The following is a 72089-nucleotide window of genomic DNA, read 5'->3' as shown; positions in this document are numbered from 1 at the left end:
AAAATATAATTTATGAAATTTTATATTTGATAATTTCAAATACATAACGTGTAATTTATGGCAATTTCCAATTTAACATATGCCACTTTCTAATATGTAATTAGAAATGGTAATTGTCTCCCTTTATATAATATATAGAAACACCAAAAGTGAATTCAGAGTTAAAAAAAAAAAAGAAGAGATTTTAATGCCAGAAGAGACCATTCTGATCATCTAGTCTAACTTCCTCTCTGACACTGGCTATAGAATTTCACCCACTAATTCCTGCATTCAGCCCATATATATGTCATCCCAATGAATGCTGATATAACCTTTATACTACATGATCATGTTTTCTGTATATGCCACATATATTACAAAAACACTATTGTAGGATTGGTTTAGAGATATTTAAAAAAATATTTTCATATGCATATTTTTGTATGTGTGGCCCAGTCAGATAACTACGTGCTTAATTTTATGAACTGTGCCCACATATAATTGTGGGCATAAAACTGCTTACAAAATTGGAAACAAGACTGAGTCCTGTTAGGGTTGCCAACTTCCTAATCGCACAAAACTGAACACCCTAGCCCTGCCCCTTCCCTGAGGCCCTGCTACCCGCTCACTACATTCCCCCTCTCTCGGTGGCTCACTCTCCCACACCCTCACTCACTTTCACTGGGCTGGGGTGCAGGAGGGGGTGAGGGCTCTAACTGGGGGTGCAGGCTCCAGGGTGAGGCCAGAAATGAGGGGTTCAAAGTGTGGGAGGGGGCTCCGGGCTGGGGCAGAGGGTTGGGATGTGGTAGGGGGTGAGGGATCTGGCTGGGGGTGCAGGCTCTGGGGTGGGCTGGGGATGAGGGGTTTGGGGTGCAGGAGGGTGCTCAAGACTGGGGATGGGGCAGAGAGGTTCACAGTGTGGGAGGGGACTCTGGGCTGGGGCAGGAGGTTGGGGTACAGGAGGGGGTGAGGGCTCCGTCTGGGGGTGCGGGCTGTGGGATGGGGCTGTGGATGAGGGGTTCAGGGTGCGGAAGGGGGCTGAAGGTTGAGGCAGGGGGTTGGGGTGCATGGGGGTGAGGGCTTCATCTGGGGATGCAGGTCCTGGGGTGGGGCCAGGTATGAGGGTTTGGGTTGCAGGAAGATGTTCCAGGCTGAGGGGTGGGGCAGAGGGGTCTCAGGGCTTGGGCAGAGGGTTGGAGCTTACCACTGGCAGCTCCTGGTCAGTGCTGCATTGCGGGGGGCGGGGGCTAAGGCAGGCTTCCTGCCTGTCCGGACTCTGCGCTGTGCCCCCGGAAGCGGCCAGCAGCAGGTCCGGCTCTCAGGTAGAGGTAAGGCAAGTGGCTCTGCAGCTTGCTCTCGCCCGCAGGCACCGCTCCCACAGCTCCCATTGGCTGCAGTTCCTGGCCAATGGGAATGCGGAGCCAGTGCTTGGGGCGGGGGCAGCACGTGGAGCCCTGTGGTACCCCACCCCTCACCTAGGAGATGGACCTGCTGGCTGCTTCCAGGGCGCAGCGCAGAGCCAGGACAGGTAGGGGCTAGCCTGCCTTAGCTCCGCAGCACCTCCGACTGGACTTTTAACGGTCCGGTCGGCGGTGCTGACCACAGCCACCAGGGTCCCTTTTCGACCAGGTGTTCCAGTCGAAAACCGGACACCTGGTCACCTTCAGTCCTGTAAGCTGTTGTACACTCATATTGTATATAGTCCAAACTTACCTCTGGGCTGTGGTTTGCCTTTATAATGAACGGAAGAACAACAAAACCTAAATCTTAGCCTAACCTTTCATCTGAGCTAAGCTATTCCTGGATTTTTTTTGTTGCAGATTCCCTCTGTCCTTTCCTCTAGTTTCTTCTACCTGAAAGAGGGGACGGGGAGGGAGAGACTCAAAATCTTTTCAAAACATGGGTTGGAATTAACACAGTTTGCCTTATCTGAGATCAAAGTGAATCAGTAAAAACAGCTCTCTGTGTGTATCTATCTATCTATCTATCTATCTATCTATCTATCTATCTATCATTGGTGTGTGTGTATATATATATATATATATATATATATATATATATATATATAGCATTCTAGCCACTTCCTATCAAGATAACTGAACAGAAAAAGCATTGCACTCTTAGACAGGGTGTTGGAACTGCAAACCTGTTTAAAGGTTATTTCAAATGCCAGGGCCACCAAAACAGATAAATATATGTGTTAATTAAAAACAAACAAAAGCCAGTAAATTAACACAGAGGCTTATTTACAAGGCCCACTTCTTTCCAGTACTTGTGGGACAAAAGTCCATGACAAAGATCAATGATGGATGAACCTCAAAAGACTCAGCTTGCAAAAACATTGGTTCAGTTCTGGCAATGAATAAAGTTTTAGGGGCATGCAGCTCTTCTTTGTTTTTCAAACTGGTTCCCTTATTCCTAGATTATAGTTGGTCCCCTCTGAAATGTTAACTTACTGTAATTTGGAACTGGTCTGATGTGGTGCAGAGTGCTGCCTGCTTGCTGCTGAGCTCCCTCAGTCCCCTCTGAAGTCGATGTGAGTTAAGGGCAGTCAGCAACTCTCAAGAGTCACTCAGCACCTGATAGGATTGGGCTGGTTTGGGCTGTTGATGTGCAAGTAACTATAAAAACATTTGGCGTGAGATTCTGTGCTGCTTCTCTAAGGTGCAGCTGGATCAAGAGCTAAGGTGGATTTAATACTCTTTGCAGCCCTTTGAATAACTTAGACTGCTCTGCGGGTCTGTTTAAGTTATTGAAGCCTCCAGGAGCTTCCCTATGCACTACATCACCACCTGGAATCTCTGTCACTCTGTGCCAGTGCCCTATCCTGACACACCTTTAAAGCCCCTGGTCCCACCCCTCATACACACCCTATTCCAGAGCTTGTGAGGCATAGGGCTGTCTTCTGCAGTGTCTATGCTGGAGGCATTCTCCCATAACCGGATAGGGGACTTTTAGTCCCCTTTCACACCACTCTAACCCTTTTCCCTTGTGTGAAGGGGCTGGAGCGAAGGTGAGGACCTCACTTTCAAGGCTTTTTGCAGTTTTTCTTTACTTTTGAAAAGTATGTCTTTGTTTTTAATTGTAACAGTTCACAGATTTTAACGTTTTTGCCTGACTATAGCCTTATTCCTGATAGCTAGGCGGTAAATCATGGATCCCAAGGAGCAGAGTTGGAAGCAAAATCAGGCAAAGATTCTGATTAAGACTAAATATACATCACAAATTAAGGAAGAAAAGTATAATCCTAGCACTTCCTTGTAGAGCAGAACATTTTAAGAAATCATGAAGTGAAACATAAGAACACTAGACAAATTTGGATTGGGGCATAAAATAATATGGAAGACACTGCTAATCTACAGTAAGTGTAAGAATCAATTTGGCTGATAGGCAGTGAATGACTTGTATTTTTTATATTGGAGTCTTTCAATCAGTATTTTCTGAACGTGCTTTTTCATTATGATAATGATGATGGGATTAATTATCACCATGAGAACAAGTGATAATGGTACTTTGAACTGTACTTGTCGCCATATGACACAGAATATCACTTGTTTTTACATTCTCAGGGGTGTATGTGTGTGTGGGTTTGGAAGTATCTGACTTTCTCATTGAATGACAGAATAACGAGTGAAGGGATGTTGATGGAGGGCTAGTGGGGTGTTTTTTTTTTTTTGCAGACTATTCTGATTGGCTAGAATTTTTGAATAATAATCGATAAAAATAAAGAAACATTAAAAAGTCATAGACATTAATCATTGGTTTAGTGTTTGTCTGCAATGACTCGTTCCAGCATGATGTGACAACTTTGTTGGGTACTCTTGCATGTCTTGCTGTAATATTTCATTGTGTTCACAACAGCTAAGTCTCTGGGGAGAGCAGATCTCTCCAAATGTATCTTTTTGTACCCATAATGCAGTAAGAAAGATGACGCAAGAGATGTGGGTTAATTAGGCTACAACCAGGGCCGGCTCTAGGTTTTTTCCTGCCCCAAGCAAAAAATTTGCTGCCCCAAGCTCCAAGAGCACAACTGCCCAAGCCAAAAAAAAAAAAGGATGACAGGAATGCCGCCCCTGGAATTGTGTCACCCCAAGCACGTGCTTGCTTTGCTGGTGCCTAGAGCTGGCCCTGGCCACAACTTTATTCACTTAACGTACCTGGGAATACCTGGCAAAAAATCATACTGTGCTAGTCTTCATTCTTTCCTTAATTGTTTCCACCTATTTGGGAGGGCTGCCATCAGCAACGCCCTTCCCAGCCTTCCACTGCCTACCCCTCATATAAGGAGTAAGGGGGGGCTGGAGAAAAGGGGCGGGGGTTGTTTACTCACTATCAGATATTAGGAGCCCTAACTACCTCTTTTCAAGATGCCTTCCCCTAAATCCACTTGTGACTCCTGTTAATCAGGAAACAGTGTCCTCTCTGTAGCCGGAGGCTGCTCTGGACATATGCCACAAGGAGGTGCCACAGTTATCTTGGCTGCCTCCTGCCCCCAGTCCTAGCTAGATCCCCTCCCAGGTAATTAACAGATCTTCCCTAATATGGGCCAAAAATATGTCCACTCCCCAGTTGTAGGGGTATACTTTGTTGGCCCTGGATAAGTCAGGTACCAAGTATGATACATAGTTCAATTTATTGCCCCAAATACCTGTTACTTAGAGACGTGGTCTCTCCTCACTTTTATTGCTGAATATTATTAACATCAAGTGTAAAGAATCATGAAGCTGAAAATATGGACAGTCACTTTTAGTGAAAGAATGAATCCCACATTTTAAGTTTTTCATTTTGGATCATTGCATGCCACATTTGGGCCCTCACGAATTGAGAGGGATGGATGAAGATGTGTAGATTAACTTCAAAGCAACAATGTTCTTTCATAACTCAAGTACTCAGCAGAGTTTCTGTAAATGACTGTTAAATTAGGAGTGATTCTTGGTGCTCATTTTAGGCTATAGGTGGTAACTTTAGCCAATGAGAGATGAGCGGGCAGGGCAGTACTGAGGAGAAGATGGCTGGCTGGAAGATTTTCAGCACATGAAGGTGGTCTGATCAGGTTGGGGAAAGAACTGTAGCTATACATAGTGAAGGAGCAGGATGGCTGCTAGTATGGGATGCAAGCTGCTGCAAAGCTGGCATTAGTAGAAAAGATAGAGTTGCAGCACTTTGGGAGGCACTGAATTGTGTCCAGTGCACTACTTCAGAGGCAAGTTTGCATCACAAGTTAAACTATATACAAGTATGGGAGAGAGCTTGAAATTGTATAGCCTGTTTGTGCTCTTTGGCTTAATGTGGCCTGCCATCATGTGGGAATTCCAACTGAAATAATACTTTCCTTAAAATTAAGTGGATATGTAAATCACTGTAACACTCAGTAGAGTATGGATCATTTCAGTGACTCTAAGAAAGATATAATTCATGACTACCTTTAACATATGTTGTAGACATTATTGAAATAAGAATTGTGGAAAATATGGATTACATTAATTTTATCAAATACCAATGTATGAGCAAATAATTGCTGGTACTTGCTAAACTGATGAAATGCATTACATACATATAACCATCCAGAGGTCATGCAATTGGCCACATTACATTTCTTTTTATAGGAAGTTTTTATAAATTTAGTGGAGGAAAAAGGTCCAAAACATCTGTCCTTGTAACCAGGGTTTTGTAAAACTCTAGATGTGTTTTCTACTTTTTGGAGTCACTACAAGATTCTGCAGTTAAACTCATATGACAGTTTCAATAATGATACATGAGCAAAATAAGAATCAGCTTCATGTTCTGTAGCTGTATTAGTTCTGCAATAGTAAAGATGGTGCTGATTTTGAGGCAACAGTTTCCTGACCATAATAATTTAAAAACCTTTAAAACAATGAATAAAGATAAGGCACAAGAACAGACATGTATTTTCCGTTAAAGTTCTGTAGCATTTTGGTGAACAGTCCAGACTGCTGCTAATACATTGTCTATTGCACTGCACTACACTTTATGTACTATTTAACTTAATCCCTATTTTATTTGAAATGTAAAAAATGTTTTCCAAAAAACGCTTTCTCCCATCTTTCTCTCACTTGGCTATTCCATTTGATATATCTTTTTTGCTTGGCTTTTTCCCCCTCATTCCCTAGGAAAAAACCTAGAAAGCAAATATAAGCTTATTTTTAGATAGTGCGAGTGAGAGAGAAATAGATTCTTATTAGTGTGCATTTTGAACAATGAACCTGGATGGGACCATGAAAAATTCAGCACTTTTCCCCGAGGCCCACTGTGAAAGAGCTAATTCTAAAATGCCATTTTTGATGGAAAAGAATCAGATATTACCAGAACCAGACTTTTGTCAAATCAGACTGATCATTTAAAATTAGGTAACCACTCTTTGTTCATATATGCGTAGATCTCTGAAAGCTTTCCATTTTAGAAGAAGATGAAGGTTTGAGGGGAGAAGAGCTTCAGATCATTCCTATTAGCATGAAACTTTCTACTTCAATAATAGCTTCTTTTGGTGGCTTGACCTACTCTTAATAAACATTTGCTTGTTTTTTACTTACCTTTAACAAATCTGTAGTTTTCTATTGCAATAAAATAGCTTCCCAGAGAGATCCATATTCAGTATCCTATTATTTCATATACATTTCCTCAAAACTTACGGACATATGGCCAACTCCATAGCATATGCATTAAATTTATGTTGGCTGCTTCACAGCTCCAGCATTTATCATCTGTTCCAATTCCATTTTACACTAATTAATTTCTGACAGAAGTAACTGAGAGTACTGATTACTGTAAGATACCCTCTGCAATGTGAATGTGAGTTACAACTAGGGACAAATACAGAAGTGACCTAAATAGTGCAATGAGTTTATAGGTTAAGAGAAGGAATGAGAGTGATTGGGAATGGGGATATTTGGCAGAATCCCTAACTGAGGTGAAAGAAACAGATCTGCAGAGAAAGTGAGGAAGAGAAAGTGCAGAGTTAGAATTCAACTTGTTTTTCAGGCCTTAATCTCAAAACTACTACTTTTTAAATGTGTAGGGATTTTTGAAAGTACAGTTTTTAATGTTCCTTTAAATTACTTAGAATTTAGATTATGAATAAATATTTTAAATATTTTTGTCTGGTACTGGTAGAGTCTCTGTTTACTATGAAACAGAATGAAGTAGCAAATTATTACAATGAGCAGGTTGCATTTTCAGTTGTAGCGAACCCCCTACTTATGACCAGTCTCTGCCCCCCCGCCCCCGCCCCCAAAAAAGAGAGAGAATTGGCATTGTACTGTAATCCACATGAAGGAATGTTCTAGGGTAAGAAAAGCTATTCTGTGGCTAGAATTTAATACAATGATTATCTTTTACTTTTATGTGAAACTCTTATTTTATTTTTGTCACTGTATTGACCTAATACTGTATTTTCCCAATCTTTCCTTTTTAACTCATTCCTATAACAGTCTGTTTTAAGCAACTCCTTTGACAGAAAAACCTATGAGGGGTTTCAAATTCAATAACACAGATTGGATAGAAGGCATCCCTCATCCCAACTTCAGCTGAGTAACTGCAGATCCTTAATACTACACTCTACACTGTAGGTCTCCACAGTGATCACTCTGCTGAAAATATGCTGACAGCTCAGGGTGCTTTTGTATTGTCTAAAATGTGTTGTACTGCTATCAGGGTTTAGTATGCTCAGAGGGCTTTGAAAAAGATGTTTCTATGTTTCCTCAATACCTTATATTTATGCTCAGGAATATTGTGCATGTTTATAATGTACACAAAGAGCATACAAAAGCTTGCAATAAATTTAAGTTGCTAAGTCAAGTATTTGAAAGCTAGGAAATGTCAGAATGAAGGTTTAATGTGCAGGCTTATTTCTGCCTAGTTGAAAGATGGGAATAATTTTTTAAAAACATTAAAAAGTAGAATTTGCAGAATATAGACAAATTTCAGTGTCTTTAAATGTTGACTCTATTTTGTTTTTGTGGGGTTTCTTATGTTTTGTTTCGCCACTTTGGATTTTCTCCTTAGTCTTATGTAAATCTAGTGTTGTTGAGGGTTTTATGTAGCTGCTTATGCAATATAAGCTTACTATGGGTCTAGTGCTGGCAAGAAATGAGGACCCTTTACTCCTGATGGCAGGATGCTCAGCTACTCAGGAGTAGGTGCAAGTTACTATTTCACTATCAATATCTGCATTAACTATTCTCTAACACCATTAGTACCATATGTTCCTTAACATCCAGTATATGTTTTAGACATATGTGGTTCCCTTTGGAACACAGAATACTCAAGTTGCTTGCATAGAATATTTTCTTGATAAAATTGGATGCAACACTCAGTTTTGGTAGCACTTTCAAAAATATGCTATCTCAAATAGCTTCCTAATATACAGATTACCATTCCCTCTAGTCTCATCAACAGATGTTGAGTGAGAATGTCTACCTTGGAGAGGTGATTTGGAGATATTGTGATCCTTGTTCTTGATGTGTTTTTGGATTAACAGAGGGAAAGGATTCTTTCTGTAAAACTTTAAATGTCCTTTCTTGATTTACAGCTATAAAACATTTCTTCATTCTTTAAAATGTAACAGAAAAAAATCTCATGAAACTGGTGCCATTTCATGTACCAAAATATCACTCCTCCTAGGGGAATCAACTAATGTTTCTTAACTGTGCTATCTGGTACAAAGCAATAAGTATTACATTCATCCAGATGTTATTTCCAGTTATATTCTGACTGCTACATTTTCACTGTAGCAGGCTTCAGAACAAGGTGATAGCTTGTGTCACTTTCATGGAGAAAGACCTACAGCTGGTGTCAGTCTCATGGACAGTGACGGGCTGTGTTTTTTTTTCCCCTCAAAAGGCAAACTCTCCCCTGTTCTCCCTAAGGTAAAAAAAAAAAAAATCTTCAGTGCTCAGCTAGGTAACTGAACTCCTTAAATTATCCAGTAGGAGTATAACATTTCTTATGTATGCAAGCTCTGTAGCCTGAAGCTCTAGTGGGTAAGGAGCTCTCTGCACCTATCTGTTGGTGAACCAGGGGGAAGAATTGCTGGACGCTGCTTCATCTGCATATACTATTTATCCAGTACTCCAGATGACCAAAGCTCTGGAGAGGAACGAACTATTTGCTCCTATCTGCTGGTGAACAAAGGAAATACAGCTACAGCTTCATTTGCATAAGCTTTCTTCCCAGAATTCCTCCAGTGATGCTTGCGTGCCAGCATAACTGTACACAAAATCAGAATTGGCTAGTGGAACTGAACTCAGAGAGGAGTAAGAAGGGAGAAGGGCTCCTCTCTAGTGCCAAGGAATGCCTTGGTTGCAAGGACTTCTCTCAAAGGTCTTACATACTGCTGGTTCCTCAGGATCCTGCTCTGTTGAGAGGACTTTGCGGTGAGACAACACAGACTGAGGGCTTTGTAAGTCAGTACACAGCCACTAAATAATTGAAATCACTATATCTGGGTTAGGTGGCAAAGTTTTAGGACTGGACTTCAGTTTCCAAAGGACTAGAGACAGGCCTGCCTAAGGGCACTTCCAAACTGTGGGGCTATATAGCTCCAGACACCAAACCATGAGTGGAGTTTGGAGAATGGGGAAGTGAGATGGTAAAGGGACATTTGCCTATTTGATGCTCACATCAGTGAGTAGGGAGCTAAGTAAACAGATGACTGCAAAAGTTACTGCAGCGGGAAATTGACTTATTAATTTAGATATACTTTTGTTATGTTTTCCCAAGATTATGCTGTGTTCCCTTTCCTCCAGTAAAGTTTACCTTGTTTGTCTTGCAAGTAGAGAGCTGTAGCCCATTAAGTGTGTCCAGGGAAGGTATTTAGTGATCCCAGAAATGTTGAATGCAGATTTTAGCTGGTGATTTGTGTTAGTTTTGAGAGGGACCCCAGCCATTTGAATATGGCTCTTGCTGCTTATAACAGTTTCAAAATAGGTGAAACCCTTCTGCCACTATCTTCCTTAGGCTCAATTTACACCCTCATTACAGTTTTATTGGACCAATTATACACTAGTTTCCAGACCAAAAATGTTACAATATTCAACTGCTAAGTCTCTTTCAAAGCAATAGGTACAATATGGTGTGGAAATAACAGTAAATAGGTCAAGTGTCCATTTCATATTAAAATAAAAAATGCAATGATGTTAATAATGTAAATGTCCATAAGCCAGGAAATGTGAACTGGCATCGAACAGGTCTCTTAAGGTTGTTCACTTTTCTTTTATTGGATTCTTTATGATAGTGTTTACAACTGTATATGCTCACCTTGTACTTCTCCATCAATACAATACAATCTCATTCCTTGATTTGAGATTCAGATTTTGTGTGCCCTTCCTTTCCACTGTGTTTAGCTTTAATAGAAATGGTTCCCTCTCTTACTTACTTAAGAGACTAAAACTGGACCTCTAGAGAGACAGAGCTCCATGCTGTAATCAGGCTCCTCAAAGTACACTGGTTAGGCTAAAGTATTTATTGGTTCATTTGCAAATATTTAGTGGGAACCACTGCTTACTCAGACAAATCTCCGTTTAAAACTAGTAAGTCTGGAAATTTCCAAGCTATTTAAGGCAGTTAGGCACCCATCTCCCATTGAAATTCAGATGGAATTAGGAGCCTATCTCCCTTGGCTCCTTCTGAAATTTTCAACTGAAAAGTTCTGCCTGCCTAAGAAGCTTGGGCTCATTATTTTATTTTTTTTCTTTTCACTTTAGTTTTATTTGTCTTTAATTTGTCATGAAATGTAATTTTAATCTCAAGCCTTCACATTTGTGTGCCTCCTTGTAGCATGTCCATGCATCTTGGGCCAAATTCTGATTGCCTTAGGTTTCAAGTCAATGGGATTACTCATGTGTAAGGCAAGCATGACTTGTTCCCCCTCCCCATGTGAGGTCACGTGGATGATGAGTGGTTCTAATATGTTAATACTATTCTCCAGATCAGTGGATCTTCTATACCAGAAGCTATAGTGTGTAAGTGACACACTTGTACTACAAGAAACACTGGTTCTGACCTCAAATCTCCAATGTATTAGTTGATTTGCTGCAACACCTTTGAGCAAAGCAAATATATCGTAAACAACTTGCCTTAAGACTGAAGCACATTCTGTTTTCTGTATATTCCTTTCTAATGTTCTATTTTTTTCCTTGAAAAAAGATTAAAGAACAGAATTATACTGGAACTGGTGGAAGCATGATCGTTCCCTCCCTGATTATACTGAAACATTAAAATATCATCAGCATGTTAATTTTATCATCTGAACTATATGAGATTTATTCAGCATCTCTATCTGTTACATTAGTCTCTAGAAATAATTTATTCTGATTGTGGGAATGTCATAGAAAGAGACCAAAAACATCTGGACTTCTTAATTTGAAACAAATTTTCTAGGATACATATCACCATATTAAACTTAATTCTGTTTGAGAAGACTGAAATGGTACATTCTGTAGCACATTCAGACTTTGGCCCCAAACCGTCTACTGGGCTAGTGCAATAGATTCTTACAGACTGCCCCGAAGGCCTAAACTTCATTACCGTCAGTTTCATAATACAATCCCAAGTACAATGAATTACTCTTCCCAATCTAAAATTAATGGATTGATTGATTGGCGATCCCTTGATTCAAGGCTGATCTCTACCACAGATTTACATATGGGTCCTGAGATGACTCAGGAGTCCGATCCTGGAACCGCAAATCCACCCACGGTTGGTACAGACACTTTGTGGCAGACCATCTGCCTGCTGGGAGAAAGTTCTTTCTTTTTCCTTCCTCCTCTCTTTTTTCAGCTCCGAGGGCAAGGTGCTTCTCCTCCAAGCGGGTCACTGCCTGATGGAGGATATGGCACCATTGGGGTTGGTTGGTGGCTTGCTCCTCCGAGCCTGTGATGTCCACATCAGTTTTCTTAAGACACGCTTTCAATATGTTTGTAGCTTTTCCTCTGACCACACAGGATCTCTGACCATGGGTGAGCTGAGTGTAGAGGACTTGTTTTGGGAGGCGAGAGTCTGGCGTCCAGCCCAGTGAAGTTGGTGCATGAGGATCATTGCTTCAATGCTGGTGACATTGGCTAAAGCGAGGATGCTGGCGTTAGTGCAGCAATCTTGCCACTTGAAATGAAGGATCTTCCGGCGGCATCGTTGGCGATACCTCTCCAGACTCTTGAGGTGCTGTTGATCAGTCACCCAGGTTTTGCATTCACAGAGGAATGTAGGATCAACAATTGTCTTATAGACCTGGATCTTGTTGTTCTCTCATAGGTCATGGTCCATGAGAATGCATCGAAGCAATTTCCCAAAGGAAGCACTTGAGCACTGGATCTTGTGCTGGATCTCATTGTTGATTTCTTCATTTTGAGAAAGTTGGCTACCGAGATAGCAAAAGTGCTCAACTGTCTCCAAAGTCTGACCCTCAATGGTGGTTTGTGGTGGGTCATGTGGAAAGCCTGAAGCAGGTTGATAGAGCAGTTTTGTCTTCTCAATATTGAATGAGAGTCCTAGGCTTCGGAAAGCTTTTGCAAGAAAATCCAGTATGGACTAAAGGTCATTCTCAGTGTGCGCGAAGATGACAGTCATCAGCATACTGAAGATCAGTAATGGATGCCCTGAAGACTTTAGACTTCTAGTGGAGACATCGAAGATTAAAGAGCTGCCTATCCATTCTGTATTGAATGTCAACTCCATTGGGGAGGTGATCTTGCAAAGGACCAAAATGATTGCTAAATTGATGGAGAACAGGGTTGGGGCAACAACGCATCCTTGCTTAACCCCATTTTTGATGATGAAAGGTTCTGTCTCAAGGCCATTACAGACAACTGTGGCAGTCATCTGATCATGGAGAAGCCTTAGGACCTTAATAAATTTTGGAGGGCAGCCAAATTTGGACTGCACCTTCCACAGGGCTTCATGATTGACGGAGTCAAAGGCTTTTGTCAAATCGATGAAGGCCATGTACAGGTTCTAATTTTGCTCCCGAGAGTTTTCCAGGATTCGGCAGGCAACGAAGACTGTGTTGGTTGTCCCGTCGGATGGTCTAAAACCACACTGAGATTCTGGCAATATTTCCTTAGCAAGGGGAAGTAATTGGTTAAAGAGGATACAGGCAATGATCCCTGCTGTAGATAGCAAGGCAATGCACAACATGAATACACAACAGCAGATAACATAAAACCTAGCCATTGCAAACAATTATTTTCAATAAAGTATTTAGCTAGAAAAACAAACATCTTACAATTTTCTCAATTAGATTGTTCTGGATTTTCTTTAGAAGCACATAAAATGAATAACTAAGAAAACCTCAACTGGAAGACATTTTCCTGTTAACAAACATACTTAGTTTCACAGGGCTAGATTATCACATCCCCTATTCAGCCATGCAATATTGAAATTGCAACTCTGGTTGTATCATCTATTTTCATGATATCCCCCTTTGCAAGCAATTGGGGGAGAAGCAGATGGGGGGGGGGGGCAGATGGGAATAGTAGGAGATCTGGTTCTGCTCATCCCTGCCCATTTGCTAGTTGGGGACACACAGGGAGTAGTTTGATTCTCCCTCAGAACAAGGTGGAATCAATGGAGAAATTGTTATTGAGTTCAAAATTTGTCCTATAGTGTGCCACCCTTCTCAAAGTTACCATCCAACCCACAGGAATAACATGATTTCTCCCCAGCTTTTGCTAATGCAAAGCTTGGTGTGTGCTTTCTTTGTTGGAGGACAGGGTCAGAAGATAAAGGTTAATCTCTAGTAAGAAGTCTCTATAAGGTCTGTTTTTATGGAGTTTCTTTTTGGAGTGTTTCCATAAGGATGCATGGGAGAACCTGGGGAGCAAGGTCAGCAGCCCTATATGATTGTGACACTTCCATTAGACCACAGGTGTATTGTAAAGCAACTAGGTGTAGAGGGCAGAATAAAAAAAAAACAAAGTACATTACTAACACAGATTCAGAACAATTTTAGAACCATGTTTTTGGCCATTTGTGTCTAATTTCCTACTAGTTCATTATATCATTTATTTAATTAAATTAATTTTATTTAGATTTGTAAAATGGAAAGGCTCCTATGGTCCTCATTCTAAGGGCTACGTTTTTGTATGACATTTAGCATTATCAAAGAAAAGGAAATTGTGTTCTGTTTTATCACCTACCAGGAACACTGGTACTTTGCTTAATCCCCTCTCAGAGAGGAATATTCTTAAAATGATGTATATAAAATATCTTGTCCTGTTCTGGCAAGAATCTGGCCATATCCCTTGATAACAAATCAGGCATGAGTGAATAGGCATTCATAAGAATATGTTTACCAATGAATTATATGCCAAGGTTTTGACACAACCATCAGTTATGCCAGATGCAAATAATTTACTCTCTGTCAGTTCAAATTCACAGTCTTGTTTGGATGGCTTAAATCTTTACTGGCATCAAAATACAGCAAGCAGCATTGCTCAACTGTAGAGTTGAAAGCATAGACATAGGTATAAAATGCCAGAAATGGAAATAACAAAATTCAAGCTGCATTTGCTGAGTGTTTCTTGTTGGTAACATTTCATGGTGTACTTTTTGGGATGGAGGGTCAGTAGTATTTTAGTGCTCCAGAATGGTGTCTGATTGTACTGATGTGCTGTATTTTAGGTGAAATGCAAAACTGAAGTCCTGTCCATGCATTAACACTAGGAACACTTAGCAAGTGTGGAGGGCTTTCTAGTCAAATTTTTACTTGGACAATTACATTCTGTCTATTCAAAATATTTCTGCATTGTCCATTGGCTAAAGTGTTCTTAAATGATCAAATTTGTAATGCAGTTCATAGTTATCTTTTCAGGATACTTTAATCCCATTCTATAGTTAAGGCTATGATTTAGTCATGGGTATTTTTAGTAAGTCATGGACAGGTCACAGGCAATAAACAAAAATTCACGGCCTGTGGCCTGTCTATGACCTTTACTATAAATACCCCTGACAAAATGGCAGCTGGGGGACTCTGGGGGGGCCTTTAGGGCGCCACTGTTCAGGCCATCCGCAGGGCCAGCAGCCCCGGGGGCTGCTGAGCAGTGGCTGCTGTGGCTGTCCCTGGGGTTCTTGCTCCGGCTGCCCGCAGGGCTGCTGCTCAGGTGGTCCCTGGGGCCAGCTGCACCGGCTGCTGCTTGGGTGGTCCTTGGGGACAGCTGCTGGGGGCCATGGAGCAGCAGCTGCTCCGGCTGCCCCTGGGGTCGTCCATTGGCTGCTGCTCCAGCTGCCCCCGGAACCTCTGCTCAGGCATGTCCCTGGGGCCAGCCGCACTGGTCACTACTCAGGCTGTCCCTGAGGCCCTGTCCTGGGGCCGCTCCAGCAGCGGGTGGTGTGGCTGAGTAGCTGGCCCCGAGGTTAGCTGCTTGGGTGGCCGTGGGGTCAGCCACGCTGATGGCTGCAGAAGTCACGGAAGTTATGGAAAGTAAAGGAATCCGTGATTTCCCCAACAACCATGACAAATACAGAGCCTTATCTATAGTTGTTGTAGAAAGCTGTTAGTTCATTTTAAAAAAATCTTTCTTTAGAGATTTTTTTTTAAAAAACAAAGGGATCATCTAGTCTGACATCTTGCACAGCATAGGCCATAGATTTCACCCAGGTAATTTTGGCATCTATCCCAGCAACTTGCAGCTGGACTAAACAATATCTTTTAGAAAGGCATCCGATTTTGATTTAAAGACTGTACTGGAAAATTTTCTCCATCCCTTAGAAAAAAATTACTTAAAAAAAACATACACAACAATTTAATAAAAAATGGATTGTATGGGCTTCAGATATTTGAAAGAGATTTTTAATTTCTATATGTTTCATGATATTTAAAAATAATAGAAGCTTTTCTCCTCAGGACAGAAGTTGAATATTTCAGTATATATAGAATATATAATACTGTACTGACTATTTTTTTATTCAGAAAATGCTAAAAAGTTAGTGTAATTTTATTCTACTTTTTATTTAGGTTTAATTTGCAACTTTGGGAAATCTATTTGTATAAACTGTATCATATTTTACACTAACAAAGCTAACTTTCCAAAAAACAACAAAAATAAAACAGAAAAATTGACATGTATGTATTTAGCACCTGGTCTTCTTCTATTTCCCGGTCACCATAGTGTCTGAGTGCCTTTTTAAAATATTTATCCTCACAATATCCATGAGGTAGGGAAGTATTATTATCCCTGTTTTACAGAGAAACATCATATAAAGCATACCTGGGAAGTTGTACCAATCACAATTTCTCAATACATCTATTCAGATCAATCCATTATGAAAATACACAATTCATGTCACACACACATCCCCATCCCCCCATTTTATAAGTAGTCATCTCTTCCACTATTAACTATTCTTTACAAGTACACCCCCCCCATTCTTAGCATACAGCAAGTACTTCATTTACTGTAGGAAGTGCTGTACCACAGATGCACTATTCTCTCTATTCCATTGTCCATGCAAGTCTGTTATGTGGGTGCATAAAGCATTCCTGATTTCTGTTGTCTGTATGCATCCTGCTCTAGCTGTGACAGGTGCACTTTCTGGCTGAGTGTACTGGTTCAGCAATCCATTACTGTCATAGCTCCATTCAGGGTCAAATGGCTCACTTTTGGATTCATGAAGATTGTGAAGAACATAGCAAGCCACAATAATGTGGACAGCATTGATGATACTGGAATTCATATGGGTCTGTAGACATTGTCAGTGGGATTTTAATCTGCCAAACACACATTTAACCACTATTCTACATCTACTGAGAAATGCAATTAAACCTTCATTTGCCAGGTCCTCTGTGATCCGGGTATGGTTTCATAAGCCAAGGCAAAAGGGGATACATGGGGTCCCCTAGAATAACACAGGGACAGTTACTCCATTGATAAAGTCATTTGATGGGAATGTTGGTGGGCCTCTGCATGACGGTAGACTCCTGATCAGCGGAATACTCTGATATCATGAACTTTTCCAGTGCAGCCCATGATGGCATCCATGAATCAGTCTCTATGGTGTACAAGGGCCTGCAGTTTGTGTACTGATGCTCCTTGAGAAGGGCAAACTATGTGCACATCAGTCCCATCAATGGCCCTGTGCAGTTTGGAAACCCCATTCACTCAAAACCAGAAATTACTTCATGGATATTGTTTATTCCCACCACCTTTGGTTAAAACACATGCCTGATTGCTTCAGAAACCTCCACCAGTACTTTACCCACAGCTGACTTTCCAACATCGAACTGGTTAGCAATAGACATGTAGCAGTCTGGAGTAGCCAGCTTCCAAATGGTTATACCTACCAACTTCTAGATCAGCATGGCTGCCCTCATGTGTGTGTTGTGACCCTGGAGGGTTGGTGTAAACTGTTCATAAAGGTTCAGAAATGTAGCTTGCTTCATGCAAAAGTTCTGAAGCCACTGCTGGTCATCGCAGGACTGCATGGTGATGTGATCACACCAGTCTGTGCTTGTGGCCCTGTTCCAGGAGCCCTGGTGTATGTAGGGGGACATCAGTAGCTATACTGAGAGTCATGAGCAGTATCAGGCAGTTCAAGTCTGCCATGTCTGTATCATACTCCTCCTCTGACAGGTGCCTTTGGTAGATCAGAAAACACAACCGGAATGTCCACCGGAATCTCACGGATTCTCTACTAGTTTTCTGAAACAGAAGTGAAAGCTGAAGCAGGACAAGTTCTTCAAATGATGACTCCTCTGGGTTTCTGGGAACATGCAGATCCAAAAGATGACTTGGCATCTTTGTGGACATTAATGTAACAATTGCTATATATGTGAAAGAAAATCTGCAGCCTCTTGGACATCAGTTGTCATTCATGTTGGTGGGTCTGTAAAGTGCTGTGGGATGGACAGTTAAGTTTTCCTAGAATGCACCAGAAAAAATAGGTTAGAGCAGCTAGAGTTGGAGAGGGAACGAGAAAGCCTGGAAGAGGTTAGTTTGACTGGGGTCTGCATAGTACAGTGCAGATGCTTAAGCACAATTGTGAGATCCAGGTCCAGAAATTTTAAATCTAGGGTCATTGTGGACACTCAAGCCTTGGCTTACGAACACCGAGCCTGTGGACTCAAGTCCCACAGACCCTGGGCTTACATTGCAACATATACATCTCCTGCGTGACTTGCCCAAGGTCACAGAGGAAGTCTGTAGTAGAGCAGGGAACTGTGAACCGGTCTTTCTCAAGTCCTAGGCTAGTGTCCTAAACACCAGACCACCCTTCCTTTACAACTTGAGTACTGTAAACTATTAACTATCTAATCCAGCCACCATCCTATAGTAATTTGGCAGGCAGGCAAATAAGTGTTACACACGTTTTGTAAATGGTGAAACAAAGGCAGACAGTTTGTGATTGGCCCATGGCAGCTGAGGGAGTTGGAATGTCAGAGATGGGAAATGAGCTGTCCCTGGCTTCCTAGTCCCATATTTAGTTTGCTAGACCACACTATCTTAAAGTTAAGAATGTACCAAACTTTTAAAATAGCCCTGCATCTGAAGCTAGTGATTGGTGGGACAAAAACATAGAGCTGATCAAAATTATTTGATTTTTGGCATATTTTTATCTAGAAAATTCAAAATCAAAATTTCATTTCAAATTAACCTTTTGAAATGAACCAAAACTTTTTGTTTCATTTTGACTTAAAATGAATTTAGAATATATTACTATTTAGAATTTTGGAAGTCGAAAATTCTCTTTTTCAGTGTCTGGATTTTTGGAACTGAAATTAAAATGTTCATTTTGAAAATTTCCAAAGAAGGGAATTTGTGCTGTAAATTTTTTTGTTTTTCTACCAACTCTGATTCACATACACAAGGAAGTGAGATTCTTCCCAGTAGTTGCTACTGCAGATCTTCATTTCTGAAAGGACAGAATGTGCTCAGAATCCCAGTCTTCTCAGGGTGCACATGGCTGGCCCTGATTTCACCTTTGCTCACACCAGTCTACAGTAGGATAGAATTTAGGACTCTGTTCTGCAGAGACATACTCAGGTAGTAAACTTTATGCACAGTGAGTAGTCCCATTGGCAATGTGTAAAGTTAAGCATGTACACCAGTCTTTGGAAGATTGGGGCCTTAGTTCTTAATCAATACCCTTAAACATTTCATTCATATTTGGTTAGACTGTCAAATAATTTGTTCCTCTGTCATCAGCTGAAAATTCTGCTCATTTTATAGTAGTTCAACTTACATGGATTCACTGGACTACAGAAAAAGTGAAATTTTAGACATATCTTAAACAGAGTTCATAAAGGCCCACGTTCCCAATAACAAAACTAGCAGTGACAGTGATGTATGGTTTTTTTTATGAGACCCGATAACTGATGGATATGTGATCTTATAAATGCTTAGACAAACTAATGCACATAATTATATTTTCCATTTGAAGTCTATTGCTAGGCATTCTAATACAATATCATTAGTTGAAATGGCCACAATGATACAGCTTGGGCAGTTTGTCACAGTAATTACAGGGTGATTATTTTTGACTGGAATAAAGATTTCAGTTTTAGTATGGTGGAAAGCACAATCACAAATTAGAAACAGCCTCAGAATAAAAAAAAAAAGTGATGGTTAAATATGGATTATAGTATAATTCTAAAACAATTTCTTTAAAAAGCAAAGTACACACATTTGGCTGAATGCATTATTTTTATTACTATTGTTATTTAGTTTTAAACTAAGGTCCTACCAAGAGGATGACACTTACCTAATTAACCGTTCCAATGTTTAAATATTTTAATGTAAGGGGAAACTTGGGCATGCTAACTAAGATTTGTGTTATAATTTACATAACTGCTAAAATAGGCTTTTTTTTTAATCGACACAAAAATAGATAATTTGTCTTCACTGTTTTCAGAATGGTTGATTAAAGTAGACAGTGTCCTAACATCTGTATTGAAAACTATATTAATCAATTGATTAATCACAAGGCATTAATCAAAATCTTCCTTAAGTGTTTTAGTTTTGGAGTGGCTCTTAATATTTTCTATCAGATTCCTTTTAAGGTGTCCATTATAGAGATTAAATTTGGGTGGTAAATATTGAGGGGTTGAGGCACATGTGGCTTTCCACTTGAAGGTCACAGCCATTGCTCATTAGTGTTACTTTTAATGGGATAAGAAGCAAAAGTTTTTAATATATGACTAAATCAATTAATCAAATGCACAGTTGATTCCCTTTCCAGTAAGTGGTCTGTATTTTCAGAATATGCAAAGGGATCCCTAGTCTTTGTACATCCATGAATAGTTTAGTCTAAACTAAAGAATATTTTTATTTTAAAGAATTTAAGAGAAACATACAGTATAATGAACTGATGCATTGACTGCAATAGACTAAATTATTCTCAGCTACTTTTAAATATGCTTTTTTGTAAAAACCCATTTAAAGGAATCCTGAGTCAACCTTCATTAAAGATATATTTAAATAATATATCCTTGCCCTATACAATGAGTGTAAAGCTTCCGATTACTGGAGTGAAGTGTTTTAGAATTAAACAAGTTATTTCGAGCATTTAGTTTGACTCAAGTGAACCATAGCCAAGCTATGCAACAAGCTGATCAACTGAGAATTTCAAGATTTGTGTTTCTTTGTTTGGTTTTGCTTGTTCCTATTTGTTTTTCCAGTCTGAAACATTAAATACTGGCACTCAAGTAAATGTATTTTGCGAAGCATCAATTATAGTACAAAAGAAAAGCACTGATTACATATCTTTTCATGGGAATAAAATATGTTTCTTTCTCTCTCAATTCCTCTGGGATTCTTTAAGAAAAAATCAACTATATTAATGTGGCTGTTTACACCGAAGATAGAAAATATTATCTTTTTAACTCAGTTTCCCTAAGAAATTGCTGTGTGATATTTCTATTTTTTTATTTTAATTAAAAATATATATATATGGGGGAAGCTGGAAGTGAGGGATAGAATTCATGTGAAATTCCAGTTAACTTTAGCATAAGTTTAAAGAATCAAGGCATCAAAACTTAGCAAACAGCAGGCAACCTCTTGCGGGGGGGGGGGGGGGGGGTAGGGGGAGGGAGGAATCGTTATAGTACCTGTATATTTTCAATTTGAGGCACAGATTATTTCTTACCAGTTTTATTATAATGTATTAAAAGGCACAACAAATGAACCATTATTACTATTTAATTGTATTATGGCAGTAGCTAGAGACCAACCAAGATCAGGACCCTTTTGTGTTAGGCACTGTACAAACACAGAGTAAGAGAAAGACCAAGCCCCAAAATATCATCCCTTGTGCGGCCCCTTTATCAAAAGTCAGTCACACAACAAAGCACAGTAGGTTCAGATGTTCAGACTTGTTGAGACATATGATGGAACAGCCCAGAATAGCTATAATCTAAAAGGGGGAAGAAACTTCCACTGAATAAAGTGGGTCCGGGAGTAGGCTTTAAAGCTTTAACTACAGGGAAATGCAGCACTACTACGTTTAATGCAGCACTACTAATCTGATTATGGAAGCCAGTTGCTACTGGTTTGCATTATCTACTGGTTATGTTAGAATTCTTAAAAGTTCCTTTGAGGTAAGTTAAATGGATGCTACATATAGGTTATTACATATTCCAAGCTATTAAAATGCACAGAAAATTTTCTAAGCTTTGAAAAAATGTTACTTGGACTATGTGTCACAGAATTACATGGAAAAGAAACGTGTCTTAAAGTCTTGAAAAAATCAGCAATACATGTCTGAAAATAAAATAAAATCTACTCCTGTGTTATTGTTCCACAGCTGAGCTCTGTTTTCATTTTCCTATTGGTGGTGAAGGTTGGTTGCCTTCAGCAGGGAAGGAAATGCAATCTGCATAATTCCCATTAGTTCTTCATTGCACAAATATATACTGATAATAATTCTATAGTGGGTTAGTTTGTGGCTAATCATCTTTATGCTTAGCAGCAGGTGCTGTGGCAGTGCTGAAAAAAGTATCATGCATTTTAGAAATTGTGGCTGTATAATTCATCTATAAAACACCTTTCTTGTTAACAAAATTATGTTCAACAGCTCATCAATTCAGCTCTTGGAGAATACAACTGTGTTACTGGCATGTAGGTTTATCACTATTGTATTATCAAAAGCCACTGATAGAGACGGAGATCAAGGAGAGAAACTAGGCTTTGAGATGATATACTCAGAACATAGAGGCTATTCCATATTTTCAGATGGTCAGGGGAGCATGGGAGAGGCATTTTCTGACCACTTTACATGTACAGGAAATAAATTTGTTGTTTGAAATAATATGTATGGATTGGAAATAGAGGAGCGGATAGGTATAGAGAAAAGGGACTTAGTGATTCACAGTGAGCCAGTTAGTGATTTTGAGATCTCTGAAGAGGGAAGATAAGAGGGGTTGGGGGAAATGCATTTAAAAGAGAGAGGGTGGAAGATAGTGAAATAATGGACAAGAACAGTGGGAAGTGGGATATGTATATCATTTCAATTTATAGACATGTGTCTGTTCAATGCTCAGAGCATGAACATGTGTGCTCATTAGAAAAATCAACTTATTGGACCAATGTCCAACAAATGGAACTTTCCCAAACTCCTGGATTTATCCACAATGAGAACTTTTCCAGCATCAGCCATCAAATCAATTCTCTCCCTCCTACTTCACCCATACTTTCCTCTTCTGGGAAAAGGCTAGGAGGGTGAAATAGTTTTGCATCTTAACCTGAAGACCAACAAATCATGCAAAGGGAAGATACATGGGGTGGAAGGAGAAATGAAAAGGAACGTGTAGAAGGATGATAGGGGAAAAATGAAGCTGAAGGGAAGAGTCAGAAAATGAAACTGTAAAAGATGAGTTAAGAGACTAGTCTGAGTGAAAAATTAAGTAATGAATGTCTTAGGAAGATGTGTTGGAAGGAAACACTCAGAAAGGAAAACATACAACAAGGTAGAGCAGAAAGAGGAAAAGTAGAGTGTGAGATAAGGAAGATCAAAGCAAAGGAGATAGTATGGGCTTAAATGATTTTTAAGGGAAGTCGCATGCAAAAATATTACAATAAATGCATTAAAGCAATCTAGTATTGGGCACATTGAACCCTGATGTGTCTGTTCACCCCACACTTGCCCTGAAAGGGTTAATGTAGGCTAAGAAATGGGCCAGTGAACCAGACAAGTCACAGCTGAGGGGAATTAGGTGTCTTAAATAATCCTCTGACTGAATGAGGGAGCCCAGCAGAGGAGGAACAAGCTGGATTTACAAAGGCAGGAAGCTAATAGCAGAGGAGGCTGCAGGGTTGTAGTCTGCAGTCACTTCCTGGGAAAAGGGAGTGTGTTTTGGGCTACAGAGACAAGTAGCCCACAGTTACTTCCTGGGAGGAGGGAGTTGTGGGGCTGGCAAACCCAGGGAAGTAGAGAGAGCCAGAAGGTAAGGAAAGGCTTAGGGAAAAGTAGCAAGGTCCAGGAGGGTGCAAACCCTGGCTGCTGATTAGAGAGTCCCTGAGCTGGAACCCAGAGTACAGGACAGGCCTGGCTTCCCCTGCCAGCCACTGGGGAAGTGGCACAGACCAGGCAGTGGAGAGTGGACTGCCTGGGGCAGTTTGCCCTGAAAGACTGTGATATCCTGGAAGAGGAAAACACCCATAGTGACATGGCCAGAGGGAAAAATCACAAAGAAGGAGCACATAGAAGCACTGAGAGAGAGTGACAATATGGTGTGCAGTGAGCAGCAGAATGGAGCCCTGGACCTGGAAGGAGCTATCCCCCAGAGCAGCCAGGAGGAGGTGCTCACCTGCAGTAAGCGGACCCTGTGACTGTCTGTTTTACATGAAGCGTGGAATTTTCAGACTTTGGTGCCTATCTTTCAATACCCACATTCATAACTGGTAGAGCTGGTCAGACACAGTCTATTTTTTCCATGGAAAATTTCAATGAAAATGTTCTGTTTTTAAAAAAAAAAAAAAGTTAGTAGACAATTTTGCCTTTTTTTCTTTAATGAAAATTCTTGTTTTAAAACAATAAACATTTTTGGCTAAAAACAACATTTTTGAATTTGGTTTTTCTGACAAAAGAAAATTGTTTAGAGGAAAGCAGATGCTTCCTGTGAACATTTCCATTTTCACTTTGTCAAAAGACTAATTTTCCATGAACCAATCTTTTGAGAGGAAACTTTGACCAGCAGTAATTGTTTGGCTCATAAAAATGTGTCTTGCTTTTCTAAGGTCCTGAGGATTTGTATGTCTCATTGATGTTAATGGAAGTTGTGGATGCTTTACAGCTCTGAAAATTAGGCTAATTTTTTAAGTATCAGAGGGGTAGCCGTGTTAGTCTGGATCTGTAAAAGTGGCAAAGAGTCCTGTGGCACCTTATAGACTAACAGACGTATTGGAGCATAAGTTTTCATGTGTGAATACCCACCCGACGAAGTGGGGTATCCACCCACGAAAGCTTATGCTCCAATACATCTTTGTTAGTCTATAAGGTGCCACAGGACTCTTTGCCGCTAATTTTTTAGGTATCTAAATATAGGCATCCAAGTTTGCAAACATGCACTTTTCAAAACTGATAGCCTCTTCAGAGTGAAGGTAAAAACGAGTGTTGTGTGACACTTTCCATGTTAACTTGGAAGGTAAAAGAGAATGTTTCTGTTGTTTTGAAGAAAATTGCTCAAAGTTACTTTGTTAAAAAATTTACTTTGACTTGAAATTGTCCTTTACCTAACGTTTTATGTCTCCCTCTAGATCAAAATGGCTTTAAACTTTCTAGATACTTAAATCACCTTGAAAACTTATACACTGGCTAAATTTGTAGAAAACAAGTTGTAATTAAGTATTAATGACCTTTGTTAGATGTTTGGGGTCTATTAAGAATAATGAGAGTTTTTGCCATTAATCTGAGTTGGAGCAGGATTGGACATTGTGTGAGTGTGTGTGTGTGTGTGTGTGAGAGAGAGAATATATCCCCCCCATTGGTTAATTGTAGTTTAGAATATATGTCTGTTTCTATACATAACTGAGATCTTGTTCAGGTGGTGGTTAGAAAACGAGACCATGTCTTTGGAGTAGGCTTGTAGTCTTGGCTCTTCTGGTACATGTTCTATTATGGACCGGGGATGGATACTCAGTTGTTACATTTGCAAACACAGTCCCTTTATGAGTAATTTTGATCTCCACTGTAATTCAAAAAAGAAAAGCCCATGTTAATTTACATCTCCCTGACAACTAGAACATTTTCTGAAATTTTTAATTAAAACATGCCTTTTCAGATTAATGTAGTAATAATAATAAAAAAATCACATTTCGACCATAGATTTTGATAATGTATGGAAAAATAGTAAATATTAAAAAAAAATGCTATTTGAAAGCTAGAGAAGATTTTTATGTCGATTTGTAGCCAATAGAGGGGAAAAATTACAGTAAAGAATATTTCCATCATTGAACTCCAAAGAGTTGACGCTGCTGCTGCTGCATTCTCCCCAGAATGCTCCCTGCACTGAGGGGGAGTATTCAACGGTCCACTTTCCAAATGGGGTAACAGGAATTGAGAGTTTGTTACCTGTCAAAGGTAACAGAGGTAGCTTGTGGCAAATCCGAGAACATCTGGATGTAGTAGACCTATATCTTAGCTACTAGTTGATAAGTTCAAGTCTCTATAGTTAGACAACCTGTAAAATGGGGATTAATATTTACTCATCTCTGAAAAACATAGACAAAAAAGTACAAAGTGAAAAGCACAATCTCAGTTTTTCCACATGTGGTAATTAATGCAAAGAGAAATTAAGCTGATTGGGAGGCACTGTGGCCTAATGGGTTAGGCAGGGCGCCTAAAAAAGGAGACCTGAGTTCTAGTTTTGGTTTTGCTCCTTTCCTATGTTTTTAGCACTTGTTACCAATGTATGGAGCGATGACAGACACTGCTATCACTGCATGCATGGCTAACTTAGCTACGTAGTGATCTTGTGTATGTTCTCGTGTGCATTAAATGAGCTAGGGCTCCACAGGAGCCATTTTTAGCTTACCCAGCACCACTTGCTGTGTTAATAATCTGGATCCATCATTCCCAAACAAAATGAAATGCAGAGGGTGCAGCATGGAAGAAGGCACAGAGATGATTGTGTGGGAAGTGGACAAAGAAGTAATTTAGTAGAGCTGGTCAAAAATTTTCCACAGAACATGTTTCCATCTTAAAACGCCATTTCAATGGAATCAAAACATTCTGTGGAAATATATCACTTCCATCAAAACATGTCATGGAAACCAGGCAGACAGACTGGCTGGCCAGCCAGCTTGCCTGGTTTCCTGCCAGCTGGCTGCTGACGTCCCGGCTTGCAGACAGGTGGGCTGCCTGGCTAGCATGTGGAAGGGCTGTCCAGCTCCCTGGCGGCACAGCCAGCTTGCCATGCAGCCCTTCCTGATGGCTGCCTAGCGCCCCAGCTGCCCAGTGGGCTAAGCAGGCACTGAAATAGATTGTTCCATTTCACTGGAAATTCTGTGATGTTGACACACTTCATTCTGATGCAGAATGATACAAAACATTGACAACCAGAACTTCCCATGAAACAGAAATTCTGTTTTTGTTGGCAGCTCTGGAATAGAGGCTGACATTATTGTTGGACAGGAGAGGGCAGTAAGTGATGGGATAAAAGACTAATCAGAGTTGTAGGCCGAAGCCGCGTTATTACATCTAGGGCAATGACAGACATGAGTAGGTAATGAGTAGGAGTAATCTAGGGTAATGACAGACTTTAGAGTGGGTAAAATATACTAAGCAAAAGACAAAACAAAGATAGTGCTCCAAAGACCTTGCAATCTAAATACAAACATTCAGTGTCTCTGGGTCACATTTGCCATTCATGCAGGTGGGCACAACTGTGCCATATCGTCTCTATTGTTGCTATGCTTCATGGAACAGGTCATTTCATAAGCGATTTGAAGGAGGACTGGTAAAAGAAAATCTGAATCATGCTTGTATAGGGCAAGCTTTCTGCAGTGCCACTGCATATTGCTGCTAAGAGGCCTGTATTTATAATCTATGTAGCTCAGTGTCTAGAGATGAATTTTCCTGGCTGGACATCATTTGTTTTGGAGATGATTCCACCACCATAAGGCAACTGCCTGACCAAGCTTGATGTTTAGATAATCTAGTAACTCTAAAATATTGGTAAAAGTATTTTCTTGATAGGCCATGACCGTTCCTTCTGACAAACATGACAGCATGGCCTATTTTATAGACACACATTTATAGACTGGGTATACTCTATTAAAACTGCAGATAAAAAGAAATTGCAGCATATGGTCTGTAGGCTGAATATCTTGCCCATGTTAAAAAGTGTGGTGCACAAATACCAAAAGATATAAGTCCCTAGGTTAGATGATCTAAAACCACAATTACAAAAAGATCCATACAGTAGAGGTAGTTGGAAAACTTTTGTTGAAACTTTTTTGATGGAACTGAAATGTTTAGAGATGTATTGTTTTTTTATTAAATTTCATTTAGGAAAAAAACTCCAAACTGAAGCATTTTGATGATATTGAAATATCCCATTTTAGTATTTTCAGAATGGAACATACCAATTTTTCAGTTTGAAATAAACTGTATTGGTTTTCGAAACTTTTTTAAAAAAAGTTGAAAGGTCAAAATTGGAACAAAATGTTTTGATCGACTTGAAACCATTTTTTAAAATTTCTTTTCAGGGGAAATTTTGAATATTTATGGTTTTGGAACAAATATTTTTTAGAAATTGTAGCATTTTCCCCCCAAAAGGAAAATCTGGTTCCTGTCCAGTTCTAGTTACCAGCCCAAATATGCTTAAAACGGATACATTTTTTATATTTGTGTAAATACTGATGTGTGCATATATGCCTTGTAATAGGTTTACCCTAGCTCATTTGCCAGGTTGCAAGGTAATGAGAGGCTGGTGGATTGGAAAGAACAAGTGTTCTTTGGGATGGTGTCACCTGCAGCCAGCTTTAGGGAACACAGGCAATTCAGTGTGAGGCCTCAGTCTTCGCTAAAGGATTGTTAGATTTAAAGACACAAGGGCAGAGCCTCAGCTGCTGTAAAAGTGTCATAGTGCCATTCAAGTCAGTAGAGATATGACAATTTATACTAGCTGAGGATCTGCTTCAGGGTGGTCTGACTTTATTAATCCAGATACCCCTTACACTCGGTCTCTCTGGTGTGAGTAAAAAGAAACACTGAGTTTAACTATTAAAAAACAAATGTATTCCTGAGTTTATCACGTTTCAATTTGGATTAGTGTCTTTTAAAGTCAAATTAAGAGCTGTTGAAGATGGAGACTGCAAATGGAAAAATGAATACAGCTTTATTAATGGCACTGCACACATCATGACTATGATATAACTGCTGCATTTGTTATCACTGCTCTCTGACGCCTGCTTTTTATTAGCATGTGACTCAATTGTTCAAACAATACAGTGTCTGAACATGGATGTCATATTTTTGTTGTGGCAAGAAGCCTACTTTTGACCTTTCTTTCTGAGTGTGACACTAGTTGAATCCTGCTTCAGTTCCTGGCAATCGACTAAACCCTTTGAGAGTTCACTAGTTAATTACTGCTAAGTGAATTTTTAATTTGCTCCTAAGATTACGTGGTGAATATGGTCATTACTGTTAAGTTTATTTTAGAAATTGGCACTAGAGGGAGCTAAGTAATTGTATCATTTATGTGTCTGAGAAAAAACCCATTCATTTCAAAACTTGCCTTTTTTCTGAACCTGCTGATTTTACAAATATGGCAGCTATGCCTCAGCAAGTTATAAGCAATAATGAATTAGTTAATTTTCTTTAGTGAAAACTGCTATACTAAGATAATTAAATTATTCTATTTCTACTTAGGGAAAGTAGTGACCAGTCAGTAAATTAGGATTTCTAGGACTCTTTTGGGAGAGTGATTTTGTACAATTATCCTTGTTTATCCTTATTTTGGTTTTAACAGAATGACAATGCTCATAGTTACCTTCCCAAAATGTTTGTTTCCAAATGTTACTGGATGGATGCCCTTATAGAATATAGGAGCTCTATGCAGAGGAAAAGGAGTTACCTGTGGTTTAGGTCATGGAGCCTTTTGGAGATTTACTGATTGTTGGAGGGCTGGCTGGAAAACAATAATTCTGTTCCTGAGAAATTGAGGTTTCAAAATGTTTTGCCTGTGGTATAAAATGAAAATGAGACCTTCTGAAATTTTTCATGGAAAAAAAGGGGAGAGACCGATCAACCCACCCCAGAATAGCCAATAGCATGGTGGTCAAGGCACCTACCCAGGATATAGGAGACCCAGATTAAAATCCCTCCTCTGCCTGATTTGAAGCAAGGACTTGAACCCAGGGCTCCTATGTCACAGAAAAGTGCCCTAGGTACACAGCTGTAGGGTCTGTCTTTCTCACTAAATTGCTTCTGTTGAGCTGTTCCACTTTAATTAAATCTCTAAATAATTACATATTAATTGGCCCACGAACTCGATAGCCTGGTAGTGAGGGCATTCAGTTGGAATGTGGAAGACCCATGTGCAAATCCCTATTCTGAATTAGGCAGAGCAGAGCCTTGCATATGAGCGCCTACATGCCAGGTTAGTGCCCTGATTACTCCCGCCCCTCCTTCCCTTGTAGTTTTTTACCAGAAATTCCCTGACAAAAGGAGCTGAGAAACATTTTCAATGGGAAAAAAAATTGTTGAAACATTTTCAATCAGCGCTAGTCTCTATGCATAAGCCTTTTTTTTTTTTTTAACAAAGTAAGGGTCCAAACCAACTCCCACTCAGTAGACTTACTCCATTGATTTAGCTGTTTTGGGACATTAATCTGCATAACTTCTAGTTCAGACTTCCAGTGGAATTTTGTCTTCAGAACTGCATGTACTTATCTCTGAAACATGGGCTAACATGCTGAACTGCATGATTCTGCTGTAATTCTGAAGAGTTTTGTAATTACTTTCAAATTCTCTCACTAACTCTGCTGCAGAATTATGTAAAGACAAACAACTCCTTTTTAGCACTATGTGATTTATTTCTATACCACCATTTGAAAAATTCCTTAATTGAAGTTTATTTCGGGAACTTTTAGTATAGTGGGTGACATTATAAAAATTTTCTACTGCCAATTCTCCAAATAAACCATGGGTCTGAGAGATGCTAGGAGGAGAGTACACTTACAAAGTTTGCAGACGATACCAAGCTGGGAGGGGTTGCAAGTGCTTTGGAGGATAGGATTAAAATTTCAAAATGATCTGGACAAACTGGAGAAATGGTCTGAAGTAAATAGGATGAAATTCAATAAGGACAGATACAAAGTACTCCACTTAGGAAGGAACAATCAGTTGCACACATACAAAATGGGAAATGACTGGTTAGGAAGGAGTACTGCAGAAAGGGATCTGGGGGTCATAGCGGATCACAAGCTAAATATGTGTCAGCAATGTAACACTTGCAAAAAAAAAAGCAAACATAATTCTGGGATGTATGAGCAAGTGTGTTGTAAGCAAGACATGAGAAGTAATTCTTCCACTCTACTCCACACTGATTATACCTCAGCTTGAGTATTGTGTCTAGGTCTGGGCACCACATTTCAGGAAAGAAATTGGAGAAAGTCAAATTGGACTTTGGAGACAGTCCAGAGAAGAGCAACAAAAATTGATTAAAGGTCTAAAGCAATGGGCTTAAACTGCAGCAAGGGCAGTTTAGGTTGGACATTAGGAAAAACTACCTAACTGTCAAGGTGGTTAAGCATAGGAATCAATTGTCTAGAGAGGTTGTAGAATCTCCATTACTGGAGATTTTTAAGGGCAGGTTAGACAAACACCTGTCAGGGATGATCTAGATAATACTTAGTCCAGCCATGAGTGCAGGGCACTGGACTAGATGACTTCTCAAGGTCAGTTCCAATCCTACGATTCTATGATTGCATGGACATTCTTGCAAATTGTTGGTAAATTTAAACACAACCAATTTAATTCAGGGTCTCCAAAAGGTTTGTTGTCTAGATATGGCTGAACATGCAGAAGTTTGTATAACTTCTAGAGGCCTTATGGAGTTTCCACAATCCTCCATCACCACAGAACCTTAATACACACAAACATTTTCTGTCTCTGGATATCTTCAGTGGATTGCCTCATGTTATCTCAAGAGTAGGGCAGGATGAGGGGAAGGCCCTTTGTCCCAGGCAACTTAATGGGAGGCTGGCAAGCCAAGTTCCTCTGAGGGGGCAAAGTAAGGAGATTGTAATGTATCTTTCTCAAGCAATTGTTTTTTCAGGTCGTGGACCTTCTCAGCTCTTTCTCCCCTTCCCTGGGGTATCATGAAAGAGGCAGCTGCTCCTTCTAGGGGGTCTCAGTAATAAAGGTTTGGCACACAGGATAGTGCTGGTGATACAATCCATTATTTGTTAGCCCCGGTCTGCTGGTCTTCCTAGTGATTATAAACATTAATGTGTCACATAACAGTTGCAGGAATCCATTGACTCCAGTCGCTGTTGTTGTATCTTTGCTTCCTTGTGTTTTGAAAATTGTATGCAGAGAAAGCATAATAACAAAATACAAGTACTACGTGCTAATATGGCCAATTCATTAAAATGCATACGTGTCAAGGGTTGAGATCCAGGTAGATGACCTGAGCTACTTGAGAGATGAGATGATTTATCTGCCATTCACTGGACACCTGCCATTAGCTACTATCTCTGAACCTTGGTGGCTTTCTTTACTTACAACAGTTCCTTCTACAGTCTCCTGTTCAGCCACTGAAGTGGATCGACTACCTGGAGTCTGTTTGGTGTTCCTGATGTTTTTCATGGTCAGTTACTGGGTGTATGGGTGTTACTTAGTCAGCAGCATAGGTCAGCCATCAGTGGTGTGCTGTCAATACCAAGCAACAGAGGACGAGTATCCTCCCTGGCTTTGTTCTGATGATGCCTCATAGAGATGGTTATGATATGCTCTTGATGAGGATGGCATAACTGTTTGCTTTCTGTGGAAAATCTAAGGTTCTCTTCCGCCTGTAATTGCGGTAACTGTTTGACATTCTTTTTATGGCTTACAAACTATGAATCCCTTGGATATGCCAGTGCTGCTGCTTTTTAAAAATCAAGTCATTTGCTATTTGAATTCATTTTTCTGTTACAACATTTCATTTTGCTCCATGTCTTGATATGGTTGCATGAACAGATATAAAAAAGAATTGCCTGAGTAAGAGTTGCTCATGAATTGTGGACCATTTATTAACACTTATGGAATCCCTTGGTAAGGACATGGTGATTTACAGTGTGTTATGATGTTGATACTTGATGTGTTGTGCAACAGAGCTATTTCAAATAAATATATGTAGTAGTATACTCATAAGAGGGGGTCTTTAGGTCAAATCTGTTTCACCCTTGGTACAAGGGCAATCAGTAATGGCGTGTGGTTCTTTTGCATGTTGCTTCTAGTTTTATTATACATTTTGCACTTGGGTAAGTTGTCTCCAATGAAAGCATTTATGCCTGGCCAGAACAAGACATCCTGACCTCTCTTTTTACACTTCTTACCAAGATGTGCACTGTGGATTATGCTTACATTCTGATCTACTAATACATTATCCTTTGCCCAGAATACCACCATATTTACCTCTAGAGTTCCATTAAAATGTTTTATATTGGGAAATTCCTGGGCTGTTGGTGTTGGCTTTCAATTTAGAATAGTTTTCTCAAGATAGACAAATTTTGATTTGGAAATGGGTGGTACTTGAATAATTTTTACTTCATACGGCAGCTTACAAATAATGTGATATCTAATTAGTTCTTTTATTGATTAAACTCCCATTATTTAAATTTATTCTGTACTACAGTTTAACCATTCAGTGGTCTCACCTTGCAATGGATTTCCTGTAAAGAAAATGTGCCATTCGCAAATGATGTACTCTTATGGATCACAGTATTCCTAACAATTTTGAATTACTTAGGTTGGCAATTTTCAGTCACTTAATACTTCCACTGGAGTTTACTGTAGATCTGCAATTCCTCTCTAGCTGTCACAGGTAGTAGCGTGAACAATTTAATCCTCTCCAATTCCTTTACAATATTGCTTGCTCCCAGCAAAGTTTGGTAGACCTGTGACCATCTCCAGTTCCCTACCACATTCCATTTCAAACTGAGGGATTTGGGTAGCTTTATTTGCTTCTTTTTTTGTCAGATTTTCTTCTGATATCATGTAATAAAGGTTTGACACATAGAAGTGCTGCCAGGAAATGAATCTTTATTGTCTGCCCTCAACCATATGTTACGGGGAAGGATTACAGAAGGTTATGTCCTTGTTACTTGGCAGTAGGAAAGTATCTGCTGATACAGTAACAACTGTAATACACACAACTCTCTTGTAAGGTAGGCTAGTATTATCCCAATGCACAGACAAGAAATAGAAACACTTTGAAAATCTCCGTCTCACTTCCAAGTTAAGTGTATACAATTGCATGCAAATATTTATGCCTGATTTATGCATAGAATAAGTAAATATATGTTTAACTTTTGTGTGTGTGTGCATTTTGGATATCCATAGACATAAGTTAGGCCTGTGGAAATTTACGGGTGTGCCTAGCCTTGAGAATCTGGCCCTGAATGACTTGCTCAAGGTCACACATTGAGGCAGTGGCAGTGCTGGGAGTAGAACTTTGTGCTACTTTGCTGCTGCTAAGACTCTCCTTCCACGCCAGCTGTTCATGGCTATTTTTTCTTTGAGCTTCTCTCCCAAGCCCTCTCTCTGGAGGAAGGGGAAAGGACTGATGTTAGGAAGGCAACCTGACTGGCTGACATAAGAAGAAGGGAAGGGAGTCTCAGCAATTGACCCTGCTCATCTTGGCAGCTGGCCAAAAAAAAAAAATAGACTAAGCGAGCTGCGGGTGGGGTCAGAACCTTGGGTGGGTAATTCGTGGATCTGGCCATGAAGCTGTATTTTGCATCTGATAAAAATTTTGCTGTTTTAGAAAAATGTTTCTCCTGAAGCAAGATAAAGACTCAAAAATTTTCACTGAAGTGAAATTCCACAATATTTTGTCTCTGAATCACCAAAATATTCCGCTGTGGGAACTTTTTGGTCTTTCTGAAATGAAACATGTTCCCCACCCCTTCTGGAAGCTTGGGCTTTGTAGCAGCCTGCCAGGTGAGCTGCCTAGGAACTGGGAAGCCTAGCAGCCTGCTTGGTGAGTTGTTGGGGAGTTTAGGAACCCCCAGCTAAAATGGCTTGCAAGTTTCCTACTAGGCAATTCTGCCTAAAGTTTCATAGAAATTGGTATATCAGCATTTTCTGATGGAAAAACATCTCACTGGACATTTTTTAACCAGCTCTAGTAGTGAGAAAGCAGATGGCTATGTAGCCTTCACAAGAGGGTGAGGGGAATGGGATCAAGCAAGCAGTACTGCAGCTGGTTCAGGAAGGTCCACAACAACTGAGATTCCACAGAAAGGTAAGGAGTGACAGCAATTATTTTAGGAGGGTTGGGGGAGGTGACAATTAGTTTTGGGAAGCAGGCAAGTGATGGGGAATAGGGGTAGAAGGGAAGGATTGTGTATATGTAAGGGGGTATTATTAGTGAGTGTAGGGAGGAAAGAGGGAGAGTTTTGGACATTAGGTGTGTTCCTGGGTACACTGTGTGAGTACACATGAAGGGATGTGCTAAGTTTGCTGTGGGTTGGTGGAAGGGAGGCAAAGCTGTGTGTGGGGGGAATAAGCAGATCTTGTGAGGTACAGATGTTTTCTTCAAGATATTGAGTTGAGAAGGATTGTTTCACAGGGGAGAGGTTGGGGAACAAGGCAGAGATGGGCAGGTTTGGGAGGGCCAGGAATTAAAAGCTAGACCAGAAAAAGAAAGCCACCAACATACCTCACCAAGACAAACCTGGTACTCAGAAAAATCATCTGAGCAGCTTTGAACCCATAGAGTGATGACAGGGTGCTGGGTGACCAGCTGCTCTTTGGCTCCTCATCAGATTCTCAAGAATTTAGGAAGAGGAGAATCAGGGGGTTTGGAAGAAAGAAGTGGCAGATTTGAATGACCCTTCCCCTCTTGATGGTGACCCGTTAACATTTTGATATTGTTGACCCTGGAGTTGAAACTGTTGATCTCCACTTCTCTAGAGCAGTGTGTCCCAAACTTGGGACGCCACTTGTTCAGGGAAAGCCCCTGGCAGGCCAGGCCGGTTTGTTTACCTGCTGTGTCCGCAGGTTTGGCTGATCATGGCTCCCACTGGCTGTGGTTCACCGCTGCAGGCCAATGGGGGCTGCGGGAAGCGGTGCGGGCCGAGGGACCCCCTTGGCCTGAAGCTGCGAACCGCGGCCAGTGGGAGCTGCGATCGGCCGAACCTGTAGATGCGGCAGGTAAACAAACTGGCCCAGCCTGCCAGGGGCTTTCCCTGAACAAGCGGTGCCCCAAGTTTGGGAAACGCTGCTCTAGAGCATGCACGGATGAAGCCTTAAGTAGTGTTCATGCCAAATAGTACCCTTGCCCAAAATTCATAGGGCTCTCACAAATGTCCAAAGTGGGTATGGAAGTTAGAATCAAGGAGAAGAGGCACATTCCTCTTAGATGTATTGTATCATATAAAGACCTTCTAAACACTGGTTTCAGAGTAGCAGCCGTGTTAGTCTGTATCCGCAAAAAGAACAGGAGTACTTGTGGCACCTTAGAGACTAACAAATTTATTAGAGCATAGGCTTTCATGGGCTACAGCCTACTTCATCGGATGCATTGAATGGAACATATAGTAAGAAGATATATATATATACATACAGAGAAGTTGGAAGTTGCCATACAAACTGAAAGAGGCTAATTAGTTAAGATGAGCTATTATCAGCAGGAGAAAAAAAAACTTTTGTAGTGATAATCAAGATGGCCCATTTAGACAGTTGACAAGAAGGTCTGAGTATACTTAACTTAGGGAAATAGATTCAATATGTATAAAGACCCAGCCACTCCTAGTCTCTATTCAAACCCAAGTTAATGGTATCTAGTTTGCATATTAATTCAAGCTCAGCAGTTTCTTGTTAGAGTCTGTTTTTGAAGCTTTTCTGTTGCAAAATTGCCACATTCTACAGGCCATTATCCTCTGATCCCACTGAGGATTACCAAAAGAAACTACACCATTTGCTCAAGAAACTCCCTGAGAAACCACAGGAACAGATCTGTGCAGATACATGCCTAGAACCCCGACCAGGGGTATTCTATTTGCTACCCAAGATCCATAAACCTGGAAATCCTGGACGCCCCATCATCTCAGGCACTGGCACCCTAACAGCAGGATTGTCTGGCTATGTGGACTCTCTCCTCAGGCCCTACGCTACCAGCACTCCCAGCTATCTTCGAGACGACACTGGCTTCCTGAGGAAACTACAATCATTCAGTGATCTTCCAGAAAACACCGTCCTGGCCACTATGGATGTAGAAGCCCTCTACACCAACATTCCACACAAAGATGGACTACGAGCTATCAGGAACAGTATCCCCGGTAATGTCATGGCAAACCTGGTGGCTGACCTTTGTGACTTTGTCCTCAACCACAACTGTTTCACATTTGGGGACAATATATACCTTCAAGTCAGCAGCACTGCTATGGGTACCTGCATGGCCCCACAGTATGCTAACATTTTTATGGTTGATTTAGAACAACGCTTCCTTAGCTCTCGTCCCCTAATGCCCCATCTCTACTTGCGCTACATGGATGACATCTTCATCATCTGGACCCATGGAAAAGAAGCCCTTGAGGAATTTCACCATGATTTCAACAATTTCCATCCCACCATCAACTTCAGCCTGGACCAATCCACACAAGCGGTCCATTTCCTGGACACTACTGTGCTAATAAGCGATGGCCACATAAACAGCGCCCTTTTCCGGAAACCTATTGACCGCTATACTTACCTACATGCCTCCAGCTTCCATCCAGGACACACCACGCGATCCATTGTCTACAGCCAAGCCCTAAGATACAACCGCATTCGCTCCAATCCATCAGACAGAGACAAACACCTACAAGATTTCTATCAAGCATTCTTAAAACTACAATATCCACCTGTATAACTAAACAGGTGAAAAAACAGATTGACAGAACCAGAAGAGTACCCAGAAGTCACCTATTACAGGACAGGCCCAACAAAGAAAATAACAGAACGCCATTAGCTGTCACCTTCAGCCCCCAACTAAAACCTCTCCAGCACATCATCAGAGATTTACAACCTATCCTGAAAAATGATCACTCACTCTCACAGATCTTGGGAGACAGACCAGCCCTCGCTTACAGACAGCCCCCGAACCTGAAGCAAATACTCTCCAGCAGTGACCCAACACTCAGCAAAAACACTAACCCAGGAACCTATCCTTGCAACAAAGCCCGATGCCAACTCTGCCACATATTTATTCAAGTGACACCATCATAGGACCTAATCACATTAGCCATGCCATCAGGGGCTCGTTCACCTGCATATCTACCAATGTGATATATGCCATCATGTGCCAGCAATGCCCCTCTGCCATGTACATTGGCCAAACCAGACAGTCTCTACGCAAAAAAGTAAATGGACACAAATCTGACACCAGGAATCATAACATTCAAAAACCGGTAGGAGAACACTTCAACCTCTCTGGCCACTCAGTAAAAGCTTTAAGGGTGGCAATTTTGCAACAGAAAAGCTTCAAAAACAGACTCCAACGAGAAACTGCTGAGCTTGAATTAATATTGAATTAAACTAGATACCATTAACTTGGGTTTGAATAGAGACTAGGAGTGGCTGGGTCATTACACATATTGAATCTATTTCCCTAATTTAAGTGTCCTCACACCTTCTTGTCAACTGTCTAAATGGGCCATCTTGATTATCACTACAAAAGTTTTTTTTTCTCCTGCTGATAATAGCTCATCTTAACTAATTAGCCTCTTTCAGTTTGTATGGCAACTTCCAACTTCTCTGTATGTGTGTGTATCTTCTTACTATATGTTCCATTCAATGCATCCGATGAAGTGGGCTGTAGCCCACGAAAGCTTATGCTCTAATAAATTTGTTAGTCTCTAAGGTGCCACAAGTACTCCTGTTCTTTCTTCTAAACACTGCTCTCATCCCTGTTTTTTCAGAGTTATTGCTCTCCTAAACTGCATTATCTGTAATGTATTTAAGCAGAATGTGTATAACTGTGTTTGACAGCAACATGGCGTTCAACACCTAGGAAAGGTAGCAGGTAAGTCAACTTGTGTGGAAGGGAGACTTTGCGAACTGGAGAAAAACGTATTATAACTGTTGTGTGGAATGTCCCAGGCATCTTCAATGAATAGCTGTGACTACGTGACATTTCCTGACAGTACCTCCAACTAGTAACAGATGGGTGCTTGCATAAATGATATAATAGAGCATGACCTGTGTTCCTGGTTCAGTGGATCTTTTAGCAAACTACTTGCCTTATTCATGTTTTTCTTTACCAGTGAAGTCCATGTCCCTTAATTATTTCTTCCCTTAGCTGGAATAACATACTGTCTGTTGCATTATCACATGAATAACTATCAGAGATGTTGCTGGATACCTCTATTTTTAATGTCTGTTAAAGTTAAGGTATCTCTGAAATATTTAGTGAAACTGTTCAAGCTTAGGTTTCAGAGTAACAGCCGTGTTAGTCTGTATTCGTAAAAAGAAAAGGAGTACTTGTGGCACCTTAGAGACTAACCAGTTTATTTGAGCATGAGCTTTCGTGAGCTACAGCTCATGCTCAAATAAACTGGTTAGTCTCTAAGGTGCCACAAGTACTCCTTTTCTGTTCAAGCTTAGGTGCCTAATTTTTACAAATCAAATCCACATTTAGGCACCTGAATAAACAGCATGCTTTTCAGAGGTGCTGAGCACCAGCAGCTTCCACTGAAGTGAACAAGAGATGTATAGATGCTTGGTGCCTTAAAAACTCATGCTACTTATTTAGGTGCCTTACTTTAGGCACATGAAAATGAAAATTTGATTTAGCACTCAGGAACATCATGTGCATTTGGAATATACTCTGGAGTAGTTGGGTTGCATTCAAAATAGATTATTTTGATGGCTTGTAACATGTAATGTTGCTCTCCTTTTTTGCGTGCAGCTGAGAGGAATTGTCTCTACCTTTGTTAATATAACAGTAGTATGAAACTACACAAGCTTAGAAGTACCTCTTATTGCAAGTTCGGTAGTCTAACCGATGCATATTAACTCCCACCTGCAACTGACCCATGATGTCTGCTTCTATCATCTACTTGTTACATTTTCAAACAAGCATGTTTGTGCTTTCTCCGAGGCTCCCCCCACACTTGGGAGGAACTCCTGATAAACATCGGTAAGGCTACCGCATTATCCTTCTCAAATTATTATCCTCAAATCCCTCCTTTAAACTCATGTTTGCTGTGATGCCTACAAAAAACTTGACAATGGTTAGACCACTGGTGTGCTGAGACCACTACCTATCATGCTGACCAATATTGTCTTACTGTTTATACATCCATCTGTATGTCTGTATCTATCTATCTCTCGTCTAATGCTTGGATTGTAAACTCTTTGGGGCAAAGATGGTCTTTCTGTTGTGTTTTTACAGCATCTAGCACAATGAGGTCCTAATCTCTGACCGGGGATCCTAGATCCTCTGATAATACAAATTAATAATAATTAAATTATTATTTAAAAGGCAGACTTCTGGGATGAATTAAATGGGTGACCTTTTATTTTCCTATTTTTAGAAAAGGTGAGAGCAGAGTAGAATGGAAACTGCTTATTCTAAATTTAAGGTTGAAGCACTCCCTGTTATAACAGGGAATGTCCAGAATTGAATAAGTGAGCTATGAGTTTGAAAACCAAATATAAAAGTTGTCAAATATTCACATGAACGAAACAACTTTTGAGAACTGTATAGCATGGTCCAAGGTCAGACTGTAAAAGGCTGAATAAGAGCACTGCTCTCCTAAACGCTCCAATAAATCAAGCTTTGCTGACTTTAAATGATATACCAAAATGAGATTCCACTGACTGTTTTTAATAATGTGATTGTTCCATGTTCTTTCTTGCATGTTTTGATCAGCAGTAAAATATTTAATAATGTTGCCAATTACACTTTCATCTTCATAGTTCAGAGTCAACACCCCATTGATATCAATAAGGTTGATCTCAATGGCTGCTTGAATAGAATGGTTGAATGGAGCATGAATTGTTTTCCTGTTTTAATGGATCTTTACCTGTCTCAGTTATTGTTTCAGGCTGTCTATAGACTCAAGCAGATATCGCTGCATTGGTTTAAACTCTCTTCACATCTTTAAGTTTCAGAGTAGCAGCCGTGTTAGTCTGTATTTGCAAAAAGAAAAGGAGTACTTGTGGCACCTTAGAGACTAACCAATTTATTTGAGCATAAGCTTTCGCTCAAATAAATTTGTTAGTCTCTAAGGTGCCACAGGTACTCCTTCACATTTTAAAGATTATCTTAAGAGAACCATCAGGGATAGAGACTAAATTTTTTTTGTTTGCCTGTTTTTAAATGTAAACTTAAATTCTAGGGCACAAGATGGCAACATAAGGAAAAAAGTTTGCCAATGTTTGCGAAAAATTGTCTTGCTAAACTTGTGAACTGGCTCAGTTCAAGGACGGGTTGTGGTTTTAAAAAGATTTAAACAGTGAATGGGTCAAAGATTTTCACCAGGAAAATCCATAATTTGCACAACCTTTCCCAATAATAAAAAAAAATAAAAAGCCAAATCCAAAAAGCCAGCCTCATAAGTGACTTTCCTCCCTCAACCCAGAACTCCTCTTTTAAAAATAAACATTCTAAATTCTATTGTTCATCTTACAACAGAAGCAAAAGAAACACCCAAGTGAAAAACACCCAAGTGAAAAACAATCAAGGTACTTGCTCCCAAACCATAAAAGGCAATTCTTAAGAAATACCCAGAAGCTTGTTTCAGTCATTAAAATGTGCCCTGATCCTAAATCCCTTCATTATGTACATCAGGACATATTGTACCATTTAAAATAGAACACTGAATTTCATAAGCACCTCGTTATACACTTATGTGCTGAACTCCAAATTGTTTGTGCTGACTGCAATTGAACAGAATTTAGCTCTTTGGTAGCAACCTTTGAGTAGTGCTGAACAAGAATTCATAGCTCGAATGAACCAAATATATGAAATGCCCAATGCTTTATTGAACATGATCTGACTGCACTATCTCAGTAGCTGTTGGAGAATTGGTTGAGACTTCTGCCTGCATCTCCTCTAAGTATACATGGTGCACTGTTTGGTATGTTTTGACTATTTTCATACTTTTCAAAGTGACTGCAAAAGTGACTGAAAAGTGTTTTTCATGGTTTCTGTAGTATTCATAGAATCAGAATATAGGGATGGAAGGGACCTCAACAGGTCATCAAGTCCAGCCCCATGTGCTGAGGCAGGACCAAGTAAGCCTAAACCATCCCTGACAGGTGTTTGTCCAACCTGTTCTTAAAAATTTCCAAAGCGGGGGATTCCACAATCTCCCTTGGAAGCCTCTTCCAGAACTTAACCAGTTAGAAAGATATAAGAAAAATCTAACCTAAATCTCCCGTGCTGCAGATTTAAGCCCATTACTTCTTATCCTCACTTTCGTGGACATGGAAAAAATGTATCACTGTCTTCTTTATAACAATGCTTAACATATCTGAAGGCTGTGATAAGGTTGTCTGTCTTCTTTTCTCAAGAGATTCTTCTGTGTTTGAGGAATGTCCCCCTAGTGCTGTTTGTTAGCTTGGAAGTATGTGCACGGAGTTCCTTAAGAATGTATGTTATGCTAGTGTTGCAAGGATAATACAAATGGTCTCCATAAGCTAACCTGCATAGTTTCTTATTGCAGTAGGAATTGTCTAGGAGGAGCCACAAGTTTGCAGAACTAACCAAGAAATCTATATCTACCTTTACCCCCTGCCTTCAAGAGTGCTTGATTTTTGGGAGTGGGGTAAGTCTGTATTAGTTCTTTTTCACGAACTAGTCCCTGTGGGTATTCACTGTAGATGTGCATGTGCTCTGTGCACCCAGGATCAGAAATGCATTGATAACCGTGCACTTTGTGCCTCCTCACACTTTCAACTGAGGGCATAAAGGGCAGCATGGGTGAGTTGCCTCTCCATTTCCTTTTCTACAATCACAGTCTGGGTCAGAACCTCTTGTCTCCATTCTTCTTTTCTCCAATCTCCTTCACAGAATTGGTAAATATTGCAAATATTATTTTAGTGTGGATAGTTAGTTTTAGTGCTACTAAGTTAGATGAGGATTGGGGGAGGGCCGGTGGGGGTTGTCCCCTCCATTAGCTCCCCTTTGGTTTTGGCACCTATTATACCCAAAGTACCAGACTTTACACCTTGCCTGGCCTGCTCCCAATTCTTCCTGATGAGCCACCCATATGAGACCTGCCTATATTGCCCTAGAGATGCTCACAACCCCTTCAGGTGCAGCTTGTGCTGTGCTTTCCTTCCACATACCAAACAGTCTCATGAATTCAGACTCTGGAAACCCCACTCAGATCCTGGATCCTCCCACTCCCCTTCCATCAGTCTGCAACTCCTGGGCAGCACCCTGTAGGGTGTTTGGAGTCCTCTACCAAGCACAGGAACCAGAAGCACAAGGGGGACAAGGGCAAACATCCCCATCCCTTGTAGTGCCAAAAACCACACAGTGCAGGGCCGTTAACAATGCTTGTACTGCATAAGGTCAGAAAAGATTGGTCTCCCTCTGTTCTGACAGTACCACCCACATACAGATCCACCATTTCCAAGTAGTCACCAATGATCCAGATAAAGCCTGAGACAGTTCACTGCAGATGGGTCCTTCCTGTGCTCTCTTGGGAGGCTTAGCTATGTAGTTGGACTTGGAGTCTGATTTTTCTCAGAACCAATCATGCTGCAGGGAAGTCCCCACTCTGATGACCTCATATTCATCAGTACAGGGACCCAACCAGGAACAGGAGGATAATCCTCACCTTCTTTGTTACTGAACGGTCTCCTCCAGCCCCACCGTTGGAATGTGAGGAGTCCTATTCATCGGACAAAAATAAGCTGGTACTAATGGTTCCTCCAGTCACCCGGAGAAGAGCCATCAGTCTGGACAGGGCTTCCAGATCGACTTTTCTGTCCTCACATCCTTGTCCAGAGCAATTCTGACCCAGGGACCAATGATAGCCATCATGGAGTACACCTCTGTACCCCTGAATCTGACTATGAGGACCTTGCATGTGGCTACTACTTGATGAAGAACCAGCCCACAACTGTCTGGACATCTTCCAAGCTCCCTCTAACGTGGCATTCCTGATTGGCAGGGCCCATGATGGCATTGTTGATGTGGTCTGGCACACTCCTGCCACCTTTGCCATGACTCCAAAGGGGGCTGAGAAATGCTATTTCATTCCCCCCAGAGAAGTGGAATTTCTGTTTTACCACCCTAAACACAAACTCCCTGATGGTTCAGATGGCTACAGAAAGAAGCTGGCTACACCAGTCCACTAGATGAAGATGCCAAATGGTTAGACCACTTTGGAAAGAAAATGTTTTTCTTTGGCCAGCATAGCCAAATTCCAAATAGCATTCCAAATAGCAAATTACCAAGCTTTGAAGTCCAAGTATGACTTCTTGAATTACAACAAGCTGTTGGATTTCATTAACAAACTCCCTTAGGAATGCAGATCTTAGTTCCAGGCCATCCCAGATGAGGGAAGGCTACTCACAAGAGCTTCCTTCCAGGTGTCCTTTGATGCAGCGGACACAGTTCCACACTCCCTGGCTTCCTCAGTAGTCAATAGATAGGCTACATGGCAGTAGGTGTAAGGGTTCCGCAAAGAGGTCCAAACCACCATTAAGGACCTTGTCTTTGAGGGTAGCAACCTCTTTATGACAAAACTGATGAGTTACTGCATACCCTCAAAGACTTTTGAGCTACCCTCTGCTCCCTGAGTATTCATACTCCAGCACCCTGTAGAAAATTCTTCAGGCCTCTTCTGTCTCAACATTGATCCCTGCCTCCATCCTTCTTCCAACAGAGGACATATGTACTCTCCACAGAATAGCAGAGGAGTCCGTGGGGTAAGCAACCTGCACCACTGTCCTCCACTTTTCAGTCTCAACACCTCTTAGAAAGCCATTTTGACACGACACTTGAGGGTCAACAGCGAGTCTCCACAATAACTGTTCCCACCCTTTGTCAGCCTCCTGACCCATTTTCTCCCAATGTGCTGTTCTATTATAATAAACAGATGAGTCCTGGATATTGAATCAAATGTCTACACACTATAGAATTGCTTTCTCCCTCAACTCAGGTGATGGGTTTATGACTTTCAATTTGAAAGACACATTTTCATTTAGACATTCACCCTGCTCACAAAAGGTTTCTGTGCTTTACAGGGGGCACTCTTTCAATGCAGAGTGCTCCCCTTTAGCCTCTTGACAGCCCCCAGGATCTTTACAAAAGTTGTTGTAGTATGGCCGCATACTTTCACAGGCAAAGAAGACTGATATTTCCTTACTTGGATGATTGGCTGTTCACTGACTGGTCATATCAGGAGGTACAAGCAATAACCAGCACCACACTTCAACTCTTTCTTTCCTTAGGACTCCAAGGAATTTTCCTCCAGGGCAGATTGGAAGAGGCCCTGGAGGTTTTTCACCTTCCTCTGTAGCATGGGGCATGGGTCACTTGCTGGAGGATTCTCTGCTCCTTGAAGTCTTTAAACCACAATTTGAGGACTTCAATAGCTCAGACATAGGTGAGAGGTTCTTCGCAGGAGTGGTGGGTGAAATTCTGTGGCCTGCGTTGTGCAGGAGGTCAGACTAGATGATCATAATGGTCCCTTCTGACCTATCTATATCTATCTATCTATCTAAGTCAACGTAGAAAAGTCCACATTGACACCCATGGGGATGGACTTGAATTCAGTCACATGAGTGCCTCCTTACCTCAGGACTGATTCTTCATTATGAGGGATTTCATCAACCAGCTTTGTCATAGCCCTCAGATGAGAACCTGATTCTGCCTTGTCAAAATGGCAGTCATCAATACGTCCCCCTGACACCACCTCTTGGAGGGCTGCTCAGTATTTACTGACCCTTCTACCACAAAGTTCCTGAAAGACAACATTCCTTCCAGTTCTGAAACTGGTCCCTGTCTGGGATCTGAACCTCATCCTCAGCTGTCATGAGACCACCATTTGAACTTTAGCTTCCTATTCTGTCCTAAACCTGTTCCTGAAAGTCACCTAGTCATCCTAGAAGTTTTGGGGCATATGGAGCCCATTATGACAGACCTTCCTTACACAAATTCCACAGGGACAAGGTTTCATTGTGACCACATTCTAAGTTCATACCTAAAGTACGTTTTGAGTTTCACCTTAGCCAGACTGTTCACCTCCCAGTGTTCTACAAAAGGATAGAAGAGATGAGACTCCATTCCATAGAGATATGCGGGGCTCTAGCCTTCCACTTCCAAAGAATGGCATCCTTCTTAAAGTCTCCAAGGCTGTTTGTTGCTATTGTGAAAAGAATTAAAGGTAAAGTTATCTCATCCCAAAGATTCTGTAGGTGGATCTCCTTCTGCATCACTTTTTTGCTACAATATTATGAAAGCCCCCCCCCCCCCCTTTCTCAAATTGTCAGGGACCAGTCTACAAGAGCTCAAATGGCATTGCCAGCATCCTTATAGGAACTTAACTTTTCTTCTCAGAGATATGCAGAGCAGTCACTTGGGTCTCCATACACACTTTCACTAGGCATTATGCTGTCATCCAAGCTTCAGCTGCAGATGCCTCCTTTGGCTTAGTGATCCTCCACTCTGCAGTACAGCATACTTCCTCACACACTCTTGCTTAATGGGTACTGCTTAGGAGTCACCCAAAGTGATTGCCAATAGGGATCAGCACTTGAAGAAGAGAGATAACATACCATATAGTAACTGGAGTTCTTTGAGATGTGTGATCTCTATGGGTATTGATGACTTGCCCACTTTCCTCTCCATTGGGGTTCTTTTGGGACTCATAGTAGAATCAAAACAGGAGAGGTGGTCAGTTTGTAACTTCCTTTATGCCCTCGTTTGGGAGCACAAGGAGGCATAAGGCATAGGCATGGACCAATGAATACTGCTATTGAAGAATTTCCATTCTTGGGAGCACAGAGCTTATGTACATCCACAGTAAATATCCATAGGGACCACACATCCTGAGAAACTCCAGTTACTATAAGGTAAGTAATCTTTTTTGGGATATGCTGAGATTCTTCCCAGGCTACCATGTGTTTGTCACAAAGATGATCTATTTAAGGACTATATATCAAAATCCTATGTTATCTCTGCTCTCTACTACAGTCAGACTGACATAGCTCCTGCAGCTACGTTCAGTGGTGGAGGAGGAGACAGAATACCTGCATGAGTGCTAGGCTATGGACCCTTGTTTGCAAAAGTGTTTAAATATTTGAGCCACCTGTGACACTGAAAATGTTTGCCGTTTGTTCATACGTGTTAGAATGTTAACTAGCAAATATCACACTGGGAAATTCTTTTGTCTTGGAGAACTCACCCCAAACTCCCCTAGAACTTCATTTCCATTTGCTATGACTCTTTAACCGTGATAAAAGCTGCACCACTTTTACTGTATATTTTTTCCATACATCTGACAAATCCCCGGTGCTTGGCAGGCTGTGGATTTAATGTCCATATGGATACTCCAGAAACAGAAATTTCTTACCGCAGCTCCCCATAGCTAATCTAGATACCTAGGCATGTATACGCAAAAAGAAAAGGAGGACTTGTGGCACCTTAGAGACTAACAAATTTATTTGAGCATAAGTTTTCGTGAGCTACAGCTCACTTCATCGGATGCAACAGACTCCAACGAGAGACCACTGAACTGGAACCAATTTGCAAACTGGATACAACCAACCTAGGCTTGAACAGAGCTGCACTCATCTTGGTGGAAGCCATACCAAAACTAAACCTGAGTCTTGGGCTATGCTTGAGCATGCCCTATTTCAGTGTCCCCTTCTGGTTTACCAATACAAAACAGGCTCCTGAAGAAACTGGCCAAGTAATATTGGATAGGTTGTAAGGGGGTAGTTGAGTAGAGTTGTATGTGTATTGGATATAAATAGTGTAGCTAATTGTACATATTTGGGGCTCAATTCTTCATTGTGATCTGCTAGCATAAATCATAGTCTTCCATCTGGGTGCAGAAAGTCTGCACTAATGGATACTAATGCAGCAGTGGGACTATAATTTGTATCCCTCCCCTCCATCCAACATATGCTGCTTGTTCAGCTAGGAAGTGAGTTTTTTGGAACAGGGACTCTGTTACCAACTCTCACAATTATATTGAAAGTTTTGTGATATTTGGTGAATTTCTTAAAGCCCCAGCTCCTAGTCGTCTCATGTGAATTAATGAGACTCTCATGTTTCATTTAAAATCAAAACATGTACATTTCTAGCCCCCATGATCGCAGAGAAAAGTTTGAAAATGTGACTTGAGTGCACCTTAATGGTCCAAACCCTAGAAGGAAAATAAAATGAATATGACGTGAATGTCATGGTTCTGAGACTAGCTGCACCTTTGCCCCTTCTGAAATTCCTTGGAGTGCACTCTTTAAGGTGACAGGCCTCGCATCTTCATCTCTCTCAGGGTGGAATCCTGTGATTTTCCCACTCTTAGACCGGATCCCCTGCCTGCAGCACCATGTGTAACCACTGAGACCGCTCAATGGGTCCAACTCAGTTTGGCTACCTGTGGGTCTTCCCTTCAGGAATTCTGACCAGAGGTGAATACAATGACCAAAAGAGCCTTGTCGAAACAAAGTATTGTTTAATCTCAATTGTAGGAACAAAGCATAACAGATAAAAGTTTTGGTTTTTTTAAATACAAATAATGAATACACACATCTATCTTACTCATAGGCTTAGGTAGGCCAAGCTTATCCTAGACATCCCAATGTCTGTTGGCTGGGGTTCAGTCTGTTCCCCAGCAGTCTCTGCCTCCCCTCCTTCCCTGTCCTTCAGGTTCTGCCTCTATCCACCCAAAGTTCTTTGTGTCAGTTCTTCTTGCTTAGATTCCCCCTGTGATTGTAAACTGGGATTCCCCCGCCTTCCAAAATTAGACTGACCTCAACGGCAAATGGGTCAGTCTGAAGCTATTGTCCTCTTTCCTAATATGTCCTTGAATTTACCATTTATAATCCTATAACAAATCACACAATAACACTCAAATAGATGGAACAATAATATTCATAATATATTATAGGCATACCCACGTCTTTCACAGCATGCATATATACATATATAAAATCACTATGTTTAAGGACGTATGATTGGCTGGGGCCTGACTCATGGTTTTTGAACGCTTGGATTGGCAGTGGAGGTAACTGTCTTCCTCTGTGGGTGAACACTGTCTCGCATATTGTTGGGCACAACCAGAATATAATTATAAAGTATAACTGAGCTCATTTACCTCACCCTCAGAGATAAGAATACGCTGATCTGGCAGCATGATTTCACTGTTAACATATTTCATGTTTTTAATTGTCAATATAGTTTGCTTTATATATTTATATATATATATATAATTTCCTCATAATTTAAAAGCTATTGTGAAAGAAGGTGGCACCTATTGAATTTTATTATAAGAGTTTCTTAGAGACACAAATGAGATGAATAAAAATGCATTGTATTTTATATAGCCACAAATTAAAGTTTAAAAGAGACTAGCAAACTGGTTAGGCTCAAATAAGCTCTGCTGTATTATAAACATTTCACCCAAACTTGAAGCTAAATTGAACTCAATCTATAATGAAGCTAGTTTAGATAATTAAAAAAAAAATTTTTTTTTACATCACTCTGTATTTCCTGATTCTGTGAAGTGCTGAAATAACATGTCATTTTATTCCTGGTCAAGGTGAAAGGAGGAAGTACCTATATTTCAGAAGAAAACCTTTCTTCATGAGGTTCCCAGGCCAGTTTGGCTGACCCAAGTGGTTCATGTAGTTTTGGATGAGGTTTATGTAAGCAATTTAACTTGCATGTTCTTATAAAACTTCACCTTTTCAAATCTATTTAACTTATAAGAACTATAGGACATCAATGCAACTTCTGTCCAACAATATTAAATTGTCAAATCTCCAAAGCTACATTAACTATAGATATTAAACTGTGGGGAACTGAAGTACGTATGTAGGCTTTTTGTTTGTTTGTTTGTTTGTTTTTTTTACTGTGACATTCAAAAGGGTTTAAACTTCTAAGTTACTTTTTGTTCATTTCCTCAAACTCCCCAGATGTATCATTTTCAGCTGTGTGTTGCCAGCAACCTGTGCACTAGAGTCATCCTTTTACAGCATTTTATTCCTTTTCTGTGTGTGTGTGTTTGCTGTTTTTTGTTTTGGGTTGTATGTTATGAGGAATGTAACTGAGCTCAGTTGTGCTTTGTAAGTTTCATGTTTAATCAGTAAAAACAATGATGGAATGTTTGATGTAATTAATTTTTTTTAGGTTCCTTGATTTTTGTTTTCTAAATGGCAGGGTCTGTTCTAGTGATAGACACATCTCCATAGTTTCAGGACTGTAGATGGGATAGTAGTCTGAAAGTTTAGAAGCTTATTCAAGTAGTCTCCTGATTTGTTTTAGAGGTTAGGCTGAAAAGCTCACTAAAAGAGATTTTCTCAGGAATTCCCAATCTCAGCTGTGCTAGAAATAGTAGAACAATCTTTTTTTTGGAATATTTTGGTACTGTACCTCTTCTCCCAGTCCTGCTGCACACTTATCAAAAGAGAGTCATGCATGAGGCATACTTGGCCTCAGATCCAGGAATCTGATCTGTCCAAGCATATTCTTCTGCAGCCCCTTTGAATTCAATAGGTCTCTGCACAAGGCAAGGGTCACCCCAGCACCCCACAGGTCAGATTGCAGGATTGAGATGATCATTTGTCTGTCTGGCAAACTTCAAAAGATATTAGTTTCCCAAATTGTTGCAGATCAGCCCAATTCTATTCTTGGTTGTAGTTTTAAGAAGAACATAATTCATTTACCAAAGATTTGTTTCGGGAAAATTCCACTATTATTTAATCAAGCTGCTTATATTTTTATACACAATTTGTTCCCTCCCCATCCTTCTTTTCTTTATTTTTAAATGAAAGATCCTTGTGCTTTTTACTTTGAAGAAACATAAGCATAGAGACTTGCTCCCTGAGTATATAAGGGAATAGCTAACAATTACCTGGTATTTTCATTTTGTCATAAAATGTGTCCTGATCTTAAATTCCCTTAATGTGAACTTGGTGGGAGCATTTTGTAACATTTCAAAAATAATACTGGAAAAACATAAGCAATTCCATACACACTCATCTGCTTAATTCAGAAATACTTGTGCATGACTGCAAAAGAGCAGAAGTATGCTCATAGCTCTTTTTGATTTATGTAGAAGTTGTATTTCCACAGAACCATAATTAGACCTCTCCAACACCGACTTCTGGCTGGTTTTATTGAATATGTTCCTGAGTCTGAGCCCAGTTTGGCCAGTGTACATGGCAGAGGGGCATTGCTGGCACATGATAGCATATATGTGCCATCATGTGCCAGCAATGCCCCTCTGCCATGTACATTGGCCAAACTGGGCAGTCTCTACGTAAAAGAATAAATGGACACAAATCAGACGTCAAGAATTATAACATTCAAAAACCAGTCGGAGAACACTTCAATCACTTTGGTCACTCGATTACAGACCTAAAAGTGGCAATTCTTCAACAAAAAAACATCAAAAACAAACTCCAACAAGAGACTGCTGAATTGCAATTAATTTGCAAACTAGATACAATTAACTTAGGCTTGAATAAAGACTGGGAGTGGATGTGTCATTACACAAAGTAAAACTATTTCCCCATGTTTATTCACCCTCTCCCCCAACTGTTTCTCAGATGTTCTTGTCAACTGCTGGAAATGGCCCACCTTGATTATCACTACAAAAGGTCTCCCCACCCCTACTCCGGTCTCCTGCTGGTAATAGCTCACCTTACCTGATCACTCTTGTTACAGTGTGTATGGTAACACCCATTGTTTCATGTTCTCTGTGTATATAAATCCCCCCCCCCCCCGTATTTTCCACTGCATGCATCCGATGAAGTAAGCTGTAGCTCACGAAAGCTTATGCTCAAATACATTTGTTAGTCTCTAAGGTGCCACAAATACTCCTTTTCTTTTTGCAGATACAGACTAACACAGCTGCTACTCTGAAACAAGCCTAAAGAAGTTCATTCTGTTCATGGTTCTCTCGTGGTGTGGGGGGTTAGTAAAATGTTATCAGAAAACTTTCTCTCTGCAGACCAATGACTAGATCCTCATCTAGTTTTTTTTTTTTAATGTAGCATCAATGGAGCGATCCTGATTTATACCTCCCGACGATCTGCCCCTAAATAGCTAAACTTCCCCAATATCAACATACCTTTATGTATTAAATGCATATAGTTCCCATCACTGTAATATCTTAGCATCAGTGTCCCACTGGCAAAACTCCCCTTTAAATCAATGTGAGTGTTGTGTGTACATTAATGGCAGGATTAGACCTCTGGTCTCTGACATAATCAGCCCAAGATGCTCTGGGTTGCAGTTCACTACTTGAAATGATCAAACAAGGGGTATTTCCTTTTTCTAAAATAGTATAGTGTCAAACTAATTGAGTAATCAACAAAATGGTATCTGCTAGATAATCTGATATTTATAAAGAAATACATCATTAGAGGTGGCGATATAGTCTTACCATTATGGGGTGCAGTTATCTTGCAATTAGTGCTAGGATTAACTACACGTTTCATTAAAATATGAAGATCTGAACCTTGTTCTCTCTGGTTACTGAATGTGTTAATTAGTCCATAGGTCCAAGTAGCAGGCACCCTGCTCATGGGAGTTTTGGTGAGTAGCTGAACCTTTCTTTTTTTTTTTTTTTTTTTTTTTAATAAAAATAGCTCTTAACAGAATCTTTCCAGTTGATGCTCCATGTTGTGACATGTCATGTAAGACTGCATCTGTTATGTTGAATTAGAACATGAGAGAGATTCTGACATGATGAATCACAACACAACTTAACAGCAGGAACATTTAAAACACAACACTATTTCCCTGTCACTAACCTCAGACCTGGTGAAAATGAGATATTTAGTTTAGTTTCCATCTTTACTAAATCTGCATTGGATCCTTAACAAATCTTCTGGTAATTTTAGGCCCAATGCTTGAGTTTTTCAGACTTGAAAACTGTCAGTAACTTCTAAGTACTGAAGTCAGTGGAAACTTTGCCTGAGTAAGGACTGCAGGACTTGGCCCCAGAGTTTTTACCATCTGTGAAGTATAAAATAGACTCAAGATTAAACTAGCAGACTTGTTATTTGACAGTTTATAAAATATTTTAGTATCTTTTTGGCAGTAGCAGTTTGAATGCTGGCAAATGTACACATTGCTTGCAGTTTCAAAACCTTGTAATGAGTATTTTCCACTGTAATAGCAGTGAGTTGAAATTTGGATAAACCACTTAGACTTGTGAACTCTGACATGCATGGTAACTATGTCTTTGCAAAAGAATTTTGTAAAGTATTGGAGCTCCTACTAATAGCACATCCATCTTTCTGCACACCATAAATCTTAAGAAAATTTCTATTACTCTGCAATTTGTCTGGCTTATGCTATTTATTAGCCATTTTATTCTGCTGCTTTAAGAAGTAATGTGATGTTCATTTTATTGCTGGTTCAATAAATTGTTAATTATAATGCAGTGATTGCTGCTGACGTGATTTAAAAGCTACATTAGCACTATAGCATTAAGTTTTAACTATTTTACCCTTCAATTCCCTGTTTATACAACAGTAAAAGGAAAATGGCCTTAGACTAATTTAAAAAATGAAGGTACTTGTATCTATTGATCACATGACATACTAGAAACTTTTGTTTAAAAAAGAAAAGGTTACATTCAGGTCTGGAAAGAGAAAAATGCATCAACCGTATCCAGTGCTGCTCTGCAGAGAAAAGTGTTCTTAAGGCAAAATTAACCCTAAAGTTAAATTAACTAAATTACTCAATTAAATTAAAATCTTCTCTACAGTATATTAAAGGAAAAAAAGGTATTCAGCCAAACCACCATCATTTTCTAGACATTGAATGCATTGGTTGGAGTACACATTCTATGTGTGACTGTTAAAGCAAAGGAATTTTACTGAGGCCTAAAGTGGAAGAGGCACATACTTTCTGTAAGAATACTAGATCGGTCTGTATGAGGCTTGGGGGAAATCCTCTTAAAAGTGAAAACAAATTGCTACAAGCATAATAAAAAAAAAAAATCCATGACTGAATACATAGACACCACAATGGCCGCTAAACCACAAACCAGGAATGTATTATGTGGGAAAAGAATTCACCTCAGAAACACAGACTTCCTACCCCTTAAGTGAATGAAAGATATTTATTAGCTGTTAATAGTATTAGAGTATGTAGCCTCTAGCGAGTGAGACCCTTAAGGAGGTCTGATCCATCTAATAGAAAGCATACACATCATATATATCCAGCAAGTTCTTCCCCCAAATTATTTACTTTGCTCAATTAAGTCGTACATCAATTTTGAGCATCTGGCCTTCATAGGAAGTTAGTCCAATAGTTGGGTGCCAGTCAGTACTGGAGCTTGATACATGTATAAACATAAGTTATGATTCTGGGTGTTCAGCTTTTGTAGTCTCCTCCTAAAGAAAAAGCATTCTTTAAAACTGCCATCTGAGCATGTGCAGCTTGAAACAGGACTGAGAGAGCTGCTTGCTCTGTGCAGTTGTTCTTCCACACTCCCTTGGATCTTCACATTGATTTGGTACAGCTCTGGCATGTTTCATGTACATTTGTGCCCTCTGAGTTTAGCAGTTTATGCCTTGCGTTACCTGTATTGTGAACTGTGACAATGAAGCCTACTATGCTTGTAGTGCAACTCTGTCATCTCCATATCTTCTCACACTGAAGTTGAAAGTTCACTGCTAGTAACTGTATCAGCACAAGCAGCAAAACAGTTTTCTTGAGTGTTACTGTAGCAGATATCTGACCCATTGTATAGATGGGTAAGTGGAGATAGTGACTAGGGACCAAGGTTATTACGCACCTAAATATGCAGATAGGTGCTTTTGAAAATTTCATTAAGTGCCTATGTTCCTAACTCCTACTGAAATCAGTGGGAGTTAGGTACAGTAGGTGCTTTTGAAAATTCCACTAAGCATCTTTCTGTATATTTAGGCATGTAAAGATCTTTAAAAATCTGGCCCTAAATGATTTTTCCAAGATCACACCTGAAGTCAGTAATAGTTAATGAATCCATGAGTCCTGTCTTTTGGTCACCTGTTATATCCTCTACACGCACCACTTTCCCCACTGAATCAAGGTGAAAATTGTCTTTGTCTTGAAGGAAGGGATTTTTTGTTTCCAAACAGCATACAGCAAAACCTTGTATTTTAGTATATCCTAACACTATTTTTATAGCATCCTTATATTGTTGGCAGTTAAGACAGTAATTTTACAGGTCAATAAAGGATGAATCTTAGGCATTTCTGAAGCCGGTAACAAGAATTACAGAAAAGGAAGGTGTCTGAGGAAAAGTTTGATAGTCTGCTAACTCAGATTTGTTTCTAAGGGAGCAAAGTTCTGAGTTAGAGACTGATAAAGATAACTGTGTTGGCATAATATATTTAGACTTCTGTAAGGTGTTTGACTTTGTACCTCACAACATCTAATAGGAAAAAATAAGACACACAAAATCAATTTAGCTCATATTAAATAGATTAAAAACTGGTCAGCTGATTGTACAAACTAAGATCGCACGCCCTGGTTCTCATGGGAGACTTCAATCACCCTGATATCTGCTGGGAGAGCAATACAGTGGTGCACAGATAATCCAGGAAGTTTTTGGAAAATGTAGGGGACAATTTCCTGGTGCAGGTGCTGGAGGAACCAACTGGGGCAGAGCTCTTCTTGACCTGCTGCTCACAAAACGGGAAGAATTAGTAGGGGAAGCAAAAGTGGATGGGAACCTGGGAGGCAGTGACCATGAGATGGTCGAGTTCAGGATCCTGACACAAGGAGGAAAGGAAAGCAGCAGAATACGGACCCTGGATTTCAGAAAAGCAGACTTTGACTCCCTCAGGGAACTGATGGGCAAGATCCCCTGGGAGAATAACATGAGGGGGAAAGGAGTCCAGGAGAGCTGGCTGTATTTTAAAGAATCCTTATTGAGGTTACAGGGACAAACCATCCCGATGTGTAGAAAGAATAGTAAATATGGAAACTGCTTGGCTTAACAGTGAAATTCTTGCTGATCTTAAACACAAAAAAGAAGCTTACAAGAAGTGGAAGATTGGATAAATGACCAGGGATGAGTATAAAAATATTGCTCGGGCATGCAGGAGTGAAATCAGGAAGGCCAAACCACACCTGGAGTTGCAGCTAGCAAGAGATGTTAAGAGTAACAAGAAGGGTTTCTTCAGGTATGTTGGCAACAAGAAGAAAGTCAAGGAAAGTGTGGGCCCCTTACTGAATGAGGGTGGCAACCTAGTGACAGAGGATGTGGAAAAAGCTAATGTACTCAATACTTTTTTTGCCTCTGTCTTCACAAACAAGGTCATCCCCCAGACTACTGCACTGGGCAGTACAGCATGGGGAGGAGGTGACCAGCCCTCTGTGGAGAATGAAGTGGTTTGGGACTATTTAGAAAAGCTGGACATGCACAAGTCCATGGGGCTGGATGCGTTGCATCCGAGAGTGCTAAAGGAGTTGGCGGATGTGATTGCGGAGCCATTGTCCATTATCTTTGAAAACTCATGGCGATCCGGGGAAGTCCCGGACAACTGGAAAAAGGCTAATGTAGTGCCCATCTTTAAAAAAGGGAAGAAGGAGGATCCTGGGAACTACAGGCCAGTCAGCCTCACCTCAGTCCCTGGAAAAATCATGGAGCAGGTCCTCAAGGAATCAATTCTGAAGCACTTAGATGAGAGGACAGTGATCAGGAACAGTCAGCATGGATTCACCAAGGGCAAGTCATGCCTGACTAATCTAATTGCCTTCTGTGACGAGATAACTGGTTCTGTGGATGAAGGGAAAGCAGTGGACATGTTGTTCCTTGACTTTAGCAAAGCTTTCGACACTGTCTCCCACAGTATTCTTGTCAGCAAGTTAAAGAAGTATGGGCTGGATGAATGCACTGTAAGATGGGTAGAAATTTGGCTAGATTGTCGGGCTCAATGGGTAGTGATCAATGGCTCCATGTCTAGTTGGCAGCCAGTATCAAGCGGAGTGCCCCAAGGGTCGGTCCTGGGGCCGGTTTTGTTCAATATCTTCATAAATGATCTGGAGGATGGTGTGGATTGCACCCTCAGCAAATTTGCAGAAGACACTAAACTGGGAGGAGTGGTAGATATGCTGGAGGGTAGGGATAGGATACAGAGGGACCTAGACAAATTGGAGGATTGGGCCAAAAGAAATCTGATGAGGTTCAACAAGGACAAGTGCAGAGTCCTGCACTTAGGACGGAAGAATGCACCGCTACAGACTAGGGACCTAATGGCTAGGCAGCAGTTCTGCAGAAAAGGACCTCGGGGTTACAGTGGACGAGAAGCTGGATATGAGTCAACAGTGTGCCCTTGTTGCCAAGAAGGCCAATGGCATTTTGGGATGTATAAGTAGGGGCATTGCCAGCAGATTGAGGGACGTGATCGTTCCCCTCTGTTCAACATTGGTGAGGCCTCATCTGGAGTACTGTGTCCAGTTTGGGGCCCCACACTACAAGAAGGATGTGGAAAAATTGGAGAGAGTCCAGCGGAGGGCAACAAAAATGATTAGGGGACTGGAATACATGACTTATGAGGAGAGGCTGAGGGAACTGGGATTGTTTAGTCTGCGGAAGAGAAGAATGAGGGGGGATTTGATAGCTGCTTTCAACTACCTGAAAGTTGGTTCCAAAGAGGATGGATCTAGAATATTCTCAGTGGTAGCGGATGACAGGACAAGGAGTAATGGTCTCAAGTTGCAGTGGGGGAGATTTAGGTTGGATATTAGGAAAAACATTTTCACTAGGAGGGTGGTGAAACACTGGAATGCGTTACCTAGGGAGGTGGTGGAATCTCCTTCCTTAGAAGTTTTTAAGGTCAGGCTTGACAAAGCCCTGGCTGGGATGATTTAATTGGGGATCGGTCCTGCTTTCAGCAGGGAGTTGTACTAGATGACCTCCTGAGGTCCCTTCCAACCCTGGTATTCTATGATTCTATGATAATTGTAAATTGGGAATCATCACCCAAATGGGGTTTCGCTGGGATCTGTTCTTGGCCAACAAGAATTCCAGAATTTCATTGATGAGAGACGGCGCCTGGGAGTCCATGTAATTTGGGCTGCTGAGCAGCTGAGCCAGGGCTGTGAAGGACCCAGGAGTAAGGAAGCCCAAGGATCCTGGGCTGTTGGGAAACCTGGGATCCTCTGCAGCTCACCAGGCAGGCCGCTGAGGAGATGGCTGGACAAGTTGGCAGGAAACCAGGCAAGTGTCCAGAGAATATTTCAATTTCAATGAATTGGCATTTTCCAATGGAAAACTTTTCAAACAGGTTTCCAACCAGATCCAATTTTAATACAGTCAAATATAAGGTAATGCAACTATGAACCACGAGCGTAGGTCAGGCTTAATGGATGGTGAACTGTGTCCTGGAAAGTAGTAACTGCGAATGGAAATTAAGGATTATGGTGGATAATCAACCATGAGTTCCTAATTTGGTGCAGTAAAGCAAATGCAGTTCTTGGATGTGTAAATAGAGGAAAATCCAGTAGAAGTAAGGAGGTGTTATTACCACTGTATATGGCATTAGTGAGACCATTACTGGAATAGTGTCCATTTTTTTGTGGCCACAGTTTTAGAAATTGACAAGGGTTCAGAAAAGAGCTACAAGAATTTATATAAGGTCTGGAAAACCTGCTTAATGGTGAGGGAGAACTTCAGGCTTTCAGTAGCAAAATTTTATGGTATAACTAGGTACTAGCAGTCAGGACGGACGGACAGGCAGATTCGAGAGAGTGCACCAACAGAAATATATAGTTTAGCATCTCCATAAAACCAGTGTCTAATGCAGTAGGTAGCAATGAGCATTTGATGAGATTTGAAAAGAAGATGGTATGACTGTACCAGAAATATCAAGGAAATGGTCAGAAAGATAGCATGCAAAGCAACTGTGGTAGAAGAGTAATGAAAGCACCAGTTTCTTGCACATAGGAAACCACTTAAAAGAACTGAGAAAATGAGAGAGGGCTGTATTTGAGGTATGCAGTGTCAAGATTGTCAGCCTTTGTTTTAGAAAACTGTTCAAATTGTAAATTTGGAGATACCAATTTACCACTGGCTGTAGATAGCACATATAAAGTTATCTAGAAACCCATAACAGAAAAAGAAACTACTAATGAACTGTGAAACCAGATGCTTTATGAAGGAGAAGTGCATTCAAAAAGTCTGCATATTATTATTTTGTATTTCGGTAGTGCCACAGAGTGCTAGGTAATTTTCAAACATAGAGGCAGACACAGTTCCTCCCCTGAAGTGCTTATGAAAGGAGTATTTTAATGTATTTGTTTGGCGTGGGGGTGGAATGGTATTTGTGATTTAATAAGGGACCCTTTGTTGATTATTGTTGAGATCTGTAATGCAAGTGTAAATTATAAATTTCATTTTTCAAGAGTATTTTACAGTTCTGCGTGAGTAGGGACGGGGTGTGAATATATTGCAGACAACCCAGCCCCATAGAGGAGACCACCTCTGATATGGAACAATCAGGCTTTGACTAAGGCTGTTAAAAAGTGATATTAGAGCCTGGATGGCTTATGTCAGAGCTTCTAAGAGCTAGACTGGTCTGAAACTGAGGGTACTTGATGCCCCAGAAATATTAATGAGACAAAGAATATGTTTCGAGATTATATCTCAGAAGGGTTGACAGTCAGGAGAGGGTGGGATATGGGACAACAATATCTCTCTAGGGGAAAGCCTCTTCAACACACAAAGGCTATTGTGAGTGTGTTAATTATTTCTGGCTTAGTCTTCTCTGGAAAGCCGGAAGGAGGAGGCCTTTTTAAAGGGAGAAGGGGAGACAAAAGAAAGAGGCTAAGAGAACAGCATGATAGGTTGTCACCTAAGGCCAGAAGGGCCACAAAGTGATGTTTGCTTCTAAAGGAATGTAATACGCTTATTTTTCTCTTTCTGTAACCAAATCTAACAACCTACATAGCTAATATTTGGGAAAAATAAACCTAAAATATGTTTAATTTTTTAATCAATTTTACTTGCTTTTAATATTCAAATACAATCTGGTTTACTAAGAAGTCTGCTGTCTGTTTAGAAAGATTAGCCCAGGTCTTCTATTTCCCAGGAAAGATAAAGACCCAGATAGTATCAGCCTTAGGGACCTGACAGGTAAAGTAGTCTGGAGACTCAGGGCACTCACCCTTGATTCAGTCTAGAATAGTGAGGACTGTGGGACACACATCAGTGATGGGTGAGTTGCAAAGGCTGAAATTGGTCAGTTCTCCAAGAGGCAGCTGAGAGACAAAAGTAGAGCAAAAGATGCTGGGGGCCTGAAGTTCATAACCCTTTTGCAAATATTGAGAGCAAAATTTTGATCCTTAGAATGCTTGAGAAAAGAAAGGAGAGTGTTGCAAAATATGTATTTGCAGGAGTATTTGTATTGGAAGTGTTGTTACAGCCATAATAAAAGCTCTTTGTGGCTTTGGAATTCACCCAATCATGGAACAGAAGCAGTGCTGTATGGCTTAGGTGACCAATCACAAATAATGTGTTCTGAATAGTGAAAGATAACTACAGACTGAAATATGTTTGAATTAAGTATATATAGATGAACTGATAGAATGGTAAAAGCCCAACGTCTGTTCACAGATAATTTGTGAACAGAAAAAGGGGCTATATTTGTTTAATAATTTATTCAATATGAATAATTCACCCAGTTCTTGTAAGCAGTGAGACATAGAAAGAACTTTCTGAAATCTATGTTAATTTAGAAATGATTAGTAATAACAACATATGCCCTGACTAATAAGGCAAACAAAAATGGTTCAAAATGGCAATATTGTGTTTCACTTTTGTTTTGCTATGACATATTGTTAGGCATTATACAATCATGGGATTTATTTTATTGTAAGGAGCGAGGCCAAAACTTGCTGCTACGAATTTGCTGGTTGATTCTTCTAAACTCAGGCACAACCAACATCCTTCTAATGATTATGGGTAGTGTAATCCAACAGGCATTCCTGAAATAAGTGTTATAATTGGAACTACTGCTAGAGGGCATTAATACCACTATCTCCATTTTCTAATTTACCTATTACTAAGGTTAAGATTTTGTCACTGTTATTTTTAGTAAAAGCCAACGACAGGTCACGGGCAATAAACAAAAATTCACGGAAGCCCCTGACTTTTACTGAAAATAACTGTGACAAAATAGAGCTGATGGGGGTGGGGAGGACTGAATCTTGAGTGGAGTGGGAGAGGGGAAGAGAGCCTGAGCTCCGATAGGGAAGAGAGGAGGGGTCCAGCATGTACCATCATGGCGGCTTGGAGATTCAAGGGGCGCCCATGGTGGCTGGGAGCTATCTAGCATGTAAATTAGAACTGGGGAGAACCATTCATTTGGAAATCAAAATCCTTCCATATCGTCTGAAATTGATGGGGTGAGGAGAAGGGGAAAAGTCTATTCCTCAGCCACTAATAACTTATGGTGCTCAAACTTTTATTTTTTTCAAGTGTTCGCTCATTCTGAATCAATTGTTAATTTATCCCAGTCAAACTTTTATCCAGTTAATTTTCTAACTTTTGTATTTTGTTTGTCATTTAATGTAGTATATTTTTGTTTTTATGAGGTGTGTGATTGCAGTTTTAAAATTTGTGTGAATAAAACATGTAAACATAAGCTAAAGTCTAATGCTGACACCATATTTGGTCTAATTTCTTTTTTTATTGTTTTAAATTACTATTGATTTCAAAAATCAACAGTAACAATAAAGTAACTAAGATTATAAAACGACAACATCCATACATTACACTGTGAGGAATCATCATCATGGCAAATCCCAAAGGGAAATGGCCTTGAAAAATCAAGATTGATCTTCGGCAAGGTGTTTAAATTAATCTGATTGTATTTTCATGTCTGTTACTGGCGATCTTAACACACCACTGAAGCTTTTGGTGCCCAATGGCATTCGTTTGTAGATATGCTTTGGAATTTTTCAGTCTTCCATTATTATAATATTTCCGTACCAAGAAAGTCACTGAAACCAAACCAGTGCTGATGGAGGCAGTTCCTGGGTTCAGCTTGAAATATCCTCACTTCTGAGCTTGTCCTGGTTTCAAGACATCACCACAAAACATCAGCTTGGCTCTTCAAAATAGAAGTAGAGAATGCAGAATAGGCAAGAGGAATAATGAACAAGTTTATGGTGGTAAACACTGCTTTGGAGGCCCCTTCAGTTTCTGTAGAACACAATCTTTCATGGTTTTTTTTAAAAGTTCTAGACTGGTTTCATATAGACCCTTTGAACATCAACTAATGCAGTGCCAAATCTATAGGCAGACAATCCACAGTTCAAAGGACAAAATGTTTGTCTGAGTGCAGGACCACTCCATCATAGTGCCACACAAAGTGCTAGTCACCTCAAAGAAAATAAAGGGAAGAGATGGGTTGATGACATCTGCATAAGGGGGGACCGATTTTTTGTTCATGTAAATATTTGCAAATTCATATTGTGCTCTTTGAGAAGTTGTAATATAGGCATTACTCTGTCTCTCTTTACTTTCGAATCAAAGGAGTTTGTACCTAAAATTATTACTCTCCTGTGCTTGAATCCCAGGAAATCAATGGAGTTGAACTTTGCATCAATTTTTTTCTCAGAGTGGAGAACCAGACTTGTCCTGAAAAATTAAGCCCTGATCTAAGCAAGTGAGTGTTGAATTTGACCCCTGTTTAACATAAGAACGGCCATACTGGGTCACACTAATGGTTCATCTAGCCCAGTATCCTGTCTTCCAAGAGTGGCCAGTGCCAGATGCTTCAGAGGGAGTCAACAGGATAGGGCAATTTATCCAGTCATCATCGCCTGTCATCCAGTCCCAGCTTTCAGTAGTCAGAGATTTAGGGACACTCAGAGCAATTGGGTTTTGTCCCTGGCTATCTTGGCTAATAGCCACTGATGGATGTATCCTCCATGAACGTCTCATTTTTTATGAAAAAAGAAAAGGAGTACTTAAAGCTTATGCTCAGATAAATTGGTTAGTCTCTAAGGTGCCACAAGTACTCCTTTTCTTTTTGCGAATACAGACTAACATGGCTGTTACTCTGAAACCTGTCATTTTTTATGTTGAACCGAGCTATAGTTTTGGCCTTTACAGCATTCCCTGACAATGAATTTCACAGGTTGACTATGCATTATATGAAGAAATACTTCATTATCTTTGTTTTAAATCTGCTGCCCATTAATTTCGTTGGGTAAACCCTGGTTCTTGTATTATGTGAAGGGATAAATAACACTTCCTTATTCACTTTCTCCACACCATTCGTGATCTTATAGACCTCTATCATATCCCCCCTTAGTTGTCCTAGTCTTTTTAATCTCTCGTCAAATGGAAGCTGTTCCATACTCCTAAACACTTTTGTTGCTCTTCTCTCTGCCTTTTCCAATTTAAATGTATCTCTTTTGTGTTGGGACAACCAGAACTGCATGCAACATTCAAGGTGTGGGCATACTATCAATTAATATAGTGGCATTATGATATTTTCTGATTTATCCATCCCTTTTCTAATAGTTTCTATCCTTCTGTTAGCTTTTTTGACTGCCACAGCACATTGAATGGATGTTTTCAGACAATTATCCACGATGACTCCAAGATCTTGTTCTTGAGTGGAAACAGCTAATTTAAACCCTATCATTTTGTATGTGAAGTTGGGATTATGTTTTCCAATGTGCATTACTTTGCATTTATCAACATTGAATTGCATCTGCCATTTTGTTTCCCAGTCATCCAGATTTGTGCAACCCCTTTGTAATCTTTTGCACTCTGCTTTTGGACACAACTATCATGAGTAATTTTGTGTGATCAGCAAACTTTGCCACAGCAGCGTTTACCCCTTTTAACAGATCATTTATGAGTATGTTGAACAGCACAAGCCCTTGTAGAGATCCTTGTGGGACCATGCTATTTACTTCTCTCCATTGTGAAAACCAATGATATTTTTTTCCTGCCATGTGTTTCCTATCTTTTAACCAGCTACTGATCCATGAGAGGACCTTCCCTTTTAATCTATCACTGCCTAGTTTGCTTAAGTGCTTGATGAGGGATCTTGTCAAAGACTTTCTGAAATTCTAAGTATACTATATCCACTGAACCACTTTGTCCACGTATGTTTTGACCCCCTCAAAGAATTCTAATAGATTGGTGTGGCATGATTTCCCTTTATAAAAGCTGGGTTGAGTTTTCCCCAACAAATCGTGTACATCTATATGTCTGATGATTCTGTTCTTTACTATAATTTCAAGCAATTTGCCTGGTACTGAAGGTAGGCTTACTGCCCTGCAATTGCCAGGATCTCCTCTTGAGCATTTTAAAAAAATCAGCATCACATTAGCTATCCACCAGTCATCTGGGTCATAAGCTGTGTGACAGGGTTCTGGGTAAGGAGTGCTTAACCAGCTCCCTGCCACACCAGCCCCAATTAAAGGGAGTAGATTGGAGCTGGCTGAAGAGGCCTGTGCCTGCCTGGCAACTATCAACAGCTGCCAGCCTAATTAGCCAGGGGCTATAAAAGGGGTGGGTTGGAGGAAGGAAGCCCAGGGGGAGAGGCGTGAGGCAGAGAGGGCTGGCTGGCTCTGGTTTGCTGCTTATAAAGCCTGGCTGTGAAACACCCTTGTATATAGATAGTAAGGGGGTAGTGGGAAATAGCTACAAATAAAGTGCACTGGTGATTGCATCAACCTGAAGCGTCCTTGGCTGGTTTGTGAGGGCAGCAGGGGCAGAAGCAAGAGGGGCCCAGCTGTACCTCGACACAAGCTGATTTAAGCAATAGGTTATATACCATAGTTAATAGTTCTGCAATTTCATATTTGAGTTCCTTCAGAACTCTTGGGTGAATGCCATCTGGGCCTGGTGACTTATTACTGTTTAAATTATCAATTTGTTCCAACCCCCCCTCTATTGACACCTCAATCAGGGATAGTTCCACAGATTTGTCACCTAAAAAGAATTGCTCAGGTGTGGGAATCATGCTCTGCAGTGAAGACTGATGCAAAGAATTCATTTAGCTTCTCTACAACAGCCTGGTCTTCCTTGAGTGCTCCTTTGGCACCTCAGTTGTCCAGTGGCTCCACTGTTTGTTTTGCAAGCTTCCTGCTTCTGATGTACTTACATTTTTTTGCTGTTAGTTTTTGTCTCTCTTGGTAGTTGCTCTTCAAATTCTTTTTTGGCCTGCCTAATTATACTTTTACACTTGACTTGTCAGAGTTTGTTTCTGGTCTATTCCTGTCTTTGGGAGTTCTTGATAAAATAACATTTACCAGGGCTTTTATTTGTTAAATCAATGAACTTTTCCTTTTCTTATTCTCTGAGTCCCTATAATGCTTCATTTAAAACAAACACCTCCATTTCCTCCCCATCTCCCCTTCTCCTCTCCCATCCCCATGTTTTATTGTTACAGTTCAGGTTTTCCTTTTTGGGGTGCTGTTCCCCCGAAACTCTCTGAAACAATCAGGTTACCTGTCAATGATTTACAGAAGATTAACAATGTATTTAGAATGCACAGTAGTAGTAACAAAACATTACCTACAAATGTTTAATAACAGTTTCATAATGCTTTTGCTACATGTTATGAATGATAAATAGGTGACAATAGATGTCTTATAAAGTATTTATATTCTATTATGGTTATGTTACAGCTTTGAAGAAAGTATTAAAATGACCAAGTATAAATGCTGGAAATAATATATACTTACAAACCCATTTATGAAAATTTTTTCAAACATTAAAAAGTCACTGACACATCGGTAAACATTCCATATACATTTTTACCTGTACTTTTTTTGCCCTTATTTTTATCCCATTTGATGTAATAATTCTTCTGTTTGTGACATTATGGTTTACTTCCATGGGAAGCAATTGTGGCATCACCCAAAGGGCTTGACTTTAGGTTGGGCATAAGTAAATAGATCTGAACTTTAGGGAAGATTTCAGTGAATTTGGTATGTGATTTGGCTGGATAAGGACAACAGGCTCAGTCCCATTAGGGGTCTGTGAGTTCAAGACTGATTTTCTTTTTATCTTATTTTGGAAATCTAAAAACTGATTCCAGAAAGAGTACAAGATCAGACCACCTTCATAAAAGTTTTGACATTGAAACAGGAAGATTGTTCTAGTTCCAGCTTTGGTATCTAGTTTTTCTTCCTAGGTCAATAAAAGCACTGGATTTGCAACCTATAAGAAGCTACATCTGTGATAGGTGCATGACTGAACTTGCCTTACTGGAGGACATCTTCAACACTTAGAGCCAAAAGCTCACTGTTCTGTACAAAGATTTTGAAGAAAGCCTATTAAATTCACATAATGTTCCTAGGAAACCATGGTATGCCAGGCTCGGTCCTGGATTATGAAACTAGTCCTGTGAATTTTTAATCTTGCTTTATTTTTAGCAGAAACTTTCAGATTCATAGGCTGGTAATTTAAGGTGAAAAAATGGTACAGAGAACATTAGAGGCTGAACTTTTTCTTTTAAACTCAGTATTGCTTTTGAAAAACAAAAAAATCAGTTACACTTCATGATTTTTAGCTGGGATTTTAAGAGGAAATTTCAAAATCCTGTGAGAACCTATTCTGACTTGGTCGTAACCAAGGGAGAGTGAGATGTCATTGGAGAACTGGTCTGATTTAAATTGTGAGCTCCTTTGGACAAGAAGGTTGCTCTTCTACCACTTTACAGCTGTGAGCACATTAATGATGTCCTGAAAATAAGAGACCACAGTTAACTGAAAAAAATGTTTGTTAGGTATATAAAATTATTAGTTGTTACTAAAATGAATTCCTTTTGCACATTCTTAATATTCTCATGAAACATAATCCAGATCTGTGCATGATTTGGTGAACAACAGTTTGTTAATGCATTATGTCTTTGGGCTTGATCTTGTTTCTACTTCAGTTCGACCATTGATTTCAAAAGGAGCAGAAATTGGCCCTTTGTAAAGTACATTCAGGACAAACAACCTACTTAGTTTCCAGATACAGCTTGATACATTTGCATGTGGGATTTTAAGACAGGGTTATCTGTGATAGTGCATGGTGGCACTCTACAACCCTAGGTGTTAGGGGGCTTATTCCTTCACCCACTTACTTCCCTGGTCCTTCTCGCATGAACAGAGAGCAACAATACCCGAAGTCCAAAGGTGCAAACAATTCTATGTTTATTGGGGTGAACTTCCAGCAAGCATGAATCATAGAATCATAGAATATCAGGGTTGAAAGGGACCTCAGGAGGTCATCTAGTCCAACCCCCTGCTCAAAGCAGGACCAATCCCCAATCAAATCATCCCAGCCAAGGCTTTGTCAAGCCTGACCTTAAAAACTTCCAAGGAAGGAGATTCTACCACCTCCCTAGGTAACGCATTCCAGTGTTTCACCACCCTCTTAGTGAAAACGTTTTTCCTAATATCCAACCTAAACCTCCCCCACTGCAACTTGAGACCATTACTCCTTGTCCTGTCCTCTTCTACCACTGAGAATAGTCTAGAACCATCCTCTCTGGAACCACCTCTCAGGTAGTTGAAAGCAGCTATCAAATCCCCCCTCATTCTTCTCTTCCGCAGACTAAACAATCCCAGTTCCCTCAGCCTCTCCTCATAAGTCATGTGTTCCAGACCCCTAATCATTTTTGTTGCCCTTCGCTGGACTCTCTCCAATTTATCCACGTCCTTCTTGTAGTGTGGGGCCCAAAACTGGACACAGTACTCCAGATGAGGCCTCACCAATGTCGAATAGAGGGGAACGATCACGTCCCTCGATCTGCTCGCTATGCCCCTACTTATACATCCCAAAATGCCATTGGCCTTCTTGGCAACAAGGGCACACTGCTGACTCATATCCAGCTTCTCGTCCACTGTAACCCCGAGGTCCTTTTCTGCAGAACTGCTGCCTAGCCATTCGGTCCCTAGTCTGTAGCTGTGCATTGGGTTCTTCTGTCCTAAGTGCAGGACCCTGCACTTATCCTTATTGAACCGCATCAGGTTTCTTTTGGCCCAATCCTCCAATTTGTCTAGGTCCCTCTGTATCCTATCCCTGCCCTCCAGCGTATCTACCACTCCTCCCAGTTTAGTATCATCCGCAAATTTGCTGAGAGTGCAATCCACACCATCCTCCAGATCATTTATGAAGATATTGAACAAAACCGGCCCCAGGACCGACCCCTGGGGCACTCCACTTGACACCGGCTGCCAACTAGACATGGAGCCATTGATCACTACCCGTTGAGCCCGACAATCTAGCCAACTTTCTACCCACCTTATAGTGCATTCATCCAGCCCATACTTCTTTAACTTGCTGACAAGAATACTGTGGGAGACCGTGTCAAAAGCTTTGCTAAAGTCAAGAAACAATACATCCACTGCTTTCCCTTCATCCACAGAATCAGTAATCTCATCATAGAAGGCTATTAGATTAGTCAGGCATGACCTACCCTTGGTGAATCCATGCTGACTGTTCCTGATCACTTTCCTCTCGTGTAAGTGCTTCAGGACTGATTCCTTGAGGACCTGCTCCATGATTTTTCCGGGGACTGAGGTGAGGCTGACGGGCCTGTAGTTCCCAGGATCCTCCTTCTTCCCTTTTTTAAAGATTGGCACTACATTAGCCTTTTTCCAGTCATCTGGGACTTCCCCCGTTCGCCACGAGTTTTCAAAGATAATGGCCAATGGCTCTGCAATCACATCCGCCAATTCCTTTAGCACTCTCGGATGCAACTCGTCCGGCCCCATAGACTTGTGCACGTCCAGCTTTTCTAAATAGTCCCTAACCACCTCTTTCTCCACAGAGGGCTGGCCATCTACTCCCCATGTTGTGATGCCCAGCGCAGCAGTCTGGGAGCTGTCCTTGTTAGTGAAAACAGAGGCAAAAAAAGCATTGAGCACATTAGCTTTTTCCACATCCTCTGTCACTAGGTTGCCTCCCTCATTCAGTAAGGGGCCCACACTTTCCTTGGCTTTCTTCTTGTTGCCAACATACCTGAAGAAACCCTTCTTGATTGATTCCAGTTTCCTTCCTTAGTGTCCCCCTTCCCAGCTTTGACACCACAGAGGCTTACCTGTGTCCCTGTTCCCATTTCCCCCTTTAGCTAAGCATGATTCCAATTTCCCCACCCGCATTCCCTGTTCCCATTTCCTCCACACACACCCACCCACTTCCTGATTGACTGCAGATTATATAGTAAAACTTGAGTTCTGCTTAGCTATACCTTAACCAATCATTTTCCTGAAATTTAACTAACCAATCCTAACATATTGTAACATGATTATGTAACCAATTATATCCCACCACCTTAATTAGTTTACACCCAGCAAAATTAATTATACAGCAGACAGGAACAATCACAGAACCAGACAGAGATTAAACAGACAAACAATAGCAAAGTGGGAACTATAATGACAAAACAATACAGAAGTGAGGATTTCACATCCCAGCTATTGATAAGTGAGTTCTAGCTAGACAGGATGCTGTCAAACTAAGTTTCCTTTTACATCTTCTAGGTACTTCCCTTTCTCTGGGGGTGATAGGCATTATCAGGACAGGATTGTATTCCTAACAGCCCAATAGCACCTTATTTCAATGTGATTAATTTGGAATGTGAGGATGTGACCGGTCGCTTCCCAGCTTATGGCTGCCTCTGTTGCTTGGCCAAAGGCCTTAGCCTAAGCACAGGGCCTCAGACTGTCACAGTAAGAGAAGGACCTTACACTGGCAGACAGTGATTTTGATTCTTTCTTTTATACCTCTGTAACTAGCTAAGTGATAAGAATACACCTAAAGAGTATAGGCCTTTACAGACAGGCCTGAACATCTATATCCTAACACTAGGGTTCCCTTCTGGTTCATGTCTTATGTTCCTAAAATTTCATGCTTCAAGGATTCAGATGGTCACCTGTAGAGGGTCAGGAAGGGAATTATCCCCCCAATATATTCTTTGGGTGCATGGCATTTTTTTTTCTTCCCCGGATGAGTCGGAGATGGGCATGGCTGAATATGGGACATGAGACAGACCAGGTTGGTGCTCTGAGATGCTACTGAGAATTTTCTTAGGTTCTTGGCTGGCTGGTTCTTGGTCACATGCTCAGGGTCTAACTAATCACCATATTTGGTGTTGGGAAGGAAACTTCACCTACCCCAGATTGGTAGGGACCTGTGGGTTTTTCACCTTCCTCTGAAACAATTAATTCCCTGCAATTGCAGGGACCTTGGGTATTGGTGCACCTCAGTCCCTCTACCTCTGTTCTCTCCCAGTGGTACACAGTAGTTTAATCTCCAGAGGGTTATAATACTTTGCTCTAATTCTGGTTGTTGGCTTCAGTGTTGAAGTGGCCGGGTAATATTTAGCGGCCTATGATATACAGAAGGTTGGACTGATCTGGTGGTCCCTTCTGGCCTTAAGCGTTCTATGACTGAGAATCAGGTTCATTTTTCTCAGTACAGGCAATGGATAATGTTTGCCTGTTTTATTTTTCTCTACATTATATCTGATTTTTGTGTTCATATGTGAAGCATGATACTAAAGTGACACTCTTTTCCAAGTGGAGAATGTATAACATTAATTATATTTTTTCATTATGGGTTAAACATTTTTAGTTTTGAGAGAGAGAGACAGACAACATTCTTCATCTGATTTCTGATAGATTTTGTTCAACATTATGTAGCCACACTTTTCTGTAGGAAATTGAATCCATTACTTTTAAGTTAACTACATACAAGAGAATGCTAAATAAATTCACTTTGAGTTTCCCTAATTAGTTTTGTGTCATACAATTCTCTTCAATATAGAATTCAGAAATCCCCAAGTTTACCTTGATGATGTTAGTGTCAGATACACTGATCATTTGAAATTGAATTTGAATTTACAACTAATATTTAAATATGAAAGCTGACTTGAACCATATTTCCCCCACAGATATAAATGTCACTGCTCTTTATGATGAGTAATATTTTGTTGAATACTTACGCCAAAAAAAACCAAGTTACATGAACAGGATATTCATCTTGGGGTGGAGGTGGAGTTGGGGGAGAACTGTTGAATTTCATGCCTTTGGTAGTACAGTGTTCTAGCTTTATAGCTTACACTTTAATTACCCAAGACAAGTATTTTGCAAAGCCTTTTAATGTAAAGATTAAGTATGAATGCATATGACACCAGTGCTTCCCTCAGTAACTGGATGACTGTTTTTTATGCGCAAATAACTTGTTGCCCTTTCCACAAAAGCTAGATTACTTGTTGTCTGTAGTTCTTCCCTGTTGAATGCAATAAGTGTAATGGTTTGTATAATATCTTTGTTAGTTTCTTATTAGTATTGTTATAGCCCTGACTGAGTTATGCTTCTGCTCTGACATCAGGCTGCTGTATTGGACCCACCTCTGGATTCCACATGTTCCAAGCCTACTGATTCTTAGCAGCACCCAGCCAATGTTCCAAAGTCTGGCCTCTCTGTGCATATTACTGCGGTACAGACCCTCTGCCAGACCTCCTGGGATATGGGATGCCCAATTCCAGTTGCCCTAAACCCCAAGATAAGTGCAGACCTCAAGGTCTCCCCAAGAGAGAAAGCATTCCCTTCCCAGAACTCTGCCTACATGGCTACTCCAGTTTAGTTATTTCTTCAAGGTTTGTGTTAAAATAGTTAAAACAATATATTGTTAACGCATGTCAGAAGATTCCATACAGCCACCATTAGTCCATGGCAGCCTAGTGTGGAGTAGATTCACACCCCAGTTTGCCACAAACTAATTGTTTGTGTACACAAGTCCTAAGAGCCTTTTGGGTTTTCTGAGCTTAGGACCTTGTTGCACTCCACTCCTGCTGCTCAGTCTTCCTGCTGTCAGCCAGTGGATGGCCAGTGAGAGAGAGATCAGACTCAAGATCCAGATCTTAAACTGAGTTCTGTTCTCCTTTCTCAGATGATCCCACCATAGCAGCTTCAACCCCTATATCAGATGATCAGTTGCTTAGCTACTCAACCCTTTCTCTCCCTTCCCACAGGCTCCAGACTTGGAAAACTAGTTCTTCTGGGCTGTAGTCAGACTAATTTTCTAGGTGGGACCCTTTGAGTGGAAGACCATCAAGGTTGAGGACTCACGTTTTCTCTTCAAATGTATCTGTGTGCATTTGAGAGAGGGTGTGTCAAGAGAGGAGAGAGATGTAAACTTCAAAAATGTTATTTACTTTAACAGTGAGGAGTCCAGTGGCACCTTAAAGACTAAAGACTCCTAGTCTTTAAGGTGCCACTGGACTCCTCATTGTTTTTTTGGATACAGACTAACATGGCTACCCTCTGATACTGTTATTTACTTTGTGTCTCTCTACAAGACCAGTTGGAGTCTGAGGCAGGACATAGGTCTTCTCCATCTGGTCTTATTCCCAAATCCATGCTTTTTCTAGCTTTTTAAATGGGGTGTGTGTGTGTAGGTGTACAGTTGCTGTACTGTTTTGGAAGCTCCTCTTCTCTTTTCTGTTTCATTCCAAATAAGACAGTATGCGGGGAGAAAGGTGAAAATCCTCAAACACAGCCTCTTATTATTGTTTTTATACTGGATGGGCCTGAGCCTGCAGAATTTCCAGTGTGTAACTGCCACAGAGGTCAGGAGAAATTGTGGGTGGGGAAGGGACTGTAGGTGGAGGTCTAGAATGTGTAGAGTAAGCACAGATTTCTTCAACATTTTAAGCACAGCTCTCAGACTTATATTCAGGTGTCTTCCAACTCATTCAATTTGGGTACATATTGTGGACACAAAAGTATTGTGTCTATGTTTGATATGCAGAGACAAAGCCAATAAGCCGTTAGAGGTTAGGAAATGGTTTAAGTAGCA

The sequence above is a fragment of the Chelonia mydas genome, chromosome 11 (assembly GCF_015237465.2).
Source record: "Chelonia mydas isolate rCheMyd1 chromosome 11, rCheMyd1.pri.v2, whole genome shotgun sequence".
Taxonomy (NCBI): domain Eukaryota; kingdom Metazoa; phylum Chordata; order Testudines; family Cheloniidae; genus Chelonia; species Chelonia mydas.
The sequence above is the reverse complement of the archived record's forward strand: the minus strand, read 5'-3'. Positions refer to the sequence as shown.